Source organism: Cannabis sativa, chromosome 6 (assembly GCF_029168945.1).
Source record: "Cannabis sativa cultivar Pink pepper isolate KNU-18-1 chromosome 6, ASM2916894v1, whole genome shotgun sequence".
NCBI lineage: Eukaryota > Viridiplantae > Streptophyta > Magnoliopsida > Rosales > Cannabaceae > Cannabis > Cannabis sativa.
In genome coordinates, this window is record NC_083606.1 from 8,409,258 (window position 1) to 8,478,310 (window position 69,053).

The 69,053-nt window shown below is 33.2% G+C and overlaps 5 protein-coding genes across 7 annotated transcripts; 3 read left to right on the top strand and 2 right to left on the bottom strand.

The window, feature by feature from the left end:
• Positions 1–8,061: 8,061 nt before the first annotated feature.
• LOC115725332 (uncharacterized) lies at positions 8,062–13,724 on the top strand. Its single transcript, XM_030654816.2, has 3 exons — positions 8,062–8,411; positions 8,500–8,954; positions 12,869–13,724. Exons 1-3 carry the CDS (start codon positions 8,324–8,326, stop codon positions 13,640–13,642), a joined length of 1,317 nt encoding a protein of 438 aa, XP_030510676.1. The 5' UTR covers positions 8,062–8,323; the 3' UTR covers positions 13,643–13,724.
• A 2,112-nt stretch (positions 13,725–15,836) lies between these two features.
• LOC115725020 (uncharacterized) lies at positions 15,837–19,013 on the bottom strand. Of its 2 annotated transcripts, none has more exons than XM_030654420.2 (5): positions 18,850–19,013; positions 17,850–18,731; positions 16,973–17,043; positions 16,473–16,875; positions 15,837–16,364 (listed from the first exon to the last, which is right to left on the bottom strand). In XM_030654420.2, the coding sequence occupies exons 2-5, from the start codon at positions 17,970–17,972 to the stop codon at positions 16,161–16,163; spliced, it is 801 nt and encodes a 266-aa protein (XP_030510280.1). In that variant the 5' UTR covers positions 17,973–18,731; positions 18,850–19,013; the 3' UTR covers positions 15,837–16,160. The 2 variants fall into 2 exon arrangements, with proteins under 2 accessions (XP_030510280.1, XP_060973736.1); XM_061117753.1 differs by having other exon boundaries at positions 18,915–18,965.
• A 13,843-nt stretch (positions 19,014–32,856) lies between these two features.
• LOC115725462 (nucleoid-associated protein At4g30620, chloroplastic) lies at positions 32,857–35,804 on the top strand. Its single transcript, XM_030654993.2, has 7 exons — positions 32,857–33,037; positions 33,781–33,932; positions 34,467–34,567; positions 34,665–34,704; positions 35,053–35,124; positions 35,391–35,447; positions 35,539–35,804. The coding sequence occupies exons 1-7, from the start codon at positions 32,962–32,964 to the stop codon at positions 35,617–35,619; spliced, it is 579 nt and encodes a 192-aa protein (XP_030510853.1). The 5' UTR covers positions 32,857–32,961; the 3' UTR covers positions 35,620–35,804.
• A 141-nt stretch (positions 35,805–35,945) lies between these two features.
• On the bottom strand, positions 35,946–46,776 carry LOC115725461 (serine carboxypeptidase 24). Of its 2 annotated transcripts, XM_030654991.2 has the most exons (9): positions 45,872–46,772; positions 42,538–42,645; positions 42,033–42,128; positions 41,575–41,667; positions 40,008–40,093; positions 38,574–38,989; positions 37,694–37,789; positions 36,395–36,500; positions 35,946–36,304 (listed from the first exon to the last, which is right to left on the bottom strand). In XM_030654991.2, exons 1-9 carry the CDS (start codon positions 46,158–46,160, stop codon positions 36,161–36,163), a joined length of 1,434 nt encoding a protein of 477 aa, XP_030510851.1. In that variant the 5' UTR covers positions 46,161–46,772; the 3' UTR covers positions 35,946–36,160. The 2 variants fall into 2 exon arrangements, with proteins under 2 accessions (XP_030510851.1, XP_030510852.1); XM_030654992.2 differs by lacking the exon at positions 42,538–42,645 and having other exon boundaries at positions 45,872–46,776.
• An 8,726-nt stretch (positions 46,777–55,502) lies between these two features.
• LOC133039134 (uncharacterized) lies at positions 55,503–58,285 on the top strand. Its single transcript, XM_061117959.1, has 2 exons — positions 55,503–55,861; positions 57,333–58,285. The coding sequence occupies exons 1-2, from the start codon at positions 55,840–55,842 to the stop codon at positions 58,283–58,285; spliced, it is 975 nt and encodes a 324-aa protein (XP_060973942.1). The 5' UTR covers positions 55,503–55,839.
• Positions 58,286–69,053: the final 10,768 nt, after the last annotated feature.

Sequence of the window (69,053 nt, forward strand, 5' to 3'; positions counted from 1 at the left end):
GGTAGAAAATCCTAGATTGTCTTACGCGAGTGTTAAGTGGTGTTTTGGGATAAACACTTATTGATTTACTATTGTTATGACATAGGGCCCGAGATTATCGATCGTTCTCCAAGCAGGTCGGCCAACATACCTGATCCGAAACTTGAGGTAAGAAAAGTATAATGTACCACATGGCATGACATGTTCTGAAATTACCGATTGTCTGATTAGGCAATGATAATGTAATGATACTATGGACACGATATATGGGCTCACCTGATTAGGTGATGCAATACATTTGGCGACGTACCAGGAAAAGGTACGGACGTCAGTGGCATATGATGAGTACCGAGCGTAGGTACGAGATCGTCTGATTAGGCGATGCGATATATTAGTGTCAAGTTGTGGCACGGGCTCACCTGATTAGGTGATGCAATGATATTATATATGATATTGCATTATGACACGGGCTTGCTTGATTAGGCAATACAAATATATGAGCATATCTGTTTCTATGCATGTGATTGATTATATTACCTACTGTTGAATGTTATAGTTTAATCATTTTGTGATAATGAAATGTATAATTAGCTATTTAATGTATCCTTTTTTATTACTTTTCTTGCTGAGTCTATGTGACTCACGGGTGCTTTGTGGCGCAGGTAAGGGCAAGGCAAAGTTAGAACAACCATGAGATGGCGATCTTCTCCAGCAATGTACATATTGACCCCACCAGCTTGCGTGTTGAGTTGACAGGAGTTGTTTTAGACTGGCTGTGTCTTGTGTCTGCTGTATTTTGAATTGTATTTTGAACTGTTGTTGTATATCATCTTTTGGATAAATCTTTTATAACAGGGATTTCCGGAACTCCTTTTTACTGCCGTTATAATGTCCGTTTTTAGTATTTTATTTTAGTCAAGTTTTTATTATCCTCACAGTTTTTAATAATTAATTACTATATTAGTATTAAACTAGTTTTATAAATTCACACACGTGGCGTTCCTATAGATTAGGGCGTTACAATGTGGGTGATGACGAGGGGACTTATGCCAGTCATGTCCTCTTGGCGCCATGCAAAGATGTCGATGGCGCCCTTCAGTGTTTTTATTATTTTTTCTTTTTCCTCCGGATCTAGGTTCTTTCCCATCCGGAGTACTTTGGTGGAGTCGAGGTCGCACACTGATAATTCCTCGACATCCTCCATTGGTTCCACAATTCTTTCGGACCCCACACGGGGGTCTAACTCATCTTCTTCAGCCACTTCTGGCTCAATGGATTCCCGGACCATCAGTACGGGCAGGTGGGTTGCGACATTGTAACATTGCCTTGCTTCCCCCTGGTTTCCTCTCACCGTCCCGATCCCAGCTTCCTGGGTAGGGAACTTCAGGCACAGGTGCCAAAATCTACCAAGGCCGGTCGGCCGAGGATCGCGTTGTAAGCAGTTGGACAGTCCACCACCACGAAAGTGCAGTATTTAAATGTGCTCTGGGGGGTGTCCGGGCACAAGGTGACTGGGAGCCTTACTTTTCCCATTGGGATAAGTGTCGTCCCATTAAACCCTGTGAGTTAGGATCCACTGGGCGAGAGGTCTCGGTCCGTCAAGCCTATTGCGGTGAAGGCCTCCTTGAAGAGTAGGTTCACGGAACTTCCATTGTCAATTAAGACTCTAGCCACCACTTTATTAGCGATGGGGGTCTCTATGACCAATGGGTCATGATGAGGGAAGCGCACCGTCTTGGCGTCTTCTTCCATGAACGTGATGGGTTGGTCCATCAGCCGGGGCCTTTGAGCTGGGAGTTGAGTAACCTCCCAAACCTCATTATGTTTCACGGCCCCTGCGTATCGTTTGAGCTCCTTGCAAGTAGTTCCTCTGATATGGGGACCTCCGGAGATCATGGCTACCCTCCCGTTAGGTCTGGGCGGCAGACCGGGGATGTGCTGGTCGTCGCCCGCGGGAGCAGTTGGAGCTAACGCTCCTGCTGTACTCCCCGGTGTTCCCTGAGGCACACCTACAGTCGCCTGGCCCGGATTAAGGTGAGGCAGCCTATTTTTGATCCACTCATAGAGGTGGCCCAACCAGATTAGGTTTTCAATCTCGTCTTTGAGATTCTTGCATTCATTGGTGCTATGACCAATGTCGTTGTGGTACTCGCATCTTTTGCTCGGATCTCTCCGAGAGCTATCCTTGTACAACGGTTGTGGTCTCCGGTAGTGTGTGTTTTGCCTAGTAGCAAAGTACACACACTCTTGGGAGTCCAACAGCTCCGTGTATTGAGTGTACTGGGGAGTGTACCCCCTTTTCTGGCGCTTCTCCCCCGTCCGGGTGCTGCCCTTGGAGGACCTTTTACTCCTCGAGCCCTGGGAAGGGCCTGCCAAGCTAGCAGTCAGAGCAGAGTGCGAAGGAGTTTGTCCATTCATTCCGGACGGGTTGCCGAAATGGGATGACGCTGGCGCCAAGGCCTGGCCCTGACTATATCCGGGGGTGGCAGAGAATTGTATGCCGCTTGTTTGTGGAGTTGCGGTCGGGGCAATACCCGAGGGCGATACTCCGGGCATGTACCCTGCTATCCCGGTGGGATAGTATCCTCCATAAGCCACTATTTGGGCTTCTTCGACGTTGATATATTTTTGGACTCTCTTCTGGAAGTCCTGAAGGCTAGCAGCTCCTTCTTGCTGTAGTTCATTCCAGAAAGGAGTCCCCGTACGGATGCCTGCTTGGAGAAGCGCAAGTTGTTGTCCATCGTCAACTTTCTTGGTTTTCGAGGCTTCCTCTCGGAACCTCTTTATATAGTTTTTCAAGGTCTCGGTGGGCAGTTGCTTGATATTAGTCAAGGCACTGACCTCCAGGTTGACCTTTCTTGCGGTGACAAACTGTCTCCGGAAATTGGTCTGTAGCTTGTTCCAACAGCCCACGGATCCTGGTTCCAGCTTCTTGAACCATTCCTTCGCGGACCCACTTAGAGTAAGTGGGAAGCACAGACATTTGGCGTCATTGCTGACTCTCATGACCGTCATGACACAGTTGAACCGTGATAAGTGGTCGCTAGGATTGGAGTTCCCGGTATAAGCTGCCATTTCGGGCATCTTGAAGTTCTTAGGGAGTTCCGCCTCCAGGATGTGCTTAGCACATGGCTCCCGGTCCTTGCTATCTGAGTCAGAGTCGTCCCCTTTCTTCCTTCGGGAGACTCGGGCAATGTCCTTTCGAAGTATGGCGAGTTCCGCCATAATTCCTTCATTTAACGTACCCGTGGAGACCGCGGGTCCGTATCTTTTTTGGTCAAGGTGATCCCGGAGGTCACCTTGGTTCCCATTGATTTGATTTCTCAGATCAACGGGAGGACACCTCTGTCCTCTTCTTCCTCTACCCCGGGCTCTTGGTGCACGGAAACGCTTTTTCGGTCCTCTCGATCCTAAAGGCCAAAGCTCCCTTTTTGGGGCTTGCCCCTCTGCGGACCTTTCCCTTTAGGGAAATCTGAGCGGACCTTTCGCGGATCCTGTGCCTTTTTCTTTCGCCCTGGGGTAGAGGTAGGGTTTTTTGTTTGGTTCCCTTCAGCAGGGTACCTTATAGGGCTAGGCTCCCTAGACTTCTGCTGTTGGGAACTAGGCGAGGACGTCTCTGGTTCCTTGCCAAGTCCAGCAGTCATTGCCTTGGGATGCACGTGAATGCCAGCCGCCTCCATGGCTTTTTGCATGGCCAACATCACTTCTTGCATTTTTTGATTTTGTGCTTTCTGAGCTTCGATCTCGGCTTCGTGATCGATAGCTTTTTGTCTGAGAAGCACCAACTCTGAGTAACTACCTTCGTCGTAGGCATACTCATCGAGGTTTCCCTCGTAGTCATCATCTGGAATTCCTTCTTCTTCCTCGGAACCCTCAGCTACTCGTGAGGCTACATCTTCCTCATTTGGGTCTTGAGCATCTTCTAGAGGGCGAGGCTGACGAGTACTTCTAGTCTCCACCATGTTTGTGAAGTCAAGTGTTCGTTTACAGTAGCTTTCTTCAGCTCTCAATGAAAGCACCAAAATGTTGACCGAGGTTTTCGGCAACTAATAAAATATTATAAAGTTATAGAGTTGTAAGAAAGTTAGAGAAGGATTTTTACGTGGTTGGGGCGTTAATGAGCCTTAGTCCACGAGTCTTTGTTATTTATGGATGTATTTAATACAGAGAATGTATCTGGTGAGGGTTTCACCCTTATAAATACAGAGAATGTTCTTGGTGAGTATTTACTCTACTTGCTCTTATGCAGCCCAAGATCCTCCATCCCATTTAATGAGCTTTGAGGGGGTATTTATAGTGTTTTTGGTGGGGTGATCCCCAGAATTATCCTTACAAATGTATCTGTAAGTATCCATAAAGTTGGGCATTCCCAATGAATATACCATGGGTAATGCATGGTCAAATCCCTAGGTGTTGTAGGGTTTTTATGTGGAATGTCCTTATTGTCTTTTGACTGATGTGACTCTTCACAGTGTAGCCGTCGCTAGACTTAAATGATCATTACTTTGTAGCTGCTGGTTGGAGGTTGTGCCGTCAGACTTTATTGCGTGTAGCAGTCCTAACACGCTTCCTCCCACGCGGCATTAAATGCGACTTGATTGCTCAGGAGAAACCTGACACGTCGCGGAGATGCCTTAACGTTACTTCGAGCTTCCGGGAGCATATGGGGTTCCATATGCCTTCTCCGGGAGCTATGTCCTGGAAGCCACCTTACAGCATAAAGACTTAGCAAATATTTTGGATTGTACATTGCTTGATCCACGTCTCCTTGTTTGGTTGGTCCACGTATATTGGGCAAAATCAGGGGCAACATGTTGAAAGTGCAAAAAGTGGTTTTTGTGAAAAATAGATAAATGGTTGAGAAAAATAGCAAAAATCTAACTAGTGTTGGGCCCACTTCATGGCCGACCACTAGTACCTATTTTTGCTTTATTTTTATCATTTTTTTATTCCAAATAAATCAACCCGAACCCTAGTAGAATTAGTATAAAAAGAAGAGTAAGGTCTCATAATCCAACAAATGACTCTTGACCTAGTTTTCACAACTAGAGAGTTTGAGACTTCTTCTTCTTCTTTTCTCTTCTTTAATTCGAAATTCTTAGTCTTTCTTCACCATCAAAATTCGAGCTATAGTGATAGAGTACATGCCCACACATAGCAAGTTGGTACTCAATCATAGTGTGTAAGACTATGAAGAATCCAATTCAACTGAAGGAGAATCGGGCTCAGATCTTGGTGATACTCTGCTACAGAAAGGATACGAGAGTTAGAGATCTGACCAGAATGAGTCATTTAATTTCGCTGCAACCAATGTAAGGTTTCTTAAACTTTATATGTGTTTACATTGTTTTAGAAATTCATATTTAGGATGTTAAATAACATACATGGTAGTAAATTTAGATCCTAGTAAAATAATCCCCAGCAGAAATCTCGTCCTTAACTTTAGAAACCTTAGGATTATCAAAAATAGAATCTTATAAAAGCTCGATTTGAAGGGCCCAGCGCCCAGGTCAACAAATGGCCTGGTTAATTGGTTTCTGCTTATCTGAATCTGATGTTGTTTCGACCGTCTGTCTATTTTTTTATTTAATGATCCAACGACCTCATTATCTAGTCAGGTTCCTCATCTGATCATCGCCGATCAAAGTTGCACAACTCTAGTAGGACCCCGACTGTGTTTTGCTCCGATTAAGGGACTCAGTTCCCAGTAGAGTGTGCAGAAATGATCCAATCCAATAACAAACCGACCGATCCAATATCAATCGACTGCTAAAAATTGGATATCCAATCATGATTGGTTTGGATCATATGATATTTTTGAAAATCCAATATTGGATCGATCGGTTTTTGAATGACATGTAAATCTAATGGATCCAACCGACCGATCTAATCCAATAACCATCCAATATCATCCAATATTAAAATAAAAAATATATATTATAAATTTATTATATTTCAATACATATATAAAAAAATGTTTATAAAGAAAACAAACTCTAAATCTCATCAGATCCCTCTCTCTCTCTCTCTCACCTCATACTCGTTGACGACGACCACCATTTCCTCCCTAAGTCGCCGATGACATCTTCACCAACAGAGGGTCCTATTTTTACTATTTTAGAAAATACAGGGTCCATTTTGTCATTTAACAAAACAGAGGGTCCAATTGGTAATTTTTACAAAACACAGAGTCCAAAATGGTATTTACCCTAGGGTGATTCTACAATGCACCCCTTTAAAAGGGATGTACTGATGCACCCTCTACTTGTTCCGGCATCTAGAAGAATTGGGTAAATACCATTTTGGACCCTGTGTTTTGTAAAAGTTATCAATTGGACCCTCTATTTTGTTAAATGACAAAATAGACCTTGTATTTTCTAAAATGGTAAAAATAGGACCCTGAATTGATTTTTTATCAAAACAAAATTTAATTATGATCCGATCTAAAAGTGTTATAACAAAATTGTTTATATTTTCTGTATCTGTTTGTATTAGGAATTGTTTTCAAGTTGATTATATTAAAAAAAAAAATAAGTTGTCAAAAATTAAGCTCAGGGTCCTATTTTTACTATTTTGGAAAATACAGGGTCCATTTTTTCATTTAATAAAATACAGGGTCCAATCGGTAACTTTTGCAAAACACATGGTCCAAAATGGTATTTACCCAGAAGAATTTTTTAGTCTAATTTTTTTTTTCATATTCATGTATATCATAGCTATTTAAGATATCCTACAAAATTTTAAGAAATTTAGAATAATTTACCATATAAAAAATAATATTCAAATAGTTTATTTTACACGTGTATAAAATAAAATAATCATGTGTGCAATCTGTTTGAATGTAATTTTTGACATGTTAAACTTTTTTGAATTCTTTAAAATTTTACAAAATATCTTAAATAATTATAATTTACATGACCATGAGAAAAAATTTAACTAAAAAATTATTTCGAATATAAAAGAGATAGATATGTATGAGTACATTTCTTTTGAGGGGTGCATTGTAGAATTTTCTTTTAATATATATCCTAATATTTAGCTATAATAATTTTTTAGCTTCAATTTTTTATTAAAAAAAATAAATAACATCAATATCACAACATAAGTAACATTCATATAAATTTCTAAAATGATATATTTTTTTATCTAATAATATAACATTTTAATATTTTGTCACATACTATATTGGGTGATTCTAAAGAGATGTATTGATACACCATTGACTTATTTCGGCATTCAGAAAAAAAATTAGTCTAATTTTTTTTCATATTCATGTACGTTATAACTATTCAAGATAACCTACAAAATTTTGAGAAATTCCGAATAATTTATAATATAGAAAACAATGTTCAAACAGTCTATTTTACACGTGTGTAAAATAAAATAGTTACGCGTGCAATATACTGTTTGAACATAGTTTTTGGCGTGTTAAGGTGACGTTTGGTAACACTTTTTTAATCAGTTTTTTGTTTTTAAAAGTAGAAAAGTGAAAATATTTTTTAAAAATATGCTCTATAAAACTGTTTTTACTTTTCAATTTTATAATTAGAAATCAAAATTTTAAAAACAAAAAAAATCACTTTTAATATTTTTTTAAACATTTTTTTTTTCTTAATCAATCTTTTAGATTACGACCAGACTCAGACTCAAATCTCCTCCTTACGGCCCTGGCGCTAAACCCGGCTTTTGACTTGAACCTGAATCCGACCCCGGACCTAGAGCCGACTTAAATAAAATCAAAAAAATAAATAAAAAAATAAATTTTACAGAACACACTTTTGTTTTTTGTTTTTAAAATTGAAAAAACAAAAGAGGTGACAGAATGCATTTTTGTTTTTCAAAAATAAATTTTTTAAAAACAAAAATTTTATTTTTCATTTTGTGATTAAAAAATTAAAAAACAAAAGTGTTACCAAACGGTATCTAAATTTTTCCAAATTTTTTAAAATTTTGTCGAATGTCTTAAATAACTATAACGTACATGATCATGAGAAAAAATTTAACTAAAAAATTATTTCAAGTGCTAAAACAGATAAGAATAAATGAATGTATCCATTTTAAAAAGGGTGGAATGTAAAATTTCCCTCGTATATTTATCTCTATGAGGAATGAGAGTGCTTTAACAATAATTCGAAACAAAAACAAACAAAATTTCATGACAACATCTGGAGATTCGCAATTCGGATAACCCACACGCGCGACATAAGCGCGTGCAAAACACGCAACCCTTCTTTTAAAATTGAAAAAATGCCACTCCGTACACACACACACAGTCCCTTGGTTAGTCGCTCTTCTGTTCATTCAAGAAACACTCTTTTTCCTCATACGTTTTCTCATCCTTTCTATGCGATTTTCCATGGAGTTCAAATTTCGAGCCGTAGATCATAGACCTCACCCACCGCTATTCAACTCCTCCGCACCACCTTTCTCAGGTTTGTCTTCTCTGTCTCCTCATATTTCACAGCAAGTTCTACTCTTTTTTTTTCTCTCATTTCCCTTACTTTCTTGGCAACCAAACAGCCCAACATTTCTTACCGCCGATGAATTTCATGCCCGACACCCGACCGATCCCTTCTAATGGCCTTCCCTTTGGTGATTTTCGCTATTACCCTGGCCCAACTTGTGACCCGGTCGGGAGATTGAATACCGCGTCCGTTCTTGAGTTCGGGAGGGAGCGTGCGAGTGATGACATTATCTTGTCCGAGATCGCAAGGCGACGAGAACTCGAGATGGTGTTGCGTCGGGATATCATGTTGCTGGAGCAAGAATTCGACTTGCGAAGAGATACCACTTCTAAAGGGTTGGTTCGATGGGGAGAAACACAGTACAGTAACCACAGGTTTCCAATGGTGGACTCGTTCCATGAGCGTCTAACTGTATTTGAAGCAGTTCCCTTGGTTAAGCCTCTGGACAACATTGGCTTAAACATAGACACTACTCCAGCGGCGCCTGAGAAGGACAAATTGATCGTTCTGGTTAGTCTTTTTGTTTGAAAATGTATTTGATTCGCTTCAATTGTTTTAAGATTTTTTCTTAGTTACTTCCTCTTATGAAACACATGCATGAGATGATTTTTTCTTGAAATCATGTAGATCAGGTAGAGTGAAAAATGTTTGTGTGAAACACAGCAACAAAAACTTGTGATTAGAAATTTTTATAAGATGTCATAGTATTCATGATTGATTATCTTTAGTTGCTTGTTTTCTTTGTTAGTATTGGTTAATCAGATTAAAAGGAGTATGTACCTCATTAACACTATAAACTGACTTTTATTTAAAATACCATACGATATAGATTGGATTTAAAGGTGGAATGAGGGTTAGAGGGAAGGATTGTGGAAAGAGAAGGATGATTCTGTTTTGCTGAGAGGATGGGTTAAGGTCTGATGAGATCTTCCCTTAACCCATCTTCAGTAGATCTTTTATAATAATTGGTGTCGATCTTGTATACAATATAAATTGTAATGGTGTCTTTGGATATTAAAATAGCATTATTGTATTATTTAGATTGTTGTCTATGCATGTGGTAGTCGTACTTGTAGATAGGCACTTTGCAAGTCATTCCTAATTTGCCAACAGAGTTATTTATTTGACTCAGCTCATTGTTCTCGGTTCACACTTCACAGTAGTTCCTTGTGTTTGTTATGAATTTTATGATGGTTCATCACCTTCATTCTGATCCAGCCACAAAATCCTCCAATTTTTGCGGCTCTATTAACTATTGGGAATTAGATTTGTATTTGTTCTATCAGAGAAGGCTGCATTAGATTTAGATTTTTCTTTGTCTCTGTGTTTGTCCCTTATAGCAATGTTTAAAATTGCGGGGCTATTGCGCGCCTTGAGGCGCCCCATGCTTTGAGGCGGAAAAAATTCTCCCTATTGCCCACCCCTCAGTAGGGGGAAGAAAGGTGTACGCCTCAGCCGTGTGATGTGGCTCGAAGTGGCCTGAGGTGTGAAAATTTGGTGAGGGCCTCAGAAAACACAATTTTTTGGGGCTTTTTAATTAAAATGATGTTACTAACTTAAAATAGACCAGTAAAGTTCTTATTTAGTTTAAAAAAGCCCAAGAAAACTTAAGTTTAAAAAAGTCAAATAAAACTCAAACAAATAAAGTCCAATAAAAACACAATACACATAATATATCATTTAGGGTGTTTTAGTAATCCAACCGTTCTCCCCTATTCCCCCTCATCTCTCAGTCGACTTCTTCACAGATAGAACAAAAACAAAATAAAATGGATGCTGAAATTTCTAGAATAGTAGAATCTACTATTCTAATTAATGAAATAAAAATTATCCTTGTTTAAGTTTGAGTTTTATTAGACATGTATGTTATGTTTGAGTTTTATGAGACATTTCGTTTCTCCTTATTCTCCCTCATCCTCAGTTGACTTCTTCACGAATAGGATAAAAACAAAAAAAAAAATGATGCTGAAATTTCTGGAATAGTAGAATCTACGATTCTAGTTCATGAAAACAAAGTTATCTTTATTTAAGTTTGAGTTTTTTGAGAAATTTATGTTATGTTTGAGTTTTATGAGACATTTCATTTATTCTTGATAATTTTAGGTGCTCTATTTTTTCTTCAATTAAATATTTGAGGCTAACACCTCGCCTCACAAAAGAAAAAAAAATGCCATGAGGCTTAAATTTGTAATTTTAAACATTATCTAATAGTAAATGTTTGTATCGCACAACTCTTATTAGTCATGCTATGGCCATTGGCCACGGTCTTGGCAAGTTGCCAAATGAGGCTCACTCAATGTTTAAAATTACAGATTTAAGTTTTGAGCCTTTTTTTGGGTGAGGCGAGGTGTAAGCCTTGAGGCGCATTATGGCTTACGTCTAATAAAATATGCTTAGAGCACCTAAAAATATTAAGGAAGAATAATGTGTCTTCATCAAATGTCTAATTAATAAAACTCAACCTTTATTAAATATTATTTTATTTCTAGAACTAGAATCTCATATTGTACTATCCTAGAACAAATTTCAGCAATAATGGCATGATGATTTAGCAGGTTTTTTTTGTTTTTTTTTTTCGTTTTTCTCTCTGAGTCCTAAGCCCACACCCCCTTATAGTCAGACCCCGACCTTGGCCCTTGGGTGTGACATTGGGAAAGATATGGTGCAGGCCAACTTAAAAACATATCTTGACTAAGTAATTGAGGGTTCAGCCTAGGATTTTCGACACTAAATAATTTCATGCTTAAAGAAGTAATGAGATAGGTCAAAAGTACACACTATTTTTGCACACTATGGTATTTAAGTGGGATTGATCTTCACATTTTTTAATTGTGTGGTTTAATAGCACATCGTAGTATGCAAAAGAAAAGTGAAGTGTGTAACTTGAGACTGTACCTAACATTACTTTTTTTGAACATGAAATTATATCTAATGTTGTAGCTCCTATACCGAACCCTAATGTTGAGTTTTCGGATATGTTTATACTCAACATTAATTAAATACATATAATGTTGAGTTTTCGAAGTACAATTGAAGTAATTAATTAATCGTGTATTTAGAGAACATAATTTTAAATACAATAATTAGTTTATATAATATATTTTTGTTGAAAACATTAATTGATATTATGTACTAGATATTTTATTAGATTTAAATTTGGGGTCTTGCTTTTATTTTGAATTGGTGTTTTTTATAGAGATTTTGGTAAAAATAGTTGAGTTTGCACCTAGCCTATTTTTAATATTTTTTTAAGTAAATTACATGATTTACATCATATTTACTAACTAAAGAGGCCAAGTACTTTTTTTTTCTTTTCTAAATAGTGCGAAGTGAACGAAATAAAGAGGCCATTTTGTGTAGAACCCTTTATTTTTATCACTAGGCTGCCCTTGGTGTTGGTGTGCTTGACTACAGAATTACTCAATAGAACTAGCCGTGATTTCTTTAAAATGTCAATGTTCTATTTTCACAAATCATGTCAATCACTCCATTTTTTGGTTTATTATATTAGTATTATTTTTTAATTTTTTTTTATAGAACTTGGTTGTATTCGGGGCCGACTGAAGCTATGGGTGAGTAGGGCTTATATTTGAATCCTCTTAGCAAAGAGGTGTCCATTGTTTTTTAATATCCATTTCCGATTTTAAAATTTCTTTAACCATTTTCACGTATATGACAAATTAATCTTCTTTTGCTTTCTTCATGTTAATTCTTTAGCTTGATGGAAAAGCTTGTAAAACTAATTAACTAATTAATTCTTAACTGCTGAAGTTCGTTGATGCCTACATATAGCCGTACTGTGGATGCCTATACTGTGATAAGAAATATAATAATTTTTATGTTGCATATTTTTACTTAATTATTTTATTTTGCTAATTTTTAGTTTTAATTTTAGTGTATTGGAAACTTCAATAACTTTTTACCAAACAAAAGTCAAATTATTGTATTTTGGCCAAGGAAACCCTCAAACTTGTTAAGATGTCTCTAGTTGTAGTTGCTGCATGTAGAGAATAAAACTATGATTTAATGGTAGTGCTCAAAATATTTCACATTAAGGTCCTCTAACCTATGATTTAAGAATATGACAAACCAAAGAAGATATTGTGCACTATATCGAATGACTCAAACAGTACCTTGGAAAGGATTGTGCTCGGGTGATTCTTTTACTCTTGCATTTCTCTTTTTTTCTTTTCCTTATATATATATATGGATATTGGATGCTTCAGGCACACTCTGGGATGAGTGCTTTGTTGCTCAATCCCAGATTCAGTTCTATATTTGTTCTTTAGGAAAGGTCCAGTGCTTATGTTGAGGGCTAGTAGGTACACTTGACAAATCTAAGAGGTGGAGGGTTTTAACTGTTTTCATCACATTGCTAATGACACATATCTTGCTATGTAATTTGTTTACGTGATGTCTTGCAGGCTAAGCCTAACCCGAATGATTTTGGGGCGAAGAGGAAAGCTACAACACCACCTGCATTGGATGAAAATGAGGAACCTCCGTTTGGTATGAAAAAGAAACCTAAGGAGGAATGGAGTTGTGCACTATGCCAGGTTACTGCAACAAACGAGAAAAATTTGAATCAACATCTGCAAAGTAAGAAGCACAAAGCCAGGGAAGCGAGACTGTTACCTAAAAAGAATGGTAATTGCTCCATCAATGTGCCATTGAAGAAAACTGGTAATCCATCGAAGCCACCGATGAAGTGTACTGAGACTAGCAGTGCTTTAGAAGTGAAGGCTGATGAAACTGCTTCTACACTGGAGCTCCCAGACTGCGTTGTTTTAGAAGTGAAGGCGGAAGTAGAAGAGAAACCCCTTGAGCTAAACGAAACTGCTGAGAATTTGGAATCTACACTGCAGCCGCCAATCCCTGAAGTTGCAAATGAAGGCGAGATAATTGAGACAGTGCAAACTGATGAAAAGGCAGTGAAGGAGAAAAAGAATAAGCCAAAGAATTTCCAGTTCTGGTGTGAAATGTGTCAGGTTGGTTGTTATAGTTTAAAAGTTATGGATGATCACCAACAAGGGAAGAAGCACAAGAACAAGCTTTGTTTTTATAAACCAAAGGAAACTTGTGTAGTTGACTTGACAACTAATGTCTCATTTGTTGAAAAGCAAGACCCGATTTCGGAAATTCAAGCAAAGGAAATGTTTCAAGTCCCAAAAGTGGAGAATCAAGCTGGAAGACCCTGATGTAGAAAATCAAGTAAATGAGGAGACTGATGATGATATCTCAAATACAGATAAATCATAACCAATTCTAGAGCATGCTTAGTAAGTTCATTGGGCGAGTGTTAATGTATGGTGTAGAAAAAAGTTTGACTGTCGTTGTGTCTTTATTGTTCCCTATACTAGTGGTGTTGAAATCTTTATAGAATTAATGTGCATCACTAGCTAGTTAGAGATTAAATTGTTGTGTAGTCTTCTAATGCTCTTTTATGACTTAACATGTAGAAGAACAAAAATGTTTAAAGGAGAAGATGCTATGCACGTCATTAAAAAATACGTGTCTAACATGCCCCATTCGATTGCTTGAAAGTGACTAAAATTTAATTTAAATCCTTGAACATGACATAAACTAAACTTGTTTAGTAGGTATGGTATGTATATGAAGTCATTAGGTAGAAAATGATGTAAGCGAAAGAAAGGTTGTGAGGTTTCGACATTGGTGGTGGCTGTACCACCCACCCGTAGTATCAATTACGTTTAAGCAATATTCATTTGTAGCTGGTTATTGTCTTTCTACTTGGATTTTTAGAAAAGGGGATCTTAACAACTTGGCTAAAAAAATGTAACAATTAACTAATAGGCTAATTAAGATTTTTACTCCTTGAATTTTTACATGCATCAAATTATGCCCCTGAACTTTTAAGGTCGTTAAAAATTCTCCTTAAACTATTGAGATTGTTGGATTTAAAGATTTTTGTCTAATTTCATTTAATTTTAATATTTCAGTAATTATTTATGTACTAAATCATGATTTCCAGACTTTGATATCTATCAAATAATGTGCTCTATGAACTTTCATCAATGTTAGATTTTTTTTCTAAAATTAGACAAAAGTCTTTAAATCCAACAATCTCACTAGTTTAGGAGTATTTTTAACGACCTTAAAAGTTTAAGGAGCAAAAATCTTAATTAACTTAACTAATATTATATTGAAGTTCTTAACACAAACTTTTTGTCAATAGCGCAGCTAATAACTCGCTGATTTTTCGTAAGTATTTTGATAAAATCTTGAACAGAAAGCATGTCGATAGTTTGGCTATGCTGTCGGCTCTTATTTTCTCGGTCGATAGATTAGATTAAACTATTGTTATGTATTTATTTATTTATTAAAGGAAGAATTGTGGGGAAAATTGCCAAATTAACATCCGAAATGTTAAATAAGCAAAAATTTTCATGCTAAAATTAGGAAAATAACAATATTGAATTTACACTGCAACTATAGTCTTTTACTAATAAAAAAAATCATAACGACTTTTTGCAAAACAATAAGAAATTTTATGGTTCATTCATAATCTTATACAACTATTTTATTGTCCAACAAAGTTAAACAAAGAGGAGGTAATTATCTAATCCAATCTACACTAACTGCAGTTTTAGAACCTATCTAACCTGTCATAATACGAATTGATTAAGTTATTTTGGATTGATGATTTTTTTGAATATTTTAAAATATAAACTATTTTCACATAACTAACAATAACATTATTTTGTTATGTCTCCAACAACAAATTAAAACAATTAAAAAAATAACAAATTCTAAGAAAAGAAAATTGTAGGTAAAAAAAAAAATATATTAGTTTTTTAGATTATTATTTTTCCTTTAAAATATAATTATATATTTATAACTTTTTAAATATATATAAATAGGTGTAAGTTACATTGAATCAGTAAATCAACATCCAATTAATATAAGTACAAAAATATCCGCATCTTGTAAATTGAATTAGATATTTTTTGAATACCCACTAAAAAAATCAAAGATACAAAGCTAAATTGATCAAATTACAATGAATATTAGAAAGTGATCTAAACATGGGGAAATAAGCCATTGATCCTACTAGAAAAGTTTTTATTTGAATGTTAGTAGTGGTGCAAGAAAATTGAGTGGATTCCCCAAAAGTAACTTTTCTGCTTTGTCTTATCAAGTGTCAACAAAAACTAAGAAAAATAATAATAATACCACAAAACGTTTATCATGACTAGTAAGAAAGAGCAAAGAATATGAGGAGAAGACTATTCTATTCTATTCACTATTTTATAAATCAACCAAGGCGGCTGACTGAGTGACTAGCAAGAGAATCATTTAAGAACCCAAAGAAGAAATCAAGAAAATTTTGGCATATATCACAAACCAATTCCAATGTGCAAGGATAGAAAAGATTCCAAAATCCCTTTCTTTAGATAATTTCAGCAAAACCAAGTTTCAAAAAACCATAATAACTACATGTTTTCCCCCCTAACCCCAAATGAAAAGGAAAAAAGAAAGTAGGAGAAATACTTAATCTTGATTCCTTAGCATCAATTCCACCACTTCATCTATACACAACCACTATATGTAACTATTTTTCAAACTTTACAAAAAGAGGAGAACTAGAGATAAGTAAAGAAAAAGTAAGAATGATAGTTAAGCATAGAATAGAGCTATAAGGTAAGGCAAAAACTTTCCAACCCCACCAAACTATTATATTTTGATGAAACAAAATCAAACCCTTAAAGCCACCTGATCTTGCCAAGTGATCTTCCTCTTTCCAGCTCGGTTAGGTCCATTGCCGATGTTCCTACAAACTAGTAACTTCATATCGTTGTGCTGTTCATCATTAGCAATTTTAAGCAGACCTTTCTTTGGCTCTTCTCTTCTAAACGGCTCAACATTCACCTGAAACTGAAATTCTTCCTCCTCCTCGCCCTTTGGGGAAAAAAATTCAAGTCAAATTGACAACGCATTAGCTCTAACCAACACAGCAATATGTAGGAGTCTAAATCTCAAACGAAAGACTATTCCCTAATAGCTTACCGAAACTTGGTTTAAGTCGAAGATTGGGGTATTCTTCCTCTTCGAAGCTTCTTTTCCACTGTGAATTCTTTCCTGCTGATTCAAGTCAAAAGTTGGTCTGAAATTCGGCACACTAGCCGCCTCTTTTCCAATGTGGTTCTTCACCTTCTGATTCAAGTCCAAAACTGGAGCAGACTTTGGCAAAGGGGATTCAATTCCATTGTAACTCATTTCCTTTTGGTTCAGGTCCAGCGGTATTGCAGGGTATCGGAAAGATGATTCCTTTTTGCTATGCTTTTTCCCCTTCATCACCACATTGGTAGCTCGGATTTCATGATGTTGTAATTGGGGTTGATCCCTTTGAATTAGGTGGCTGTTCATAGGCTGCTTCTCATTCAAGTACTTGTATCTTCGCCTCAAAAATCTGCAACCCGGTGCAAGTCCAACCTCAATTCCCATTTATATGGAAACTTATTTGCAAATAAAAGCCTAACCTAGGTTTGAACTATGAAGAACCATACCTGACTTCAGCCAAAAGGGTCAACTTTCTCTCTTGCATAGCCTGCAATCTCTTCTTATTGAGTTCCGTTTCCTGAAAAAAGAAAAGAAAAAACACATGAACTCACTTTGATCTACACCTTATATCTATGACTAGATTTAAGAACATAGAAGAGTTTCATGGATAAACAAATAACTATAATCTATTCAGAATTAACAAAACTAAAGATGAAGAAGTACATGAAAGAAACTAGTTGAGAAAACATAAACAAAAAATACATAAAACTTTCAGTAAATGGATAGAGAATATCAATAGCTTCTAAACTTTCATAAACGGGTTGATTAACATGAATAATAAAAAGATCTCAATTCTCAATATCTCATAAACTCATACATCAACAATAGGGGAAACCAAAACACTACCATAGTCATCAAAGAAAACTTTGCAGTGATTAAATGGAAAAAATGATTGAAACCCGAGATAGAAAGCAATTCCAATTCAGATGAGCCTAACAATGATATAGGATTCCTTACCTACATGAAATTTATATACAGAAAACAAAGGAAAACCAAACCAAGATAAATAGAAGTTACAAGGTTTAGAAAAGTTAGGGCCAAAATCTCTGATAAACAACTTAAGTATTGGATCACAATGATCAATTTCCCTCTGTCACAACAACCACAAGGGAAGAACAAAACCCCATCACTACTGAACAAGGAATTATCAAACCCACCAATGAAAATCTATAATCTGATAAAAAACCAATAAAAACCCAATAATTAGAAAACTATAAATTACATAAAACCACCAATAAAATCCAAAAACCTAACAACAGATCTAACTACTGAACCAAAATCAGATCTAATGAAAAACAAAGGCAACCCATCAAAGAAAATTACCTTCTCTAACTCTTGATAGTCTTGCATAAGACTTTGATGCTTAAACCTAGTCCGAGCATCCTCATAGACAGGGTACATAGGAGTCTCCATGACAGCAACCCCTTTCATCTTCCTCTTCAACATCGTGTTGAGTTGAAATAGAAGAACCCAGAAGCCTTAAACCAGAAACTACAGAGATAGAGAGAGAAAGAGAGAGAACACAAGGAAAAGAGAAAAGGGAAAGAAAGAGAGATGGGTGAGAAAGAAAAATTGAGAGAGAAGAAGAGATATAGAGATAGAGAGAGAGAGGGAGAGAGAGAGAGAGAGAATAGAGTGGTAAAGAAATAAGAGGAATAGGAAGTTAATAGAAAAGAGAATGGGAAGGAGGGAGAAGGTTCTTGCTTTCCTGTTTTCCCTGTGAAACTCTGACCAAGACAACAAAAACCCAAAAAAGCCCACATAGCTCGGTGAAAAATATTGCTCTTTTGAAAGACAGTGATGAAGATGGGATTTTTTGGGGGGTTGCAGAAAAGGGTATTGTTGGCAAACATGTTTTATTAGTTTTACACAAGAAAGAGAGAGAAAGAAAGAGTTTTTATGTGAGGTGGGTTTGGTTGGAGGACATTTGAAGACACATACATAAATCTATATCTATAATCTATATCTATCTATCTTCTCTTTCCCATTCATTCTTTTCTTTCTTTCTTTTTGGTTTTTCCTTCTTACATAAATTTTGGTCCAGCTGGGCCATTGAAGAGAGAGAAAGAAAGGAGAGAGAGAAAAGAGGGTTTGGTGGTGTTGTGGACTCTTCCTTTGTTTTGATGGAAGAGTTTGTATGCGTGGAACTTCTACGTTTCTTCTCTCTTTGGATCAAAGTTTCCTTTTTTATTTTCTTTTTTTCTTCTGAAAGGAGAGAGAAAGACAGAGACCTTGTTTTAGAGAGAGAAAGTATAATAACTAAAATTGAAAAGTATGGGAAGAAATGAAATTTAACAATAAAAAAACAAAATAAAAATGAAACCTTTAAAGAAGGAGATAAATTGGGGAGTAGTTTTTCTTCTGTTGTTGCAGTTATTGGAAGTGTACCTTAACTTTAGGCTTTGTGCCCTTTGAGGGGGCTGAGATGGTGAACTGGTTTTCTCAAGTCTATGGATGAATATGAATATATGAATTATTTTTATGGGAAAGACAAAACCTTTTTTCTTTTTCTTTCTCTTTTATTATTCATTATTATTATACCAGGTCAATTTCATGTCTAATTTACCAAAATACCCTCCTTTGTCACTTCTTGAGCTTTTTCCCCTTGATTCATTCCAAGCCATGCTTTTTTTATTTCCAACTCCTTTCACCACTTCCATATGACCATCCATGTCCATCTATCCATCCATCCAATTTGGCTTCCAGCCAAAATTCTAATCAAGATGCTGTCTTTCTTATTTCCCTTTCTTTTTTTTTTCTGTTTGCTTTTTACTAAATTCCAAAATTATTGTATGAACCAATTTTCTTACAATTTTTGCTCTCCATGTCTTGAGGGTAAAAGGGTAAATTAAAGTCAACAACATTACCATTGAAATTGAATTGAATTGAAGATTTGAGATGAGATGAGATGCTCTAACAGCTAACACCTACTACTACTACTACTACCACTACTGATTATCTTCTGCACTTTGGTGAGACCACTCACCAACCCTATATATCTTTCTAGCCACTACAATTGATATCTGTGATGGAACCCTTCAATACAAAAAAACCTTATCTCACTTTCAACTTTTTTCTTCTTCTTGAAGGGTTAGGGGAATACCCTTTATTAGTTTGGTCCATTCAACCATTTCATAGCTGCAAACCCACCAGTATTTTGATCATTTATGGTTAAAAAAAGCAAAAGACTTCATTTTTTTTCCTAAATGAGTTTCCAATTATATTATTTTTTTACTAGAATAATCTAAAAACAAAACTATTAGGCTGAGAGAGAGAGAGACCTGGCTTCTTTTCCTGTGTGAACAGGCTGAGCAGATTCTCTCTGTCACTAGCTTGCTTGGTACTTTTTTTTTTTTTAATAATTTGCTTTTCTCTTAGCCAATATGTATAAAAAAACAAATATTGACAAATACCCTTTTGCCCTATTCTCCCAAAATCGATGTTTTTGAGGGTTAAAATAGCAAAGATTGTTTCTTTTTCATGTTTGGACTGTATGTATGTATATGTGTATATGCGTGTGGAGAGAGAATTAATAGAGGCCCATTTCCCAGATTCCTTTTGCAACTGCCATTGCCAATTAAGTAAATATTTTATCTCTTTTACAGTTCCAACCAAAGCCATCCAAATCAAACTTGGAGTTTGAGTGTGTATAATATGTGATGTGGATATCTTTACATATATATATATATATAAAAAAAAAAAAAAATGGTTACATAGCACTTATGTAGAAAAACAAGAGATGGCTCCACCTATTTGCTTCTCTATCTATTCTCCTTTTTCAATGTTGTTTTGTTTTCTTTCATTCTTTACTTTAGTGCCACAAAAGCTTTTACTCAACTTACATTCAAACAGTAGACATTGCTTAAGGATTAAGAAAGTTTAGTGATGAAAGTGAAAACCCTAACACAATCACAATTCTCCAACTCCAAATTAACATTAATACTAATATGTATATATTATAAAAGAATAATACATATATGTATATTATAATTAGTGTTAAATCTGCAATAAAATTTGAGACAACCACTTTTTATTTTAACATGGTTTCTCAAGGGATTCAAATTCAAACAATGATGACATTGTGGTATTATGAATAAGTAAATAAAAGTGTAAAATATGTAATCTTTTCCCTCTTCTTTAACCATCATCCTTATCCATCTTACTTGGTAATTTTTAAATCCAACAAGATTATTTTTTTCCTTTGAGACAGAGAGACAGAGAAGAGTAAAGGAGGTGTATAAAATAGGTAGTGAGTGACATAATTTAGGATGTGTCATGATAATGTGATTGACATCATTAAACATAATAATAATGGTCCCCCCATCCATCCCAACCCAAGTTAATGGAGAAGTCATAATCCTCTATTGTTGATTATTATGTTAAGGTATGAGAATGAAGTCTCCAAAGAAAGAAGAAATGTCTTCATTAATGAAAACCATGTTGGAAATGGTTACCATGTATTTCTCTATTTTGGCTTGGAAGTTGGAATGAGTCAAGAGCAAGAGAGAGGATTCTTTTTTTAATTATTGTCATTATTTTTTTAAGGGAAAGGAATGTATATTCAAGCAACCAAAATATTTGCTTGCCCTTTAAATCTTAAGCTTATATATTTGATTCACTTTTTAAAAAAAGAAAAAATGAAAAAGAAGGGAGCATATACTCAACATCCCCTGTAATCATGGACATGATGTCTAGAAAATCAATGTTGTAACTTACTCAAATATGCTTATAAGTTTTTTAAATTTCATCTACATTGTATACTATAATAATATTTGAACCTTGGGCTTCTAAATATAATATAGATATTTCAAATACGATAACACAATACCATTAAACAAAAACATGCTAACAAGATAGTTGGTGTATCAACTAACAAATTTGTTCAAAATATGACAAATGGAATAGAAAACTAATATATTCAATATTTAAATTCATGCTTTTGGTGTTTAGTTATAGTAAGAAACAAAAACAATTTTTAAAATAAGATGTGAAAAAAGAGATACAAAACAATTGAATGCCAAAACTTAATGAATAAATAAATCTTAATTTTTTAGGAGAAACTGAGAAAGAACTCGATGTGGTTCAAAAAAAAAAAGAGTATTGGACTTTTGGTGCTAAATCTAGTTGGATGAAGCTTGGTGATAAGAACAGTATTTCGAGAATTGTTAATTGTCTGAATAAAGAAATTTTGTCACAAGATGGTATTGGAGTAGTGTTTGAAAATTATTTTGCTACTTTATTTAATTTTGATTGCTCGTCTAGTGAATCTTTCGATTGGGTGTTGGTTGTTGTTCCTAATATATTTTTGAATGCTATGAATAATCAATTGATCATGCCATTTTTTGGTGGGGATGTTCGCCAGGCTTTGTTTCTAATGGATTTGTTTACACGAAAATTAGTCCAGATGACGTGGACATTAATGTTTGACACGTGACAAGAAGGAAAATATTCATGGAGTTGAGTGTCCGAATCATAGCAGTCAACTTTGGGAAGGGTCCCTAGCCCTGCGCCCAGGTTGACTTCGGGGGCTCCAAAATAAGTATATAAATTCTGCCAAGTTGTTTCCAATTCAGTATCATTCAGTATTCTGAACCAAAAAGTCAAGAAAAGTCCAAGTCCAAAGCCTGAGAGCTAAAAAGAGTCGAAATGACATGACCTCCCGAAAGTCAGCCCAGACACCCAGTGTCCATGTTGACATCCCAGGATAGGATTTCAATTTTATATATATAAAGTGACAGATTTATTTACTATTCATGGTCTAAATATTAAAGATGAAGTCAAATATCCAAATTGTCTATTAAAAAAAATAATACAATTATTTTTTTGATCATATATTTAAAGTTTTCCTTTACGAGTTTTCATGTTTTAAGAATGATGAATGAGAGACTCATTGTCTATAATAGCGAATACATCATTTTCAAGATAAACAGTAAGATTGTCCATTTTGTTGCGCATCTTATTTTTCACAATATTCATAGCTGAGAATGCCCTTTCCACTAAAGTTGTTGCCACTGGAAGTGTTAATGCCAACTGGAAGTGAACAAAGAAAGCACATTCATTCTCCTTTAAGATAATACTTTTCAAACCATTAAACTCTCCACTCATATTGTTAGCTCCATCATATCATTGATCTCCCAATCTAGATATGTTTAATCCATGTATTGAGAACAACTTAGCAATTGTCGTTTTTAGTAACATTGTCGTGGTATTTAGAACACATTCAATACCTATAAATTGTTCAATCACATATCCATTTTTGTCCACATAACGAAATATTATAACTATTTGTTCCTTTATAGATGCATCACGAGATTCATCAACCAAAATAGAAAATACAGCATCTCTTATGTCTTTGATAATAACACTAACTGTGTTCAACAAAACATGTATTTATGATGTGTTTTTGAATTTGTGATGAAGTCAATTTAAGATTTTCAAGAGCATTTTCTAAAGCTACATCTCTAACTTTCTTATTATGATCAGCCAAAAAAGTAAGAAGTTCAAAAAAAAAAATACCTTGATTATTAGAATTTTGAGACTCATCAAGACCACAAAATGCAAGACCTTGTTGTAAAAGAAACCAAACACAATCAACTAATGTAGTTAATCGAACACGATAATTTACTCAATCCATCTTGTTTTCCTTCATAAGAATGTATTGAATTTATTGATTTTGATTCATCAAAGATTCACACTTTTTGTAACACTCATAATGTGAACCTAAATGATCTTTAACATGATCTCCAAGTTTCTTTGATAGTTTCTTCTAATTTCTCAAACCATCTCTAACAAATATGTGAACACCAACTTGCTTTGTATTATTTTGTTTAAAAAGATAACAACATAGAGAAAATAAAGAATTTTTATTGACGCTATATTCTAGCATGAAGAGTATATCTTATACCATGTAATGTTGAATCGTCACTTCACTGTCCCGTAATAAATCGGAGGAAATTCATCAAGTATTGGTTGACAAGGTCCTTTTTGTAAATAATGTCTTTGAATTTCATCTTGAGTATTTGAATTGTAATTAGAAATTAGAGCTTAAAATCCAGGATCGATAGAAAAATCACTCATATTAATCGAAATACATTGCCTCTTTGAAATATTCTCATCTTCTTCTTCAAAAATATATATGACGAATTTGAAACTCTCTTATAAAAGAATTATATATGTATTTCAATAACTATTTGTAAAATTAATTAAATTTCTTATACTATATAAATTACCAACAATAAAGATAACAAATTAATAATAAAAAATATATTTCATTTGCAATTGATAATCCCCAATTTATCTCTATAACTTTACATGAGATAAGTTCAAAAATCCTAAAATTCGAACCCTAAAAGTCCTATATATAACCCCTAAAAATATCTCGTTTAAAAAAAATAAAAATTTGAAATTCGACAGAATTCGCATCCTTGCCGCGGCCACGCTGAGGCTCACCACGGCAATAGCTTGTTGCTAAAAAAATTCTGTCACGTGTTTATATTAGTATTTTATAGCCATAATTTCTTCAATCCAACTCGGAATCAAACGATTCAAGATCTTCCAAAAAGCTGGGAACGAGATCTAAAACTTTCATGTTTAGCTCCAAGTCTAGTTCTACTTCCAAGGTTGTCAAAATTTGCGATTAAGTTCTGGCTTGTAAAACCAAGCTCGCTGACTTCCACTATTTTCCACCAAAATGTACTTAAATCTCTCCAAATGACTCCAAGTGCATGATTCATCTTTAAAATAGCCTAATAAATTAAAGTCACTCTAATTAATAATTTAAAGAATCAATTTAAGAATATTAATACATAAATCGGCTATATTTATAAGATAAAATATCAACCTATCAGGTTTCTATGGTAATTTGGATGCTTCTCAATAAAAAATTTCTTAGGATCTGTTGAGGGATATTAAGGGGGAAACTAGTGGGGCTAGGATGGTTATTAGGGATTTTAATGGAATTATCAGCTCTTCTAAAAAGGTTGGTGGTAGGAATGGAGCCCTAAGGGTTATGGAGAGTTTTAGGGAAGCTATAGATAATTATAGGTTGCTTGATTTTGGGTCGGATAAAACAACTATTACTTGGTGTAATGGCCATGGGAGAGGTGGTGTTATGGAAAGGTTAGATCGTGGCTTGTTTAACGAAGAGAGGTTTATGAGATTCGAAGGAGCTACTATCAAAATTCTTAATTGGTGGGAGCCCGACCATTGGGCACAGGTGGTGGATCTTCCAATTAGGAGCTCGGATGCAAGTGTGGCAAAGTTCAATAAAAAGGGTGCTTCCATTTCGAAGAAGCTTGGTGCAAGGAGGTTGAATGTCGAGATATCATCGAGAAATATTGGGCTAAAAAAAAGAGATGTTGGTTTTGTTAGGGCTCTTTGTCAACGTATTTCTACATGTGGGAAAGATCTACAGAAGTGGAATAAGGAAAAGAAAAAGAGGTTAAATGGAGAGATAACTACCGTTAACAAGTCTATTGGGGCTTTGACTGCATTACAATAACTAGAAGTGTGGCTAGATCTTCAAAATGAGGAGAAGACGCTTAATCACATGCTTGAAAAAGACGAGAAATATTGGCGAAAACGGAATCGGGTGTTATGGTTAAAATGGGGAGATTATAAAACAAAAAAATTTCATCATAAGGCCTCAACGAGAAGAAAAAATAATAAAATTATTGGGCTAGAAGACAGTATGGGTGTTTGAAAAAATGAGAAGACTATTGTTCAGAATATTGTGGGAGAATATTTTACCTCACTTTTCACTGTGTCGACTATTGATGAGGCGATTTTTGAAGAAGTTTTGGGGGGGTTTCAACCCAAAGTTACTTTAGAAATGAATGTGGACTTGATGAATTAGTTTAGGGAGGAAGAAGTGATTAAAGTTGTGAAAGACATAAATCTATCTAAAGCTGCTGGAGCATATGGTTTACTAGGTTCCTTTTATCAATAATTTTGGACTACTCTCTTAGTGAAAACGTGACTCGTGTGTGCTTGAATATACTTAAAAATGTGACTAGATGGTTTACTAGGTTCCTTTTATCAATAATTTTAGACTACTCTTAGTGAAAATGTGACTCGTGTGTGCTCGAATATACTTAACAATGTGGCAGATGTTAGTTACCTTAATGATACCATTATTGCTTTGATACCCAAGGTAGATAACCCAACGACAATTATTATATTTAGACTGATTAGTTTGTGTAATGTAATATATAAGGTGGTCTCCAGGAAAATCAACTGTGTGAATCATTGGGAAAGATAATATCAGATTCATAAAGTGTTTTTTGTCAAAGGTCGATTAATACATGATAATGCACTTGTGGGGTTTGAGGGTTTACACTGCATGCGCAAAGATAAATTTAGAAATGGTTCTAAGGCGACTCTCAAATTAGACATGGCTAAGGTATATGATTGGGTCGAATGATGATTCATTAAATCTATGATGATTAAGATGGGATATAATAAATTGTGGGTGGATAAATTAATGACATGTATTACAACTGGAGTTTCTCTTTTCTGATTAATGGGGAAATTTAGGGTCATGTGATTTCCCAGCATGGGTTAAGGCAAGGGGATTAACTCTCTCCTTTTCTGTTTCTCTTTTGTGCGGAGTCCTTCTCTAATTTGATTCAACAAGTTGAGGGGAATGAAAGACTAAATGGATTATTGTTTGACCAAAATAGAGTAAGAGTGTCATTTTTGTTTTTTCCTAACAATAGCCTTGTATTTTTTGAGGCTACTCAACAACAAAATTGATGTTTTTGAGATATTTTGGCAAACTACTCAGTAGCTTCAGGATAGTTGGTTAATTTCCACAAATTGGAGTTGTGTTTCGAAAAGAAAGTGTCGATGAATATTAGAAGGAGATTGGCTTTAATGATAGGGGTCATGGTGGTAGATAACTATGGAATTGGACTTTCATCCTTTGTTGGTCGAACTAAAAAAGAACTATTTGAGACGATTAAAAATCAAGTTTGGAAAAAGGTAAACGGATGGTGAGGCTCAATATTTTCTATGGCTGGTAAGAGTACTTATCAAGGTGATTTCACAAGTTATTTCGGTATATAAAAAATGTGTTTTTTTCGACTTACAAAAAGTACTCTTAAAATTTTACATTGAATGGGAGCAAGAATTCGGTGGGGGTCGACAGAGAGAAATAAGAAAACACATCGGTACAAATGGTCATTTTTATGCAAAACAAGGAAAAAGGTAGATTGGGGTTTCGTGACTTGGGGTTACAAAATCAAGCTCTTTTAGCGAAGTAAATATGGAGATGCATCTGTAATCCAAATACACTATGTAGCAGGCTTCTAGCAACTAGCTATTTTCCAAGTGGTGATGTGTTGAATGCTAAATGTGAGTCAAAGCTGTCTTTTATTTGGAGAAGTTTGGTTTGGAACAAGGAAATTATTAAAAGGGGTAATGGGTGGATAATTGGTACATGTGAAGATGTAAGGGTATTGGAAGATCCATTGTTACCAAGGCCTTTCACCTTTAAAATTTATAATAAGTATGTAATCTCGGATAAAATGAGGGGTGTTGATTTGAAAAATATGGATGACTCTTGGAACACAGGATTCATTGGAGCTTTATTACGCCACGTGTGTGCTTTTACAAACTTAATCTTTTACTAACTTTATTAATTTATGAAAAGTGTGGTGTAATCAAAGTAAACACATAACATATATAAAAGATAGACCACTGATAAGTACGGGGATTCCCTATATTAAAACTTTTATAATCTATTCCAAAATTAATTTTACAAAATAAGATTACATTTCAAAATACTACCAAAAGGGTATGTGACAGTCAGTAGTCCCGTGATTCGTAACGGGAAATACCGGGTAAGCTGTGCAATTCCACATCGCCTGGGGAAGGTCTAGTGGGATGATTCTGAGACTGTGTAGGTATGGGACTACACAATTGAGGAGGGCTTAAATGGATTGATTGGTACTACCTATATCAACAAGGTGCATCTTATTTTTCAGTAGCTCATCACGAAAGAACTCCACAGTTAAGCGTGCTTAACCTGGAGTAATTTCAGGATGGGTGACCTCCTGGAAAGTTTTCCTAGGAAGCCTGCGAGTGAGGACAAAGCACGCTGGTAACACTCGTGTTGATCTGTAGGGCTAGTCGTCAGTCCATGAAGCAGCCAGAGTGACACACTCGTGTATAAGAGCCATCATTCCGTGGGTGTAAGGACCCAATAGAGGCTTGAAGAGGGGGCGTTACAGGGTAGATCCTGTCCACTGGAGCCGTGGCACCATGGTTGATATGTTCATTACTGGAAAATCTCAAACTCACGGTTGCTCAGCTTTACCCTTCCCTTTACCTGCATCACGAAACACCCGTAAGTCATAGAGACTCAGCAAGAAAAGCTAATAAATCACATACAATGATAAAGTTCAAGCAATTACATCTTGATATAACATACATACTTATCATTCAACATATATATTCAACAATGCATGATCAATTAAACATTCACAAAACGAGACAATGCAGGTGCCTTATAAAGCACCCTTACCACTCATTATCTACGAGCTGCGTATGTCAATATTGTTGCAAGGTAAAGTGCAAGATAAGTAAGAAACCTATTTGTGGTTTCAAACGAGTAACTACTCATAACGGTGATGGCCGTTTCTAATCCCTCGATCATAATCGAGGCACACAAATAAATATTAATAACTCGATCATAATCGAGGCACTAACGATTATAATCGTTTCTTGTCTAACCATTTAAAGATGCATAAAGCTTTTCTTACCTCAATCCAATATCAGGCATGCGGGTCGACCTGAGTGAATACAGAGCTTGACGATTCTGGGTCCTATGTCACGACAACAAAATTTGTTTAATACCTTAAATCAAAACTCCAAGAACTAACCCTAATTCCCGTAACCAGACAAACCCTAACTTCTAATAGCTTCAAAATAGGCTAGACAATTCTCAAATACCCTAAACCAGGTCCTGAAAACACCCCAAACAAAAATCAGATTTGAGGAGAAAACCCTAGAATCTACCCTGCAGACCAACCGGTCGATCGGTTCTGTAATACCAGAACCAACCGGTCGACCGATTCTGGCAGGCAAGAAATTCTATGTTTCCCTCTTCCAAAATCAAGCCAAAACCACCTTAAATTCATCCAACTGCTCCAGATTAATATAATACCACAAATTCAATATATTTAAAGCATCAATTCTTAATAATTCATCCAAATACCAATTTCACCATGTTGATACCAAAATTAGGTTCTTTAGTCAAAATTTCCCATTCTAAACCAAATAGCCACGAATTCACATCAATTGAAACCTAAAAAATCTTAAAATTGAAACCAAAACAAACTCTGAACCTAGTCTAAATACACAGCGATGAAAACCCTAATAAAAACTAGCCTAAAACTTGAAAAAAAAAATCCATAAATAACATAGTAAGGAGCTTACCTCAAGAATTGGACAGCAACTAGGGTAAATTTTCTAGCAAAATTTGAGCTGAATTGTGAAGGAAAAATCTGATCCCCTTCTATGGTTGAAAGAGAGGAGGAAAAAAGCTAAATTATTTTTCTCTTAATTTTTGATCATTATCCTTTTTTTTTTTTAATTCTTTCTAGCATAAACTTAAATAACAATCAGCGAAAACTCAAATAAAACAAAGGCACGCATAATGACTAATTTACCCCTCTCTCAAAAACTAAGCTAAACATACCCTAGGAGAATTTTGGTAATTTCTAACTAATTCGACAAACCAACAACTTAAAATTCTAAACTAGTCCGGTATACTTCCAATTCGTTTCATCTTTTTTTGTCATGACATTTCTGACCACTCCGTCGAGTTTCTGCGGTCGCCGAGCCTGAAAACATTTTATTTCAAAAATAGTATCCACAATACCCACATCATCTAAATAAATCTCCGTAATTAATAAATTACACTTTAATTAATCACATATTAAATTTACACTAATTATCACACAATTAGTTTAGGTAAGATCATAATCTCACCCCAGTATCAACATAATCACATATTTAATAAAATATATCCAATTAAATATTATAATATTTTTCGAAATATTACAAAAAAAAAGTCCCTCCAAATCAAACATTTTTTTGGAAGGTTTGCCGCTCTTGGTTTCCGATAAATTTGACTCTATCTCAACGTGGAAGGGCCATCAATCCATCTTGCAGGAGTTGTTCCAGTTGTAAAGATGTAACTAATTTTTACGGGTTGTGGAGCTGTCTAGTGAGTATGGAGGTGTGAAAACGTTGTAGCTTATGGGAGGATATTAAAAAATTTTGGGTGCCTAATACGATATTTTTTTGGAAAAATTACTAACAATTTGGACAAAGGACAATTTTCAGTTCTTGAATAGTATAAACCATTGTGGGTGTAAACCCAAGGCAGGAGACATCTAGAATGGTGTAGTAAATTCTTGAAAGACTATCTCGACAGCAATATTAAAGGGAAAGACAACAATCAACTTCAAACTGAAGAAAATTAGTAGCCACTTGTACAAGGAATGCATACTTTTAATATTGATGCAGGTGCATGGGCAAAGCATCAAAGGTATGTAGGGGCATAGCTGTGCGTGATCACAGAGGTATTGTGAGTATTGCATCATCTCAAGTAAGAACTGGTTGACCCTCACCATTGGCAGCAAAACTCGAAGCCATTAGAGACAGTCTGCAGACTAGAATACAACGAAGGTTGGAGAGATTCAAGGTGGAAACTGATTGTTCGGTGGCTGTACAACTATTATTGAAGGAGGATGAAGGCTGCTATGATACAAATAATCTTGTTCAGAAGGTCCGACAGCTGTTGCGACAAAAAGTGTTACTTGTCTAATGTATATTCGCAAAAATGCTAATCAAGTGGCCCATTGTTTAGTCAATTATGCATTGTTTATCAATGCTAGTACTTTGTGGATTAGAGTTGAACTTCTTGTACTCGTCATTTACTGAGGCATGACTTGCTATTTTCTTGTAATGATGTTTAGTTGAATGCATGCATTCCATTAGAAAAATATATATTCTTCGTAATTAATTTTTGTCAAATATTTACCATGATAATTATACATATGCATTATTTTAAATAAATTGTGATTAAGATAAAATGATAATTATTTTAGATGTCGGTAAAATATAAAAGATGGGAAATCCCAATTAATAATCTTTTTTCTTAAACTTTTGAATTTAGGTCAGGAATCATAGCTCATTGTTGTCGTGATTTAGGCCTCATATGGGCTTGTGAATGCATATCATGGAACATACAAAAAACTCCAAAATCTAACTTGAGCATGTTTTGTTAATAGAATTTAATGACTACACTTATCAAATAATAAATTTTATAATTAAAAATTAGGAGCTTGAAATTATATTAACATATTCTTAGAAAATATTCTTCTATATGAATTAAGGATGCAAATATAACCCCTAGAAGTGTAACCCTAGATCATGTAGACATATCCATAACGAAACCGATTTTACAAGGCGAAGGGCTGTAAGATCAGTCGTCCATGGGCGAACAATGACTGGTTTTCGATTAAATTGGGGAACTCCTTATTCCAAAGCTAAGTCTTGAGTCACTACATTATTAAATTTCACAATAGTGAATCCCCCATTCATTCTAACAATCTGCTGAATCCCAAGTTTTCCCCATTTGCGTTTGATAAATCCCTCAAAGATAGTAAATGGAGGTTTTGCTTCTAGGACCATACACACTACAACAACACTCCAGATCGCAGCTTGGTCCTTAACCTCCTCCAAATCAACCTGTGCTATTTTTTTCCTATTTTTCTGGATCGGTTCAGTGTAGGTTAGTTTAGGTTCAGAGAACGAAAGCTTACCTTCAGTGAATTTCTTCTACTTTTATTGGGAATTTGAGAGCAAATCCTCCATGCCAACCTCATCCACTGAGTTCGCTTTCTCCTCGAGAGCCTCCTCAGTATCTGAAGGTAGACTTTGAACTGCCTCTATAATGTCTTCAGATTGCAACGCCTTCTCTACCAAATCAACACCATTCAAGTCAGCCAATTCCATTGAATCATTCACATTGTCTTGGATTGAAGGGGGATTCACGCTATTCAGTTTGATAGCAGGCTTTCGTATCATTCTCTTCTTTTTCGCCATGGAAAAGAAGAGCTGAAAACGAACACTTTAATAATTATGTGATTTTTTAATAATAACTAATTTATTAGTTTTTTATGTTTATAATTTAGAATTATTTTACTTGAAAATACAAACTATTTATCTTATATAAAAGATATACTTAATTTATTAAAAAATTATACAAAAATATTTTTTATATCTATAAAAAAATTATATAATTGTAAATATATTTATAAAAGAAAGAAAAAATAAACACTCAACTCAACCCTTCTCGCCTTAAAGAAAAAGAACTGGGCTATTCCGTGTGCCTAATTATAGTAGTAGCCCAAACAATAATTAGTTGTGATGTAGTAAAATTATCATATTGCTTAACAATCTAAGAAAAAAGTCACTCTAATTGCAAATAATACATTATATGTATTTGTTTTTGAAATTATCTCATATACTATTTTTTTTAATTTTTTTTTTCAAATTTACAGTTTGAGTTTTTAAAGTGGTTGCTTCTATACAATTTTTTTTTGGTAAGGAAAGAATTCACTAAATTTCAAACCAAATAAATAAATTCCTCAAAAATAAAATACTAATCATTAAATCTTGAGTAAATACTATTTTGGACCCTGTGTTTTGCAAAAGTTACAGATTGGACCCTGTATTTTGTTAAATGACAAAATGGACCCTGTATTTTCTAAAATAGTAAAAATAGGACCCTGAGCTTAATTTTTGACAACTTTTTTTTTAATACAACCAACTTGAAGACAATGCTTAATACGAACAGATACAAAAAATGTAAACAGTTTTGTCATAGCACTTTTAGATCGGATTATAATTAAACTTTATTTTGACAAAAAATCAATTCAGGGTCCTATTTGTACTATTTTAGAAAATACAGGGTCCATTTTGTCATTTAACAAAACACAAGGTCCAATCGGTAACTTTTGTAAAACAGAGGGTCCAAATTGGTATTTACCCTTAAATCTTCTCACTTAATTAATAAAAATAGAATTATTTATTTCTCCAATGGAAAAAAAATTCAAAAAGTAGATATAGAGTTTAAAGACTTTTTTATTTTTATTTACCTAATTCTTATGAGAAAAAAAATATATAGTGTCGTGGTATATGATATCCACGTGTCCAAAAATCATTGGTTTATAGTCCAAAAAGTAGATGAATTACTACTAATCGTCGTAATTGATTTCTTTTTTTATTATCCAAATCAATAAATAAATAATTTATAAAATAAAATAAAAAATATCCTAATTTTTATGTTTATTTTTAGAAGGACGAGAAAAAATAAGAAAAGAAAGCCTCTCTCTCTCTCTTCTCAATCCGAACTCTGAAAATGGCTTCGACGATTCCCCTATCAAACCCACCAGTCACTGAGTGGAGAAGAAATGGCTCCATTTCAATGTCACTGTGTAAGAACTCTTTCCCTCTTTAATTTCCGTTTGCCTAATTTGAAAAGGTTGAAAAAGGATGGGTCTTTTTGATTTCTTTTCATCTCCATATGATATGAACTTTTTCTCCATGTTTATGCTATTGATGAAGTAATTGACTTATTGGGTTTTTATCTTTGTTATTTAGCTTTTAGAATTCGGCCTTTTCAAGTTTCATTTTTTTTTGTGTGTTAGTTTGTTTGAGTAGGTTTTAGTTTTAGGGTCATGTATGTGTGGAAAACCTTTGCTTTGAAGGTAAACTATTGTTGGGATTGAAAATTTATATCACTCCCTGAAATGGGATTTTGAACTTAATTGAAGTATTTTTTATTACTGTTTCAATGTCAATCCATAAGGAAAAACCATAATTGAAGCAAATTATGCCATGCTTACTTGTTAGAAGATATTTCACTTCACTATATCTATGCACATTTTGTTCATACCTAAACTCATTTTATTTACTATGCATTCATAAGTCTACTTTTCAGGGTTTTTTTTTAGTATTTTCTGGGAATGAGAAATTTATTTGAGAATATTGTTGTGTCAAGGAAATAGTGAGAGAAATATCATATTGCAAAGGCCATTATTTACTAATTTTCAATGTTTTTTTAATTAGAACTTGGAATATGCTTTAGCTGTTTGACTACTAGGTCTGTGGAAGTGGAATATATAAGTTGTATGCCAACTTTTTTGTTTGAATTGTTCTTCTCGTTCTTGCTTTTCAGGTAATGTAAATTCAACTGCAAATGTAGTTGGTAAGCAGATTTCTTGGTCTGGATATCGAAGTTTTAAGCAAAACCGTAGGTCTCTTTGTGTTTATGGTCTATTTGGAGGAAAGAAGGACAATAATGATAAGGGTGAAGAAGCCCCTGCAAAGGTTAACATAGTTAATCTCAATTTATCTACTATTTTAAAGTAGCTTCTTATATTGTATCAAGATGGAAGAATTGTGATTTTGGCATGCTTTGAGCTTTTTCATGAAAAAACTAACAACCATTTTTGATATAGTCGACTAAGTTATTTTCTCTGTGCAAACGCATTACTTATTTATATATTCACTTGTAGTTTACCTTTTTGATACATGAACATTTGTAACCAGCCAATGAGTGTGGTTTATATTGGCTTCTTGAGAAGTGGTCTATGAGCTTGCTACAAATTTTTTAATTTAATTTTCTGTACACATGAAAATCAATGCAATATAGTAGCCACATTTTAAGCATTTATATGCGGACGAATAAATATTTTTTGACTGCATGTCTTTAGGGTATTATGCATCATTTGTAGGATGAGATTGGGCGAACACCCACCATGTTTATCGCTATAATTGTCCATGTTTAAAGAATTGTTGGTTCTTGCACCCCTCGAAACTGTTAAATGAGACTAACACTAAGTTTATGCTAATCTACTTTAGGCAGGAATTTTTGGAAACATGCAGAATCTTTATGAGACTGTGAAGAAGGCACAAATGGTTGTCCAAGTTGAAGCAGTACGAGTGCAGAAAGAACTTGCTGCGTATGGCATTAACAAATTCATTGCAATCTTGCTCTCTAGCTTTTTTACATGCCTAGCTATATTGCTAAGTTTTCCCATTTTTCTTCTTGTGTTGCAGAGCAGAGTTTGATGGTTACTGTGAAGGCGAACTAATAAAGGTATTGCTCTCTTACTTTTATTCTAGTTGTTTTTGGTACTAGAAATGTCATCTTCTTACCACCTTATACTGCAATCTGATATTATTTAATAAATGGTTGTGTCATTTTCAATTTGTATGGTAAAATCAAAGATTTAGAACTGTGGTATTGAAATTTGGGCATTAAGGAATTGAAGAGCCTGATTTTTCCTCCAGTGCAAAATCATGACTTTCACTCTCTCTACTGTCGGGGGTTATCATAATGCTGCAGAAGCATACTATTTTATAAGTTTTCATCAGACATTTATGTGCATTTTTCCTTATTTTAAAGTTTTAAGAAAGTTTTTAACTGATTGCTGATGCCATTTAGGTAACACTATCTGGGAACCAGCAACCTGTGCGCACAGAGATCACTGAAGCTGCAATGGAGTTAGGACCAGAAGTGAGTGTTCTCAGTATACTTGACCTTGTTGTTTTGCTTTAATCAAGATGAAATTGCATGTCATTGTGTTTAATGTATGTATTGGCACTTGTATTAGTCATTGAAGTCATTTTCATAAGCAATATGTTCTTATCATCATATGGGCATGTTAATAGTGACTCAAAATCACCACCTCACCACTAGCTTGACACACTGACCTGTTCTTATCATTATACGACGTTGATATTTTTAAGGAAGTATTTTATTTAATCATCTTTGTAATGCAGAAACTTTCTCTTCTAGTCACCGAGGCATACAAAGATGCACACCAGAAAAGTGTCTTGGTAAGATTTCTTTAGTGTCACTACGAGAGAATTTTCACAGCATTTTTATTTTCAGGTACGAAAATATTCACTTATTTCTTTTATTCTTTAGGCTATGAAGGAGAGAATGAGTGATCTTGCGCAGAGTTTAGGAATGCCTCAAGGCCTCAATGTAAATGATGCGCTGAAGTAATTATTTCCCCTCTTTTACTTGTCTAATATTAAATGTCAATTTTGTACTCAAACCAGACATAAGTGCTAACTCTGTAAGGGCGATAAGTTAAGCATTGTTTAATTTACTCTTTGAACAGGAGAGGTTTTTGAACTTATATATCTCTGGTCTCAATACTAATAAATGAATGTTGCATATTTGTTTCACTACTTTGAACCACTTAGAAAGAACACACTATAGTGGATGTGAACAGGGAAAATGTGTCAATGTCTTCATCCTCTCCTGGTTGTTCATTTTGACTGATTAGATTTTTATTTATTTTTGTGATTTAATAAGTGAATCATAGATTTATTTGGTGATTGGAAAATGTCTTGCATTGAATAATTTTTAGTTTAAATTTCTATCTTGCATTCCCAATTTACCAGAATATACAAGACAGAATCAAATTACATGAGAATATCATTACTGAACTTGAATGAATGGTCCCTATATCTAACTTGCTTCATTTTTATGGTCATCTCTTTCAAACCTATGAACCCTTCTTGTTGAAACTCTTCCACTGTCAAGATTTAGGCAATTCTTTCCCAGCCAAAAACGATTTGAAGAGAACGAAAGCTCGTTTCGGTTGAAAGAGTGGAACCTCATGGCCAGCTCCTCTGACTGTTGCAAAAGTTAGTCCCTTGTAAACCTCTGTCCATCCTCCAACCTATGAAGTTAGCATAATAAATATTTAGCTTCACAATTTTTTAGAAATAACAATATCTCATAATATGTTTGTGTATAATATTTTGAGTACCTGTCCTCCTGTATACCATGGATACCACCTAGTTTTTGTGGTGAGGTTAAGATGACTGAGAGAGAACCTAGTGGCAGTGACTGGAACCACTGAATCTGTGTCTCCACTGTAGAGAAACAGAAGCAATTATACTTTGAATTTCAAGAATTCTTAATAGTTTCAGCAAAAAATAAGAGGATCCCATTTTGCAGATTTGATCATTCTTCTTATGACTATGGAATATGTTGCAATAAGGCAGATTTGGTCCAAGGTCCTTTGTAGAGTTTCTTTGTTTTTGTTATACTAGTTTTTGCAGCAATAATTCTCTAGTTAAATCCTTACCAAAGAATGCACTGGTTTTAGGAACTTTTTTGGTGCATCTTTTTCCATTTTGGTATGTAGAAATTATAATTATTATTTGGGGTAAATAGCGGCATAAACCAATGTTTGAAGTTTGTAAGCGGTATAAACTCAATGTTTGTAAGACTGTATTTTTTTTTTCCAGTTTCGTTAGGTAGACTCTGTTTTGAATTTATTAAAAGAACATTTGAAAGTAATTGATACTATATATTTCTATCTAGACCTAATAATCTAGAATTTGGACTTTATATGTGTCTTATTTAAAATAATAACAGAATCTGTACGGATAAAATTAGAAAAAAATTATAGTTTTACAAATATTAAGTATTTATGCTGCTAAAAATAAATATTGGATTTATGCCGCTTACAAACATAAAACTTTGAGTAGTTACGCCGCTATTTACCCTATTATTTTTTATAATATGATGATGTTCATTTAGTTATTTGAGAGATTTTTGTAAATTTTTACATCCTTTTTAAGAATTTTGTGGGTTATTTTTTCTTTATTTTTTTTTTCCATGAATTGTGAGAAGTTGAAACTACTAAAGTCTAGTCAAACACTCAAAAGGGAAAGGGATAAAAAAGAAAAATTCACATCATTTATGAGATTAGAAATTTGAGACTTGATAGACTCAAAAGTAGATTTTTGAGCCAAATTGACTACATTAATGTCTTTCCCTTGGCATTTCCTTTCTTTTTAGTTTTTTTCTGTCATGTTGGACTGAAGATATTCATTGATCCCTTAGTCAATGAATCAGCTTTTTTCTTCTTTTTTGGACCTTAAGTTCTAAGAGCTGCCTAGAAAAGTGATCAAAACCATTTATGCCTTGCAACTTTGACTAAATGAACAATTTTATTTTTCAGATAATGGTGTCTGAAAATCCATAATGTTATTGTACTGTCTAATTAATTAGTTTTTTATTTTTAGCAACTTGATTTGAGACTCAGAAATTATTTTACCTGAAAACCCATATCCTTAGGCCAGCTGCAATCAAGTACTTGTACGTGGGCAAAACTGAATTTTCAGAATCTTTCCAATTCTTGATCAGAACATCACTGTTAAATATCAAAATTTCATCTAAAAATTTAATAAAATAATTTATAAAATCAATCAATTACTCCAACCCAACTCAAATCAATCAAAAACTTCATTGTATATTAGCTTTCTCACACTCAATATTTTGAACTTAATTTTTCTTTAAAATAAACAATAGAATTACTTTTAAATTTTATTTTAAAATAAACAATAAAATTACTTTTAAATTTTATTTTAAAATAAACAATAGAATTACTTATTTATTTTACAATAATAAATAACATCTATTAAAAGGATTAATTAGTATTTTTGCCTTCTGAATTTTGACATGTACCACATTATGCCTTCTGAACTTTGTAGACCGTTAAAAATCCCTCCTAAATTATTGAAATTGTTGAATTTAAGGACTTTTGTCTAATTTTAATAAGAAAAGTCTACCATGGAGGAAAGTTCAGGGAGCATGATTTAACACATCTCATTAAATCCAACAATCACAATAGTTTAGGGAGATTTTTAACTGACAAAAAAATTCAGAAAGATAATTTGATACATGTCAATGTTCAGGTGAAAAATCTTAATTAGCTTATTAAAAATAAACTTGATGGATAATATTATAATATAAAAATTTGTTAATAAAGTAAAATTTTGATAATGTATTAGAGAAGAGAAGTCATACTAATCACTTAAAAATTTGCTCATCAAATAAATTGTTTTCTAAAAGCTTTTTTCTTAAGAAAAACAAAAACCATATTATTATTTATTCACATTTTATATAAAATAAAGATATGATATAATAATGATCACCTGCAAGCAGTCCATTTATAGGGAATTCGAGTAGTGTTAGCATGCATGGCTCGTTGAACATCCTTCCTATTGTAATACTTTTCGGCATAGCCTTCTGTGCATGGATCGTACCCCGAAAACCTCCGCCGAAGAAGACTGTTTTTCAGCCTTAAATAATGTTTATTATTATTATTATTAGAAGAAGAAGAATAGTTGGCGCAAGTGGGTGTGTATATGTTGTACTGGTCGATGTCGCCGAACTCGTGGTTCATGGCGTAGTAAACGACGTCGTCGCATGCGTTTGAGGCCGTATCGGAGCTGAAATTGCAGTGGTGGAGAATGGAGTTGTATGTTTTATCTGATATCATGGCGTGACTCCACCAATATGTAACTGTTCCAATGCTATCGTAGTAATTGTCTGTAACTGCATTTCCTACCTAAGTTTTAAATTATTCAAAAGAATTGTTAACAATAATAAATTGAATTTCTTAATACACAAGATTATAGTAAGGAGATTATTTTTGTTTCTATAAGAATATATTTTTTTTTCTTTTTAGTATATGTGGAGAAAATTAATCCAAAATTTTCTATATAATGACATATTATAATTATAGTATCCATCCCATCAGATTTTAAAAAATGTAAGGTATTGAAAATAAGGTTCATATAAGCAATTGCAGGTGTGCTAATTTTTAATTTTTTTATGGGTACTAAATACTATTTGAACCTTGTGTTTTGTAAAAGTTATTAATTGGACGTTTTGTTATACTTAAATGACAAAATGGACCTGTATTTTTTAAAATTGTACATGTAGGATAGTGAATTAATTTTCTGTCAAAATAAAATTTAATAATAATCCGATCTAGAGATGTGATGACAAAACTGGTTATATTTTCTGTATCTGTTCGTATTAGAAATTATCTTAAAGTTAGTTATATTTAAAAATAAAATTGTTAAAAATTGAGCTTAAAGTCCTATTTTTACCATTTTAAAAAATATAGAATATATCTATTTTATCATTTAACAAAACAGAATGTTTAAAATAATATTCATCTTTTTTTTTTATATGCACGCAGTTGATAATTTTGGGTTCTAATTTTGACATAGTTAAAAAAAGTAGAATGTGTAATATTATATTGTAATCATGTACATTAAAATATAAAAAAAATTAAATTATAATTTGTTTATATACTGAAAACAGAAACGTTTCTACCAATGAATACAAAAATGATGGTTAATTTTAAAATTTTCCAATATATACCATTTATATACTATAATACAAATTTTTTACTTTTAGTAGCATTAATAAAATTTATTACTAAAAAGCACCCGATTAAAAGTGTTATAATCTATTAATTAGGTTGTGTAGTGATGATTTGTAGAAATTAATATTGAAAAGCCTTTTCAAAAATAGAAATAATTGAAAAGTGAAAGAAAAAAGAAAAAGACACTTACGATGAAGCCTTTAAGATTAATGATGGAGTTAGAGTGTGCTTTATTGTAATCGACGATCATCTTTGCCAACTGCGGAACATAATGCCCTGCATGCATGTGTACACATTTTTATAATAATTAATTAATTATTAAGTGAATAATAATAATTTTGATGAGTATAATATATATAATGGATACACACACATATATATACTAGAAGAAAGTTACGTGCAAGGCACGTATATTTAGTTTTATGTTATGTGTTCTATAATTTAATTAAGAAAAATTCAATAAATAATCATATAATATAAAATGATATAAAAACTAATTTTAATTAGTGTGTGGGGTTATTTGAAAATCAATAGTGAAAAGTCAAATTTAAAATTTAGAAAGAGAAGAGGAGAATGGAGATTAGCTTGAAATATATTTAAAAAATAATAATGCTACACACTTACTATGGATACTTAACTCGAGCCGGTAATTATAAAATTATAAAGAATAAGGGTAGCAGGCATATAACTGGACATATGAAAGAAAGAATATAAAAAACAAGAAATATGATAGCTTCCAAATAATATTATAACAAAGCAATGCTCTCCAAATTTATCTTAATATCATTCTTCTCTTGAAGCCTCTCTCATCAATCTCATAGCACTCCATGATAGATTCAACAAAATATATGTGTTTATGTATATTTGGATTCAACAAAATATATGTGTTTATGTATATTTATTTTGAGCAAATCAGTAAACATATATTTTCAACAAATTAACCCGATAAACTCAAGATCCACATATATATATAGCTAAGTATTCAAATACAATTGTAAAATCTAAACTTAAAACAAAATCAAATGGACAATTCATGCTCAACTAATAAAGCTATATATATACTGTTATGATTACATCAACCCAAATATTCTTACTTGCTATAACCGAATTATAAAAATTAAAAAGTATAATTTGAGATATATAGACTAAAATCATCCAAATAAACAAATAAATTAGTTACACATAGAATTATAAATGATACTTTTTTAGAGTGTGTTTGAAGTTTATGTGAAATTTTTTAGATCTCTTCACTACTATTTTATATCTCTATTTTTTTTTTTTGTATAAATATATATGTATATAGAAAATTTATATTAAAAAAATGAAAAATATACGTACATATATTTTATTGTTGTTAATTAAATTCAAAATAGTATAGTAATAGAGAAAATTTAGAAATTAGATTTTTATTATAAATTTTTATTTATTTAAAATAATTAACTTTAATAAAAAAAATTAGAAAAAATGAGAACGTACAAAATTAGGTATATATATTTTATTGGTTTTAATTAAATTCAAAATAGAATAGTAAATTTATGGTTTAAATAATATCACAAGAGAACAATATATAATATTGTATATATATAAATAATATCAGTTCAAATATCAAATATCAGTTTAAATTTTTATTTTATTATTTTATTATATATAAATAATATTTTATTATTTTATTAAATATAAATAAAAAGTCACACCATTAATTTCTCATAAACTAAGAATTTAGTTATATAGGCACACTTTATATAGAATAGATATACCTGCATAACTCTCTCCAGCAATATAGAATTCTCTATATTTATATTCTGGAAATCTTGACATCCATCTAAGTAAGAAAACTAGAGCATCCTCAGCTGCATAAATGTCACAAAATTTGTCCCTACAGTTAGTTGATAAATTGACAAAAAGAAATAAGTAGTTTCTATATATAACCACTAATTATTATATTAAAATAAAAAAAAGTACTAGTTTCTAGAATTAATCCACACAGTCCATTCAGGTTGTCAAATTAATGGTAGTACTAGCTGCTATAGTAATGCTTGAGCATCACTACTTACTTACTTGATATTGTTATGGCTGATTTAGTTTAAATGAATATTATTAAGTTAGAGAAATACTAAAAGATACTTGTGATATGATTATTATTATTATTTGTGTAATTAATACATAATTTAATAAGTAGTGCCAATGGCAATTATATTAAGTTATTAATTATTACCTGTTCTTTTGTCACCGGAGTTTTCAAGGTCAGAGCTTGTATTTGTATAGGAGAATCCAACACCGGCAGGTGATTCAAGAAATAGAAGATTTGCTTCTACAATAATAAAAATATATATTATTATTTAATTAATTTAAACTATATATATATTTAAACAATAAGGATATATAAATTAATTATTAGTACATCTTTGACATCATAACTAAAAAAATGTTTTTTGTTTTAAAAGTAGAAAATTGTTTTTTGAAAACAATTTGGCTTGTTTGACTTTGTTTTTTGAAAATATTTTTCAGAAAACAAAATTACAAAAAACAAGAATTTTAAAAATAACAAAATGTTGTTTTCTGTTTTAAAAACCAATTCACTTTTGGTCAATATTGTTTTTAAAAAACACTAATCAAACATGACTTGTTTTTAAAAACTCCAAAAACTATTTTTTGTTCTCATTTCTAAATCAATTTTTTGAAAACAGAAAACAATACTATACATGCTCTTAATTACGTACCTCTATTCCAAGAATATTTATTAAGATAAAGAGATGAAGTAGTTTTGTTAATACGAAATGGTCCAATCTCTTCTGATGCTCCATATCCTATTGAGGAGCATCCTGGTCCTGCATACTCCCATAATTAATTAACCAATAATTAATTATAACATTAATGTATAAAATAAATAAATTAAATTTATATATAGATTACTTCTCTATTAAATAAAAACTAATTTTAATAGTACCTGGTATCCCAAAACAATAAAATAATTTAATTTACAATTTTACTTTTGCCACAAAAAAGGTTGTTTATTTTCTTAAATATTCAAAAATTAAAAGATTTGTTATTACTAAAAATGAATATCCTATAAAAAATAGAACTAATTATAACTTATCAATATACCAAAAACAGGAAAATAAAATCAAATCCTGCTCCAGGTTTCTCTTCCAAAAAATCTTGCAATCCTAGCTACTAGATAAGTTCTAAAAATATAAATTATTACTATTCAAAATTAAATTTAGGTATTCATCTACAACCAAAATAGTTGTAAAGTTAATTAAATTTTAAAAAATATACACGCGAATTACTTAAAACAAAATCCAAAAACATGGTAAAAAAGTCTACCCTAGCTATATATTTTTTAAAATATAGATGTAACTAAATCCAAAGGTAGTTGGTAAATGAGTTTTGTATGCGTAATAAAAGATCATGAATAAACCAACAACTAAACCCATTAAATAAAAAGAAATGCTAAAAGACACCAGTAGTGTTAAGTATCTTCCTACGTGTCAACATCGCTATTGGTCTAATTAAGTATCGGGTCCCATATAGTTTAATATAATAGCTTTTAGGGAATATCGCTAGTCAATCGCAAGACGACACGTCTTAAGTGCTAAGCACCACTGGTGCCTAATAGGAATGCTCTTAAATAAAATGTTTATTTTGTTTTGGAAATGTCAACAATGTTATGGTATAAATAATGTAACTAAAAGTGTTCCATCACTACCTTTTCCACTTTATAAAATTATAGATTATAGATGTACTTACTTTGATTTGTTAATCGGTGTGATTATGACATCAATTAATTAATCTATAAATGCGTCTCCAAAAAGGACTATATCTTCTTTTGGTTAAAGTACCAAAATTTAGTTTAGTTATATTTTTATCACTCTAACATTAATTCATTTATTATTACTTTAGTTAAAAAAGAAAATTATTGATGTTATAGTCAATATTAGAAATAAAATTAAAATAGATCAATATTAATTAGTAATTAAGAATGAGCACTCTTATATATCTATACATCAATATGCAAATTATAGATAAAAAAAACTGCAAATTAATTAGCTCAAGTGAACTAAACATTAATTGTTTTACATTTTGCTCTCCTTAACTTATTGAACAATATTTGGTTATACATAGAGAAACACAAAGTAATTTTCTTCCGAAAATATATTAATAATATATATAGAACAATATAATATTATAATGATTTAGAGAAAAAAAAAATTGTGAAATTATAAAGTAAAATAAAAAAGTGTGACTTTATTGAGTTATTTGAAAAATTGCTGCTAGAATGAAATTAGCAAAAATGGTTCTCTAAAATAGTTTCTAAAATTTTCTAGACTAATTTTTTTTCCTAAGGAAAACTTTGGAGAATTGGAGTTGTTTCATATCGATCGAGACCACATATATATATATATCTATATTTATATAAATAATAATGATACTTTAAGACTAGTGATGGGTTGAATCATATATTTAATAACCATTTCCAAAAACAAAAATTTCTGATTTTTTTTTTTTTGTTTTGTTTTAATTTGGGAGAAAATTCAACATCATAATAATTTTAATTTATAGGACCATCCATCACTTATTCTGAACACGCGTGCTACAAAAGCCGAAAACACCAAATAGTAAAAGATTGAGAGTTGAGACACAGAAGTTTCACTTTTTTCTTTTGTTCTTCTTGTTGAGATATTAGTTGAAAAGTTGGTTCAATTCTTACATGGTAGCATTTGTAATTATGAACAAGACAAAACCAACAACAAAAAAAAAAAAAGTATTTTGAAGCCAAAATTGGATTTTGGAATTTTCTTTCAAACATGGGAATAAAAGTCTGTAGTGGAAGGAATGAAAATCCTGTAGTAATATATATAGATATATATACAGTAGAACCTCTATTCAAGAATACTCTATTCAAGAATAACTTCTAATTTGTTATAAAAAAAATGAAGTCCCAATTTAGGCCAGTTATAAATAAGAATAACCTCTATATTGTAATTAGTTATACATTTTTCAAGTCCCGTATTAATAAAATATACCTCTATATAAGAATACTTAGATCTTAAATAAATATATACATATATTTTATAAATTTACTTATGTAAAATTAATAATTTTATTTCAAATTATAGTACATGTATAAATATTATATGTACTCGAAAATAATTTTAATATAATATAGTATTAAGAATTGTTTATTGGTATTTTTGTTACATTGATATTTTTTGATATACTCTCAATTAGAATATTATTTTCTTAGTCCCAAGTGTATTCTTGAATAGAGGTTCTACTGTATATATATATTTGCATAAAGATTTTTTTTTTTTTTTACTAAAGCCTCTATATACATTTATAGTTGCACAAATTGGGATACCCCAAACCAAACCCTCCCAACATGAGTTAGCACATGAGCTAGCTTCAAGTAGTTGTACTTAAAAGAACTATTAAGTAACTATGTATATATATATTATATGTATATATTTGATGTCATTGCTTGAAATTTAATCTTATGAGGATTAGAATTATTGACCCAAATTAAAAAAAAAAAAATACCAGTAAAGACTTCCCTATGGCCACATGGTTTGAGGGTTTTATTTATTACTATTTGATTTAATATTTCATATGAAGTAGTCTGACTCTGACCTAACTAGCTACCACATATACCAGCTGAAAATTAATGAATATGGTGTGTATATCTTGGCGCATTTTAGCTTGGATAGAGCTTCAGTGCTAAAATGCGCATCTGTAAACATGTACAATACAAGACAAGGATTTGAGAAGATAGAATGGCTTCATAATTAATTCCATATATAGTTGTTCTATCAGATATTACCACGTGTGGAAGAGAATCAACACGTGCGACATAATTCGATATATATCACAGTACAAGGTCAGTTTAATTCTTAAGTTATAAACAGTACTAAATTATATAATTTAGTGATTAATTTTGCTAATCATTATATTTATGGATTAAAAAAACAAACTTGGGTTTTGCTTCTTTTAAATAATTAATTATATCTATACATAATATGTATGCAAATATATATAAATATATATAGTACTGACCTCCATTGAGCCAAAGAACAAGAGGTTTTCGATGAGGAGAGGAAGCAGCTTGAGTAAGCCAATAGAAGAGAGCTCTACCACTTTTTTGGTTGACTGTAACATACCCAGAAAACTGAGAAAATTCCACTTTGGGTTGACCAGGAAGACCACCCCAGATTCCATCCAATTCTCTTTCATTATTATTATTATTATTATTACTTGCTAATACTAATTTATTATAAGAACTAAAACACAGTTCTGCTACTAGTAATAATGCTATAACATTTCTAACAACAGCAACTACTACCATATTCTCTAATAATTTTTGTTTTCTTTTTCTTTATTATTATATTTAAAGAGATGAGATGAGAGAAAAGTGGTAGTGTGTGTATTGATTGAGGGTCTAGTACTTATATATATGTATAAGTAGGCAAAGAAGTTAGTTATATAATAATTATGTGATGTGATGAGATAAGAATTAATAAATATATGAAAATGAAAATGGATTAATTAATATATGTATAGAGAAAGGATTGCTGCATTAGTACACAACTACTACAAGTTGTGGCAGCTGTGGTGGTAGTTGCTAGAGAGAGCTATTTTTTTGTGTATATATATATATATGTATATATACTCTCTCTTTCCTAATTTAGAGAGAGAGAAAGGTACAGCTGGTTCTAGCTATAGTACACTATAGAGAAAAGAGCAGAGAGAGAGAGAGAGATGGAATATATGGTGAACCCAGAAGAAGTGCAGCTATATATAAACAAATAAATAATGAATGCATCTCACACATACATATGCACACACATAGTACAGAAAAGTTTTATTAATTGTAGCTACCTAGTTCTACATGTATGTACACAATTTAAACTTGAAATGTTGATATATGATAAAATTTATTAGGTTTGTAATGTTATTCACAATTTTTTTTTTACAAATTTTGAAAATGCTTTTGTTTTTTAATTATTTGAAGGGTTGGGGTTGTTAGGGTCTGGAGTTCGGGATGGGGCCGAGGGTCGAGGTCTGGGCTGGAGACTGGGGCCATGGTATTCGAGGTTCGAGCCAAGGGCCGAGGTTTAGGCTGTGACTTTCATTTCTGAGGTCTTTTTCTCTGGTGATGTCAACTGTGACTACTTTTTAGTAGGACAGATTTTAGGTATAGACAAGATAAACTCGTGTCGGCTCATATATTCTAGGGGCCTAAAGAAAAAAATAAAAGGTTTTTTTAGACTTTTATTTAAATAAAAATAAGTCTATTGTAAACAATATATATTTATTATTGATTAGTGAATGGGACATTAGCCAACGTAACTTTGAGTTTTATTATACTCTTTTTCAATATTTTTTTTTATATAATTCCGAAAGTGAAGGCTTCAAAATTTAAATTGTCTTAGCTAGGCCTATATTGTCTCAAGGCCCGACCCTCTTTTTTAGTGGTAATGGCTGCTTTGACAATTTTTCTATTGATAATTATTATTTTTTATATTTTGTTGGACTCTCATTTTTTATATAGAAAACTGCTATATTTTGTGACATTATTTTTTTTACCATATTTTTGTAAGTTTCTCATATGATTTTTTTTTTTTTTTTGAACTGTTATTTATTTATTTATTTATTTTTTTTGTGACAACTTGGGTTTCTAAGGCTCTACTCGGTGGATGTGTTTTAGTTATGTTGCTCTATTTCATGAGCAACAATAGATTGTACGGTTCATACACTCACAACCTCTGTTACTAGTTCTTTTGATAAATTAGTTTCGTTAGCATGTTATGTTCATGTGTAACATTTGATTTTGTTTGATAATGACATGTATCTTTCCTAAGAAAAAAATGTAACCACGGTTGATATTTTGAGTACAATATATATATATATATATTATTAGTTAACCTACTTATACAGTTTATTAATAATATCCCCTTCAAAAAAAAAAATACAGTTTATTAATATGGGTCCCATGTTTAGTTAAAGAAAAGAAAAAGTAAGGAAGGAAATTTATAACAATGTGTTTCAATATAATAATTTTTATATGAGCTAGCTATAGTTTCTTCTAGATAGCTGTACAAATCTAACAAACTTAAAGTTATAATGATGGTGATATAAACTATTTTTGTGGTTAATTAATATGACCCTTTTTTAACTAAATATGAGTTATAAATGTGACATATGACATAAAAATAGAGAAATGCTAAAATATACTATCTGGTATTATTTTAGATAATTATATCTTAGTGTAATTAAATATAGAGATTATTTCACAAACAACAAAAAAGTTACAAAAATACGGTTTTAAGGAATTTTAAACATTTTTACAATTTATTTAATTTTATTTACTGAAAATACGGTCTTTATATGTTATTCTCTTGTTAATTTATTGTTGATTTTTTGTTATCTGTATGTTATTTTTTGTTGTTATTTAGATGTTACTTTATTTATGTAGTTTTCTCGTTGTTTTCGTGTTATTTTTATGAAAAACCGTAAAAATATAAAAAAAAAAAAATTATAAACGTTAAAATATAATTTTTTTACAAAAAATTGTGCCTTATCTAATTATCCTTTAAATATAACTAACTAATCAAATTACAATCGATTGTAAATATTAGATATTTAATTATGATCCAATCGGAATAAATATTATTTTTTTAATATTTAATTAGATTAGATTAATTATTAGATATAATGTCCAAAAATTTAATATATCTAATTCAATTAATAAGTATTTTCATTGCTATAAAAGAAGTATATTTATTTATTTTTTAATACATGAAAATCATATATATAAATATTTATATATATTTACATATATTTATATATTAAGCTTCACTATCAGTCGACTAAAGTCTAAAAATAACATTTTGCAACACTGAATTAGGTTGGCCATGCATATTCATATTGTGCCATGATCCCCTAGGCCCATGCCAAAACAACAAATTAATTAAGATTTTGAAACCATAAATAAATAAAAGAAAAATACAAATTAATTTATATAAATTTGACTAAAAATTTTCGAGTCAAGATGTATACTGGCCAAATGTTTGTTTAGTTATTATTAGTTGACTTTGCCAACTTAATATTATTTGTTTTCTGTAATCAAGTTAAGTGATAAGCATATCTAATATATATAAGTTATTAATTATACAATTTTATATGTGTATATATATATTTATTATATAGCTGCTATTTGACTCGATCTAGCTCTATATGAGATCATGCGTGACCGAATGGAACAGCTATATATTAAAAAAATCAATACATATACATAAATATATATACATATATTATGAGAAAGTTCCAGCGCTAGTGGCGGACGTGAGCGTTGTAAATTTATCAGTGATTCTAATCACTTTGTAAAAAAAAATATATATATAAATATATATACATATATTAGCCCTTAATGTTTCCTATAACAGTTGTACATATAAAATGTATTATTTATTTATTTATTTATTTTGAAAAGCATATAAAATGTATTAAGTGGTCCTGAAAATGAATGAATGAATGGAGATTGAATAAGATGTAATAAGGGGAATAGTAAACGTGGGGATATATCATATATGTAATCTTTACACAATACCATAATTATGTGATAAATTTTTCTGATTAATTAACCAATAATATTCATGTAAGATGGATGTGACTCCAATCTAAGTTAAAAATAATATCGTGTATTTTGGTGTAAAAAAATGTATGTAAAAAATTGTATTAAATTTGACCAAAGGAAAAAAAGTAAATATTATAATTAGTAAAATAACAACTTGACATAAAAGTAATAAATCAAATATATTTTAAAAAATAATAACAATATTGTAATTAAGAAATTGCATTAAATCACTTATTAATGCTTAATAAAACTATTCTAAATAAAGAAATGTATTAATTGTGTATTAAGTTTATATTTTGTACGTAATAGGTCAAATTTTTAGCATGGCTAAGTTTAACAAAATATAATATTACACTTAGGGGTGTGCATAAATCGATCCAATTCAATGAGAACCGACCGATCCAATTACAACCGACCGCCAAACATTGGATATCCAATTGTAATCAGATCGGATTGGATGTTATTTTTAAATATCCAATTGGATCGGATCGGATGGTGGATGGGGTATCTAAAAATCCAATACATCCAACATCCAGTCGAACTAATAAATATTTTTATTTAGTTTGGATGAGTAATTAGATTTTATATTGTTATACGTCAAATCTATATGTATATATGAAAATTAACATTAAAGCTTTACTTTTTTTTTTCTTGGATTGGATGGATCCAGTCCAATCCAATACATACTGGATCTAAAATATTGGATGGATCCGATCCGATCCAAAAAATTCTAGGTCTAAAATATTAGATAAACCCAAATTAAACAAATAAATATATATGAAATACATCCAATGGATAGAACCGATCCAATCCAACATCCAATGGATGTTGGATCGATTGGATGACGAAATTAATTGGATCGGATCGGATGGTAAAATCTAACATCCAATATATGATTGGATCGGATCTGGATAGGCCTAAAAACATTGGATGTGATCCAATGAACACCCCTAATTACACTACTTATTTAGTGCTCTATTAGAAATAATATAAGATTAACTCTAATGGGGAGAGCTGGCTTATGATGTGAGTGAACATATTTTTGGCAACATTAAATAATTATTTACCATTGGAGTGAAAAGGGCTGAGAAGAAAGATTTTCAAACAACAACTTTTAAAGTTGTTTAATTATTTTTATACAAAAGTTGTTAAAAATAATAGGAGTGAGAAAGAAATAAATATTAGATTGTGAGATTCAACATTAATTGAGATTATATGAGATGCTCAATCAATTCATAACCTTCCTCAATCAATTCATAATATAATATTTGTTTGAGTGTGATATAAATGAAGAAAAATATATTTATAATATATTTATTTATTTATTTTTTTTGAATAATTTATAATATATTTATACTATAGTGACACTGAAATTAATCTGACCCAATAAGAGTGGGGAGAACCAACTAGAAGTGATATATAGAGGAAGATACAAGAATCCAAGTTGCACTTGCATGTGAACATTGTGAGGTACTCAAAACTCTATTTTTTTTTCTTTTTCAATACAAGATAATACATAATAATCAATAACAATGGTACCAACACACTGATGATGTGAAATACAACTCATACTACAATAATTAAATCACTGGATCTCTCAAAAAAAAAAAAAAAATAGTTAAAGCACTAGACACACCATAATGCCATTAGAACTAAAGAGAGAGAATTATACATTTACACAACTCGGCCAGTGACGAAGTCAGAAAATTAGCTGAGTGAGAGCTTAGATAAATATTAAAATAAATAATTGATAAATGCATCCTTTTAAATTTTCATCTTCAACAAAATAAAATAAAACATTGTCGATAGTATTATTTTATTTTTTTTAATAAAGTGTTATTTTTTTTATTATGTGTATTGGGCTACTTTTAAAATGGGCTTGATTAGAATGAGAATAGGCTCATGAATCATGATTAAGATATTGAGTGAGGGCTATTGTAAATTGGGTTTTAATAAATTGAGTGAAATGAATTAATATATGTATATATCTACATGTAAAAAATTTGATGTATATACTTGAGTGAGGACTTAAGCCTACATATAGGCTAAAGTCCCTCCGTCCCTGATTACAGCTTTGACAAATGCTAAAACAGTACTAATGGTATTTAGTGGTATCTAAATGTGTCATATTATTGTCGATGTATTTAAGTATCAAATTCTAATAATTTAATTTAATAATTATTATGTAATATCACTAATTTTTTAGAAGATGTCACATTTACATAATGTTTGAGGAAAAAATGGCATGAAAATAAAATGATCAAAGCTCAACCAAATATTGAAAAATTCAATAAAAAAGCCCAACAGGCTAGATATAGTAACTCATGAGGATTGAACAAGACTATAAGCCCCAAAAAAAGAAAAAGAAAGACAAAGAAAATATAATGATAAAATTATACTTAAACCCAAAAAAGGCCAAAACTAGGACCTTCCGCCCAGGAAAAACTAAGACATTACGTGCCGAGATAAAGGGAAATTTACAAAAATACTGAAATTTGGGTTAACTTTTACAAAAATACTGTCACACGGAATTTTTTTCAAAAATACTGTGTTTTTATAAAACACCAGTAAAACACAAAGCAATATAACTCAAAACAACAGTAGAACACTAGTAAAACACCAGTAGAACACCAGTGAAACTTAACACAGTATACTGCAGTATGAAACTTATAAAAAAACACAGTAAAAAAGTAAAAAATACCGCCTGGCAGTATTTTTGTAAAAAAATGACAAAAATAAAGTTAGTATACTATGTAAATTTCCCGAGATAAATCTAAGGCAACGCATCCTGAGATAAGCCCAAAAGGCTCAAATTCGAGATAAGCCAAGACCATAAATTAACCGATATGGCTAAAAAGTCTTCCAACGGAAGAAGCATGAGTCAGATCAGAGGAATGACGAATACCCAGAACAACACTACTCAAGTCGAGGGAAAGGAAAAATTGCTCAAAACCAAGATAGGACAGGCTCAACCTTACGTCGAAAAAAGCCGAGGACGATCTCGGATTAAAGAAGGGAAAGCCTAACCCTTAGACGAGATAAAATGTTCCATTCGAAAAAAGACCGCCTTAAACAGAGAACTACATCGAATAAGACAATAACATGGTCTAAAAAGGAAATAAACAAAATTCAGATAATCAATCACAACTAGGAAGGACGCGTGTGTTGGGTTTTGTGCTCTAAATAAAACTCATTTCAATATAATCAGATTTACTAGTTAATAAAGATCAGAAATTATTTTATGTTGCATGGTTCACATGATTTATTTCATGATTATATTTAATGTATAAATTCTATTAGGTCCAGAACATATGTATTTGTTCATGATTATAGTGTTGGCAGCACAGTAGAATATAATCATGATTATATGTTCAAAAGTTTAATTCCCTGATTTGTCAGTTCACTGGATTTAGACTGCATGATAATCAGGGATAGGTATGCTTACACCTTGGATAAGTGTTAAGTCATTTCTAGGGCATTGGCAAAGTTTACTAGTATCAGATGTATGGAGTATACATTGGAAGGGACCGATATTGATCTTGGTAAAGATATTATAATACCTACCGTGTTGTATCTTTCTGAGTCAATATCACTGGTTGATCTTCGATCAAAAGATCTTAATCCTGACATGCTTAGGTTCAATCTCAGGAGTGTTATTCATGTTCTTTGATTTGTTAGTTAAGCCTACTTTTTGGTCAAGGTGACGTACATTTTAGGAACATGATAGTACAATTGAGTGGGAGCGCTAAACATAGATATGGAATCTATAGCTTCTATTTGGACATAGAAGTGAAACGATGATTTCCTTCGAGCTTGGCTTAATAGAGATAAATAGAAGAACTCTTGTATCAGTGATTATATTTTAGTTCACTAAAACATCATTTATAGGAAGCTAAGTGTTTTTAAGGATAAAATACATTGAGGGGTGAAACGGTAAATTTATCCCTACTCGGTGTAAATCATCTATAAAGGATCTTTGATTATTGAGATTAGAACGATGGTTAAATGTTTATAGCGTATTTATATCGTAGAACATATAGAGTGTTCTATATGACTGAGAGTACAATTCCAAATTCTATGAGTGGATGCAATAAGGAATTAATAAGTTAGTGAATTTACTTGGTAAATTCTAGTTCGGCTTATTGGAAGCTCGGTTATATAGGCCCATGGTCCCCATACTAGTTGAGACCATACTGCTTGTAAGACTCAGTTAATTGATTTTAATTAATCAATTATAATTCTAAAATTAGACTATGTCTAGTTTATGAATTTTCACTAAGCAAGGGCTTAATTGTGAAGAAAATAGATTCTAGGGCTTATTTATTAATTAAGAGACTTTATTATGTCTAATTAATAAATATATTAAATGGAAATTTTATTTGATAATTAATTTTAATTATTAAATAATTAGTTTTGGTATTTAATTGGTTAGAATTAAAAAAATGGTATTTTTGAGAAAATAAGGAAAGATTGTTGTAAAATGGCAAAATTTCAAAGTGGGGGCCCACATCCTATGGCCGGCCACTAGGGAATGATTTTCCATTTAATTTTTCCATTATTTTAATGCCTAATAAATCCTAACCTAAACCTAGATGGTTGTCTATAAATAGATAGTGATGGCTCACATTAAAAGTTGATGAAAATTCACCTTCAGTCAAATTTTCCTGAGCCTTCTATTCTATTAATTTCGAACCAGCCACTTCTCTTTCCTTCTTCATAATTTCATACCTTGAGTGATAGAGTGAGTGCCCACACACTGGTATCTCAATTATAGTGTGTAAGGCTGTGAAGAATCCAGAATCAAGAGAAGGACATTCGGGCTCAGATCTCGGTGATACTCTACTACAAACAGGATACAAGGGTTAGATATCTGAGTGGAAGGATCCATTAATATTCCGTTGCACCCAATGTAAGGTTTTCTGAAACTTTATATGTGTTTATTTACATTATTTTATATTCATATTTAGGATGTTAAATAACATACATGGTAGTAAATCTAGATCCTGGTAAAATATATTCCAACATCTGGTCTCAGAGCTATGGTAATGATTTACTATTTGAAAATTTAGAAAAATTCCTAGGTGTATGACCTTAATTTCATGGAATTTTGAGATTTATGTTTTATACCATTTTACAGTATCGGGGACTGCACGTAATCTTAGCAACTATATCCTTTTATAGAAATCAAGTCAAACGTAGTTCCAATATAAATTTTATGACACTTTGATAATTAAGAGTTGAATGACCTCTTTTTGGGATGTCATTTTTTACTTTTGAATTTTGAGGTAATATTACCATTTTTTTTAGATTTTTATGAGGTTAGGGACCTCTTTGAAATTTTGTGAGGTGAATGACCTCTTTAATATTCCAATTAATTTAGATGAACTCATTTGGAATTTTGTGTCATTTTGTATGACTTTAGAATTTTACCACTTTTTGTGACAATTTGAGTTTTAAAATCCTTTTATTATCTTTTTTTAAAAAAGGATTATTTAGTTGGTATTTTAATTATTTATTCCAAAATTTAGAGAATAATAATTATTTATTTCTTCCTTGATAATATCTCAAATTTAAATTTAATTTAGGAAATTAAAATTTAAGATATTGTGTGTGATATTATCATTTTAGTTTTCTATTTCAATTATATAAGGAAAACATTAAATGATATATATTTATTGCATTGTTGCTCAAAAATTGTAAGAAAAAAGGAAATCTTTCTTTATTTTAAATTAATCTAGGTAGGTGTGAACATAATCTGCCTTTCTTTTTTTCCTAATTTGATTTTTGATTCTTTTTTAAGATGAATCTAAAATATTAAAAGTAAAACGATCTTTATTATTTAAATATTCTTTTTTTTAATTTTTGATTTTATTATGGCTAACTCTATTATTATATAAGGTTAAGACTTGATAGCTACTCACAAATAAGCTATGTGGGATAAACACAAGCATTTTTAAACATCTGCTGAAAAAAACTAAATGAAATTTAAATAAATTACTCTTTATGGTTATCAATTTCGGTAGGGTATGTTAGAATTATTTAATTGTGGACTAATATAATACCATAATCACAATCATTAACTATGTGCCCAATATTTATTCACTACCATAATGGGATGGTTAATAATTAATAAATGTATTAGAGGCACATGGGAGCACCCTAAAACTATAATTGGCCCATTAAATTATAGTCCACCATTAATTATACTCATTACCCCAATAAGCCTAATATAACCCCTTAGGGTTAAGTGTTGTATATAAAAAGGGTAATATGTGTTTAGTATGAGTTAAGAGAGGGTGTGTGGTGAAAAGAAAGGGGTTTGCTCTCATAGGTTCTCTTCTACCAATTTGGTGTTTTTCACATTGAAGGTGTTGGTGTCTTAGCAACAATGGAGAATAGCAATATGGGAGGTATGTGTTTTACATTTGTGATGCTCTAAATAAAATATAAATCTTGGTTAATGATTATGAGTAATGAAGATTAGCATTTAATGTGTTTTTGGTTAGCTCATAATCATGGAAAATTAACAATTGGTATCAAGAGCTAATATATTTGATTTTAGAGCTCCATAATATTTGAACTTAACCCATTTTTTTTACTTTTAAAATCTGATTTTTATTTTCGGATTAATGTGTTGTTAATAGATATTATGAGATTAAATGTTATAGAATGGGTTTATCTTGTTCTTTGAATGATTATTGTATGGTTTCATTGTGAGATTGAAAATTTTGGTTAGAGTTTAACAATGGAGGATACCCATTTCGGATTTACCATTTTTTTGGTATATTATTTTGTGTTTTTGAATTAAATGGGTATTGCGAGTGATAGAGTGTTGAAAATGGAACAAAACCCCTCAAATGGCGTCGGATTTGGTGGCCGGAGATGATACATCCGATCGGGTCACGAAGCGGGTCGCGCCGATCCGAATAGCAGACCCGTGGACCCGCGAGCTGGGTTTTTTGGGTGACAGGGACGAGAAAAACGACATGTCGTTTTCCTCTGTCAGGCAAAAACGACATGTCGTACGCGCATGTAGTTCAGTCCCCACCGAGAAAAACGACGGGTCGTTTTGCTGACCCTTTGGGATGTCGTTCGGAGCAAACGACATGTCGTTTTCCAAAAACGACATGTCGTACGAGAATAAGTCCAGCCCCCTTCCAGCGCAAAACGACGGGTCGTTTCGAGACCCCTGCGCTAGTCGTTTTGTCCAAACGACACGTCGTTTCTGTCAAACGACATGTCGTACGGACCTGTAAAAAAAAAAAAAAGGGGGGCAGACGCGTGGGGGCGCGTGCATAGCCCTTTTTTGGGCCATTTTTCACCATTTTGTTCCATTTTTAATTTCTCTATCATTTACTTGCATGCACAATACTAATTCATGAATTTTATTCATATTTGGTCATTAATTTTTGTATTGTGGCATAAACTTTATTTATTTTTCTAACAATTAGTGCTTATTTTCTTACCTATCGTAAGATTAAGCATGGAATTGTTTGGTCATGAGGAACATTTAAATATTAACTTATTTAAATTTTGTAATTTCCTCCAAAAATTTCATTAAGATCCTTATAAGTATTTAATTATCCTATCGATAATAATTGCTTGCTAAGGATGCTTAATATTGTGAAGAAAATTTATTAAATATTATGAATCACAATTTATCTATCCTTTCGATAGAAAATTAATGTATTTGATTATAATATTTAATAGATTGTTCTTACATGTGTATGAGTTCTATTTTATTGTTTTGTCTAAAGAATTCTAGCATACATGATGATCATTTGTTATTTTGCGATCATTCATTTATGAGAAAAGAGTACAAATGACATGATTTTTGTTATAACATGCATTTAATAGTTATTGCTCTTGTTTCTCATTCAGCTTTAAGCGTTCCAAGAAACTCTGCCATGTTGACGCTAAATGGAACCAACCACAAGCAGTGGGTTGAATCCCTCATGCTAAATTTGACTCTCATGAGAGTGGACTTGGCCTTGAGAGTGGATGCACCGCCTAAACCCGCTGATGATGCCACTGAAAAGGACAAGAAGTCCTATGAGGATTGGGAGCATTCCAATCGTTGTTGTTTGATGCTTATGAGGTATCACATGGATGAGTCCATTCGTGATAGTATTCCTCAAACTGAAAATGCAAAAGATTTTCTTGCTGCCATTAAGGAAAAGTATAAGAAGTTCTCAAAGAATGAGAAAAATGAGTGCTTAACTTTGTTCCATCGCATTAATTACACTGATACGGGTGACATTAGAGCTCACATTGACAAGCTCATGGGTTGTTACCAAAAGCTTAAAGGCATGGGATTGGATCTTGGTGAGGATTACATGGTGTGGTTTGTAATGGAAACCATTCCTTCTCAATTTGATTCGATCAGATCAAGCTACAATGCTCAAAAGGAGCAGTGGACCATTGAGGAGATGACTGCTATTCTTGCCAAAGAAGAAGAGGACATGAAAAAGGGGAGAGCAAGAAGTATCTCCATGGTAACCAATCCAAACAATTCTCACAAGAGAAAGTTCACTCCCAACAACTCTAGTGACCAAAGGTTTCATAAGAAGAAAGCCACCAATCCTAAGGGAAATGGACAAGCAAGCTCTTCTTCAACTGGTCATAAGAATGAGTTTTTCAAAGGAAAGTGCAACTTTTGTCAATGCTTCGGGCATAAGAAAGCTGATTGCCGAAAGCTCAAAGCTCACTTAGAGAAGAAAGGTAATTGTCTTGTGATGGTTTGTTTGGAATCCAATATTATTGATGTGCCCTCAAACACTTGGTGGTTAGATGCGGTGCTACAATTCATGTTACGAATTCTTTGCGAGCGGTGACAAGTCGAAGAAGGCCGAGTCGGTTGGAGGATTATGTGTACATGGGAGACGATACTAAAGTCAGAGTTGAATTTTTTGGGATCGTTAATGCAGCTGAATACTGGGCATTTTTTGGAGTTGCATGATGTTGCTTATTTACCCTCTATTAGGAGGAATTTGATCTCTGTATCTATTTTGGATAGACTAGGTTATAGTCTTCATTTTGGAACTGGAAAACTGACTTTGTATCGTGACTCTATGTTGATTGGAAATGGAATTTTGTGTGGAAACTTATATAAGCTTGATTTGCTTGATGTTGTTCCTGTTACTTCTCCCTCTTGTCCTTCTTCTTCTTCTCTTAATGTTGTTGTTGGTTCTAAACGTGCAAGATCAGATTTGAAATCTTCCATGCTTTGGCACAAACGTTTAGGCCATATTTCTAGAGATAGAATGGAGAGATTGGTGAAAGATGGTGTGCTTCAGGATCTTGATTTTTCTGATTTCTTCTTTTGTGTTGATTGTATAAAAGGAAAGTTGACTGCCAAGGTTAGAAAGAGTAAGTCAGACAGGTCTGCAAATGTGTTAGAGCTTATTCATACTGATATTTGTGGGCCTTTTGTTCCACCTGCTATGGGTGGATATAAATACTTTATCACCTTCATTGATGATTTTTCCCGATATGGTCATGTTGAACTCATTCGTGAAAAATCTGAATCTTTAGATGCTTTCAAGATTTTCAAGACGAATGTTGAGCTTCAAAAGGGAAAGAAGATTAAAGCTGTCAATTCGGATAGAGGTGGAGAGTATTATGGGCGTTATGATGAGACTGGAAGGAACCCCGGGCCTTTTGCCAAATACTTGCTGGAATGTGGTATTGATGCAAGATATACAATGCCAGGGACACCCCAACAAAATGGAATTGCTGAAAGAAGGAATCGCACACTTCTTGACATGGTAGGTTGTATGTTGATTCATTCTAACTTGCCAGAATTTTTATGGGGTGAGGCATTAAGGACTGCTGCTTATATCTTGAATCAAGTGCCTAGCAAGTCCGTCTCAAAGACACCATACGAATTGTGGTCAGGCAAGAAACCGAGCTTGCGTCATTTTCATGTTTGGGGATGTAAAGCTGAAGTAAGGCCCTATAACCCACAATCTAAGAAGCTTGATCCGAAGACTATCAGTGGCTATTTTGTAGGCTACACTATTGGTTCGAGAGGTTCTAGATTCTATTGTCCTTCTCACACCACCAGGGTGATTGAATCAGATAGAGCTGTCTTTTTTGAAGAAGAATTTAGTTCAAGTCAAGGGTCAAGAGAAATTGTGTTCAGGGAAGAACGTATTTATGTCCCTGTACCTGTTGCTTCCGCTTCCGCACTACTATTGATCCCGTGATTGAACAAATTCCAATAGAAGCTCATGATGAACCTCAGAATCATATGCAAGATGAAAATCCTGATATTGAGGGTGGTGAAGTTGTATTGAGAAGATCTGAGAGAGCTCGCAAACCTGCTATTCATGATGACTACCTTGTTTATTTGCAAGAACATGATTATGTTGTGGGAGACGCTTCTGAACCAGTTACTTATCAAGAAGCCATGAGAAGTCCTCAATCTAAGTTATGGTTGAATGCAATGACAGATGAGTCAAGTTCCATGTCGCGAAACAAAGTATGGAACTTAGTTGTTCTACCGAAAGGTTGCAGACCCATTGGGTGCAAATGGGTTTACAAGATCAAATATGATTCAAGTGGACAACCAGTGAAGTATAAGGCTAGACTTGTTGCTAAAGGATATAGCCAGAGAGAAGGTATTGATTACAAAGAAACATTCTCACCTGTCTCTACCAAAGATTCTTTGCGAATCATCATGGCTATGGTTGCTCATTTTGATTTGGAACTTGAACAAATGGATGTGAAAACTGCCTTTCTAAATGGAGATTTATATGAAGATATCTACATGACTCAACCTGTTGGTTTTGAGGAGCCTGGCAAGGAGCATATGGTTTGCAAGCTCAATAAGTCTATTTATGGACTTAAACAAGCATCAAGACAGTGGTATCTCAAGTTTGATGCAGTTGTCACTGCAAATGGTTTCATTGAAAACAAAGTTGATCAATGTATATATATGAAGGTCAGTGGGAGCAGCTTCATCTTCACAGTACCTTGTATGTTGATGATATTTTGCTTGCTTCTAATGATAAAAATCTATTGTCTGAGACAAAGCAATTGTTATCTGATCATTTTGATATGAAAGATCTTGGTGAGGCTTCATATGTACTTGGGATACAGATCCTTCGGGATAGATCTAAAGGTATTCTTCGGTTGTCTCAAAGAACTTATATTGATCGGATTTTGAAAAGATTCAATATGCATACTTGTTCACCTGGAAAGGCACCAATAGTGAAAGGTGACAAATTCTCAAAGGGCCAATGTCCACAAAATGATAAAGAGAGAGATGAAATGAAAGTGGTTCCTTATGCGTCAGTAGTGGGTAGCCTGATGTACGCTCAAGTATGCACACACCCTGATATTGCTTTTGTTGTTGGCGTGTTGGGTAGATACTTGAGTGATCCTGGACTTAGCCATTGGAAAGCGGCTAAGAAGGTCATGCGGTATCTTCAGGGTACCAAGGATCATATGTTGACTTATCGGCGAGCTGACACTCTTGATATAGTTGGATTTAGTGACGCCGATTATGCAGGATGCGTGGATGATAAGAAATCCACATCAGGCTACATTTTCATGATGGCTGGAGGAGCTGTTTCGTGGAAAAGTGTCAAACAGACACTCACAACATCCTCAACAATGGAGGCAGAGTATATGGCGTGTTATGAGGCTACTTGTCAGGCAATATGGCTGCGGAACTTCATTTCAGCATTGGGTATTATGGACTCTATCTCGAGGCCGCTGAAATTGTATTGTGATAATTCCGCAGCAGTAGCTTTCTCTAGAAATGTTAGAAGTACTTCTCGTTCTAAACACATTGACATTAAGTACTATTTTGTTAAAGAGAAAGTTACAGAGTCTCTTATTTCCATTGAATACACGCCCAGTACTGGCATGTTAGCAGACCCACTAACGAAAGGCTTACCCATATGTGTATTTTTAGAGCATGTTGCTCGAATGGGATTGTTAGGAGCCTAGCTTGTTGAGCTCAGTGGGAGTTTTATTATTATGTATCGGACATGCTAGTATCTTGTATGGAATGCTTATGATTTATGTTTTGAACATGCATAATGATATTGTAGTCACTTCTAGTTATTGTTGACATATGTGTGCATATATGTGTTATTCATCGAAGTGACAGGTACAAAAGGAGATGAATGCGCATAGTCTCAATTTTGTTGTACCTCATGCATGTTTGGTTTGATTGTTAATGATTGTTATTGAATTAAAATGTCTTCAAGGTCAACTCATACATAATATATGTATCCCGTCGATATGATATTATGTACGTTTTTTATTGGTTACCTTATGTGTGGTAGACAATGTTATGGTGGTTAATTATATTGTCCAAGTGGGAGAATGTTAGAATTATTTAATTGTGGACTAATATAATACCATAATCACAATCATTAACTATGTGCCCAATATTTATTCACTACCATAATGGGATGGTTAATAATTAATAAATGTATTAGAGGCACATGGGAGCACCCTAAAACTATAATTGGCCCATTAAATTATAGTCCACCATTAATTATACTCATTACCCCAATAAGCCTAATATAACCCCTTAGGGTTAAGTGTTGTATATAAAAAGGGTAATATGTGTTTAGTATGAGTTAAGAGAGGGTGTGTGGTGAAAAGAAAGGGGTTTGCTCTCATAGGTTCTCTTCTACCAATTTGGTGTTTTTCACATTGAAGGTGTTGGTGTCTTAGCAACAATGGAGAATAGCAATATGGGAGGTATGTGTTTTACATTTGTGATGCTCTAAATAAAATATAAATCTTGGTTAATGATTATGAGTAATGAAGATTAGCATTTAATGTGTTTTTGGTTAGCTCATAATCATGGAAAATTAACAGGGTAAAGCAAAACTTTCATATTTAAAGTATTAAAAATAAATACAAAATACAATTTTACTTATGCTAAATTTATAGCATAAGAGTTTACTAATATAAGTTCGACTCATCAAAGATTATAAGAATAATCTCTTAATTACAATCATTTTATTTAAAGGAAACACTTTTTGATTCCAATTACGATGATATTAAATAATTAGAATAATTTGGAAAAATTTTGGAGCGAATTTAGAATTGCAATTCAACTCAGTAGTTTAATTAACTGAGCTGCCTACATACCTTATTTATGAAGGATCAAGCCATGTAGTTCAGAATATGTTATTTTTAAGAATTTGAATATAAGAATTTCGGTATATAACCACTTTCAAGAATTCTTTGCTATTTAAAAATTTAGAAAAATTTCTGGGTGTATGACCTTTTATGGAATTTTGAGATTTATGTTTTATACCATTTTGCAGTATCGGCGATTGCATTTAATCTTAGTAACTAAGTTGCCTACGTATCTTTTTATAGGAATCAAGTCAAACGTAGTTCCAATATAGATTTGTGATACTTTGATAATTAAGAGTTGAATGACCTCTTTTTGGGATGCCATTTTTTATAAACTTGAATTTTAGTGCACTTATGAATTTTGAGGTAATATTACCATTTTTTTTTGGAGATTTTTGTGAGGTTAGAAACCTCTTTGAAATTTTGTGAGGTGAATGACCTCTTTAATATTCTAATTAATTTTTATGAATTCATTTGGAATTTTGTATCATTTTGTATGACTTTAGAATTTTACCACTTTTTATGACAAATTAAGTTCTAAAATTCTTTTAGGATTATTTAGTTGGTATTTTAATGATTTATTCTAAAATTTGGAGAATAATAATTATTTATTTCTTCTATGATAATATCTCAAATTTAATTTAATTTAGAAAATTAAACTTTAAGATATTGTGTATGATATTATCATTTTTAGTTTCCTATTTCAATGATATAAGGGAAATATTAAATGATATATAGTCTCTATTTATTTATTGTGCATATTATACTGTGATATGGTATACTTATACGCCCCTCAACAGTTTGACACACATTATACTCGTAACCACATACAACACGTATTGCATTGTTGGCGCACAATATGTTTTTTTTTTCTTTTCTTCGCTTCAGCATGAATATATATTATGGCACGAATGACACTCTGAAGGAAATATATTTAAGGCTCGTTTGGTACACAAGATTTGACTGGACTGGACAAAATTGGATTATGCTGAAAGTACTCCTGTGTTTGGTTTAAGAATAGACTGGACTATTTTATTTATTTCCTTTTAGAAAAAAAAAGATTTAAATTAAAATAAAAATATATAATAATAAATTAAAATTAAAGTGTTTAATAATAAATAATTCGCAGCACAAAAATAAAATAATTCAATTATAAAATAAAATAAAATAAAATAATACTGTATATCCTTTATAATTAAGTATATATCATAAATATATAATAAAATATTTTATCATATTTTTTATTTAATAAATAATTAAAATAGTAAAATAAAAATACTTGAATAATATAAAATTGTTTATCTTAAACACTAATTTAATATAAATATTAACTTTTAAAATATTTGTATAAATTTTCTAGTAATTTAAAAATAATATATAATTTTATTGTTATATTATTTTTCTTAGAATCAATTTAAGTAACTATCGAGAGAGATGGTCTTCAACTATCTCTCTAGTGTGAGCCTGCCCTTCATTTCGTGTGTGTCTAGTGTCTGTCTCTTTGTTTGTTCTATATTATTTTCGACTCCTCCTCTCACTGTGAGTTAGGTTAGTCTTGTAGTGGTGTGCATTGCTGGTTGTTAGTGTGTTTCTTCTTGTCTTTCAGTTTGTTTCTTTTGTTTTTTTTTTTCTGTTTGGTGGCTCGTGGATCATATTCACCACCTTTTTTTTCTGAGGTGGTTTTGTCAGTTTTAAGAGGGGTTGGTAAGATTCGTTTGGTGAGTTTGGTTTGTCTCTTAAAAGCTTTGTTTGGTCTTCTTTGTCGGGTATTTATGGAGTCAATCATTGCTTCCAACTCCACTCTTAAAGGCAAATGCTTTTCATGCCTTGAAACCTCTGTCAAACTAACTCCTTGTGACACTTCTCTTAAGGCTCTGGCCTCTTGCTGCTTGTTTGGGAAAGTCATAGCGCCTATGGTGGTGGATGATATGATTGTGACTGATTTTGTGGCCAAAAACTGGAAGATACCAGTTTCTGTTGTGGCATTGGAGGATGAAGAGAAGCAAACTAATGTGTTCAAGTTTGGTTTCGAGTGTGCCGATCATAGGGACTGGGCTCTTCTTAATGGTCTGTGGTGTATTCGTGGGTACACCCTGGTCCTTCAAGCCTGGTCCCCGACCTTCGACGGTCCGACAGCCTTCAAGCTTCTGCGTGTTTGGATTCAAATCCATCACCTTCCCCATGAGTATTTTTCAAAGACTAATGGCAGTATGCTGGGGGGGTTGGCTGGAAAAGTTGTGCAAGTGGAGATAGATGAAGGAAAGCCTGCTTCATGGAGCAAATTTCTCAGAGTTCAAGTGGATATTGAGGTTGATAAACCTCTGTTTTCAGGTTGCTTTTTCGACTTAGCATCGGGTGTGAAGAAATGGGTTCAAATGAAATATGAAAAAATTGGAATATTTTGTTATTTCTGTGGATGTCTGGGGCATCAACGCAGGGGCTGCTCACTATCGACGTCGGTGACGGTGGCGAACCTTGATGATATTCCGTTCCCCATGTATGGCCCTTGGCTCTCTGTTCTGTCAGCATACCAGAATTTTTTTCTGGCCCTTTACCTGGTGTGTCCCGTAGGTCCTCGTCCTCGGCTAGGAAAAAGAATAGTGGTGCTGTAATGTTATTGCCGGCGACTACGGGCGACGGAGAAAATGGATCGAATGGAGGTCCGTCCAACCTGTCTCGACGTCAGAGCCAACCCGTGAAAAGGACTGCTCATGCGGCTGAGGGTCTTGGGAAGACCCACCGTGCTGTGTGGTTCCCTAAGAGGCGTCCTTTCGTTGCAGAGAAGACAGTTGCCATTTTTGGCTTTGGAGGAGAGAAAGACGATCTGGGAGTGAGAAAGGAAGCTGAGATTTTACCTGTTTTGCCTTTAAACTGCCGAGTCATTGGTTTAAACGATGGTCATTTGAATTCTATGACCGTTACAGAGAAACAAGTGGAAGGTGGGCCTGGGATTATTGGGTCGTGTGGTACGTTAATTAGAAAGGCCGGTTTTCATGAGGCTTTTGGTCATGGGCCCACTAATTTAGTTAGTAATAATAATGGAAATGCTGATAATGGGCCTCAAGTTATTTCTAGTAAAATGCAAGCGGGTGGGCCTGCTCTGGAGGGGAATTATGCTGAGTCTAACTTAAATAATGGCTTGGTGGGACCGTGTACCTTGGGTAATGGCTCTAATTCTAATGGGCCGAATTCTCTAGCCAAAGACCAAGTTGGGCTTGTGAATGCTATTTTGTCTACTAATATCCATGAAGCCCAGGAGCACTTAAATGAAGAAAATGCTTTGGCTCAATTTTTTAATGCTCAAGAGAGCTTATTGCATGACCTCAAGCACTTTGGGAAACTTGACTTGTATGAGATCCGAAGCATTGGAGGTGATATCGGGGTCCCGACTTCCTCTGAAGTTAATGAGCGAACGACACCTTTCAAGAAACGAAAATTTGAAGTGTCTGCTTCTCTCTGCTCTAGGCCCCATAAAGTGCCTCGCAAGTACCCTGACGTGGTTCGTGATTTTCCGTGGGACACCAGGAATAATGGCTCTTACCCTGAGTTGGAAATTGAAGATCCTTCGGAAGACAGCTCAAGCTCCCCGAGCTGCTCGGGTATCTTGAAGAATCCGCTTGTGGGTTCCTTTGTCATTGATGAATCTGTTTCGAGTGGGTCTGCTAACTCCCACAACCCTGTGGAGGAGAATGTCGAATCTCCTCCACAGGAGACATGAGAGGTATCACTTGGAACTGTAGAGGGTTAGGGCAGACCTCTACAGTTCGGGAGCTGAAGTCCCTAATCCAGTCTTGTTCTCCGGATTTTGTGTTTCTTTCTGAGCTCAAAGTGGATGCCAATCCTCTGGTACGTATCTTAAAGTCTTTACACTTTTACTTTAATATTTGTGTTCCGTCTATTGGTAATGCGGGAGGAATCATTTTGGCATGGAAGTCGGGTTTTAGTTTTGAATGTATCTCTTGCTCGAGTAATCATATCTCGGGTCTCGTGTACTCGGACCCCCCGTCTTCCCCGTGGCTTCTCTCGTGTGTGTATGGTCCTCCTTACATGAATGCCAAGAAGAAATTTTGGCCTGAGTTCTTGAAACTAGGGGATAGGTTTGGTGGACCTTGGTTAATTTTGGGAGATACTAATTTTGTTCTTAGCGGATCTGAAAGGGAAGGCTCCTCTGGTCGTGATCCTTTTATTCCATTCATTTCTACTCTCATTGAGGGTAGAGGTCTTATCAACTTGCCCATCCAAGGGGACTTTTTGACTTGGGATAATCATCGGTCTGGGAGACACCACGTGAAATCTGCTCTGGATAAGGGCCTTGTGAATGGGGCCTGGATTAAGTTATTTCCAAAGGCTAAACTTTATTCTGCCCATACGAGTAATTCGGACCATAGACCCCTTTGTCTCTTCTCTGCGGACTTGGAGCCCAAATTCAAGAGCTGCTTCGAATTTGAGGAAGGATGGACTCGTGATGTTCGAAGCAATCTTGTAGTAGCCCATGCTTGGAATTCCGTCAATCACAGTTGGGCTCCCTCTCGCCTCTTTAAGAAGGTTGGTGCCACCAGGGTGGCCCTCCTGAACTGGAATCGTTCCCAATTTGGAAAGTTGGATGTAACCATAAAAGAGCTTGAGCAAAAACTCAACTCTCTTCAAAGCCTCCCGGCTGGTTCCCGGGACTGGAATCAGGAATGCGACATTCGCCGAGCTTTGAATGAATCTTTGGAAAGAAAGGCGATCTATTGGAAGCAGAGAGCCAGAGTGTCATGGCTCAAGGATGGAGATAAGTGCTCTAAGTTCTTCTTCCTCTCGGCTGCCATTAAAGGCAGAAGAAATGCCATTGAGAGTATTTTGAATAAAGATAATGTCTGGATTACTGGCCGAGGAGCTATTGGGCGTGAATTCATTGAGTATTTTAAGGGTATTTTCGCGGGATCTGTCAATGATGTTGAGTACAATTGCGCTCAGTTAATTCCGGAAAGAATCTCTCCCGAAGACGCGGTGGCCCTGGTTAGTGGCCCAAGCCCTGATGAAATTAAGAGAGTTCTTTTTGCCATGAATAACCATAAGGCCCCTGGTCCTGATGGGATGTCGGTTCTGTTCTACAAACACTATTGGGATTCAGTGGGAGCTGACTTCTGTGATGCGGTTTTAGATTTCTTTGTGACGGGTAATATGCATAGAGGAATTAATGCCACAAATGTTGTGCTTATCCCAAAGGTCCAAAATCCGACCCAAACGAACCATTTTAGACCTATTTCTCTGTGCAATGTGGTTTACAAAGTCATATCCAAAATTTTAGCAAATAGGATTAAGCCTCTGCTTCCCTCGCTCATTTGTCCGACTCAAGCTGCTTTTGTTTCGGGAAGGAATATCCACGATAACAATGTTATTGTTCAAGAAATTATTCATTCCTTTAACCGGAAGAAAGGTAAAGAGCGTTTCTTTGCTATAAAAATTGATCTGGTCAAAGCCTATGATAAGTTGTGTTGGAAGTTTATTGACCATGTGTTGGAGTGTTTTGGAATCCCCCAGAGATTTCGTATGTGGATTTCGCAGTGTATCACTACTACTTCGCTAAACATCTGTCTAAATGGGGGTAAGGTGGGAAGTTTTAGCCCTTCCTGTGGGCTTCGGCAAGGTGACCTCTCACCTTATTTGTTCATCTGGGCAGCAGAAGTGCTATCAAGACTATTTCAGGTGGCTCTTGATCAGGGTTCTATTCAAGGTATAAAGCTAAGCCGAGGTGGTCCGACCCTTTCTCACATTTTCTTTGCGGATGACCTAATTCTAGTCGGTCGAGAAAATTTAGTAGAGGTGGACAGATACTGGAGATGTTTAGAGAATTTCTGCTCGTGGTCGGGCCAACAGGTCAACAAGCTCAAAACTTCCATTTTCTTTAGTAGAAATACCCCGGTGAGCTTACGAGGGGAAATTAAGGAAGCGTTGGGAATCGATTCCCCTGAAGGTTGTATCAAATACTTGGGGTTGCCCCTGTTTCGATCTAGACAGAAAGATGTTGACTTCAATTTTATTTTGGACAATCTAACATCAAAGCTGCAGGGTTGGAAGGCTAAAACTCTATCCAAAGCAGGGCCTGCTACTCTTATCAAATCTGTGGGCTCGTCTATGCCTATGTATGCTATGCAAACAACCAAACTTTCTTCTCGTATGGTTAACAAGATTGATGGCATGGTCAGAGATTTTTGGTGGGGTTTTGAGAAGAGAAATCATGGAATTCATCTCAAAGCTTGGGATAAACTGTGTCTTCCTAAGTCGCTTGGTGGTCTAGGTTTCCGAAAAACTAAAGAGATGAATCAGGCCTTTTTGGCCAAATGGGGGTGGAATATCCTCACTGGAAGCCAATCTTTGTGCTGTAGAGTTTTAAGAGCCAAATATCTAAAAGGGAAAGATTTCCTTAATTGCAGCTGTAAAGATGCAGATTCTTGGTTTTGGAAAAGTGTTGTCAAAGCAAACACTATCTTAAGAAAAGGTGCCTGC

Bases quoted from the DNA above. Each gene is read 5' to 3' on its own strand.
- LOC115725332 (XM_030654816.2), top strand. From the start codon at position 8,324: ATGCGATTTTCCATGGAGTTCAAATTTCGAGCCGTAGATCATAGACCT. The intron at 8,412-8,499 runs GTTTGTCTTCTC...GCAACCAAACAG, and splicing joins CTCCGCACCACCTTTCTCAG to CCCAACATTTCTTACCGCCG. The intron at 8,955-12,868 runs GTTAGTCTTTTT...GATGTCTTGCAG, and splicing joins AGGACAAATTGATCGTTCTG to GCTAAGCCTAACCCGAATGA.
- LOC115725020 (XM_030654420.2), bottom strand. From the start codon at position 17,972: ATGTTGAAGAGGAAGATGAAAGGGGTTGCTGTCATGGAGACTCCTATG. The intron at 16,876-16,972 runs GTATGGTTCTTC...ACCGGGTTGCAG, and splicing joins ACCCTTTTGGCTGAAGTCAG to ATTTTTGAGGCGAAGATACA. The intron at 16,365-16,472 runs GTAAGCTATTAG...TTTTCCCCAAAG, and splicing joins TCGACTTAAACCAAGTTTCG to GGCGAGGAGGAGGAAGAATT.
- LOC133039134 (XM_061117959.1), top strand. From the start codon at position 55,840: ATGGAGAATAGCAATATGGGAG. The intron at 55,862-57,332 runs GTATGTGTTTTA...TTTCTCATTCAG, and splicing joins GGAGAATAGCAATATGGGAG to CTTTAAGCGTTCCAAGAAAC.
- LOC115725462 (XM_030654993.2), top strand. From the start codon at position 32,962: ATGGCTTCGACGATTCCCCTATCAAACCCACCAGTCACTGAGTGGAGA. The intron at 33,038-33,780 runs GTAAGAACTCTT...CTTGCTTTTCAG, and splicing joins CTCCATTTCAATGTCACTGT to GTAATGTAAATTCAACTGCA. The intron at 33,933-34,466 runs GTTAACATAGTT...AATCTACTTTAG, and splicing joins GTGAAGAAGCCCCTGCAAAG to GCAGGAATTTTTGGAAACAT.
- LOC115725461 (XM_030654991.2), bottom strand. From the start codon at position 46,160: ATGGTAGTAGTTGCTGTTGTTAGAAATGTTATAGCATTATTACTAGTA. The intron at 42,646-45,871 runs GTCAGTACTATA...GGGAGTATGCAG, and splicing joins TGTTCTTTGGCTCAATGGAG to GACCAGGATGCTCCTCAATA. The intron at 41,668-42,032 runs GTAATAATTAAT...ACATTTATGCAG, and splicing joins CTCCGGTGACAAAAGAACAG to CTGAGGATGCTCTAGTTTTC.